The sequence below is a fragment of the Dendropsophus ebraccatus genome, chromosome 1, assembly GCF_027789765.1.
Source record: "Dendropsophus ebraccatus isolate aDenEbr1 chromosome 1, aDenEbr1.pat, whole genome shotgun sequence".
In the NCBI taxonomy this organism is placed as follows: Eukaryota; Metazoa; Chordata; class Amphibia; order Anura; family Hylidae; genus Dendropsophus; species Dendropsophus ebraccatus.
In genome coordinates this window covers 203,257,522-203,328,827 of record NC_091454.1, presented here as the reverse complement: position 1 = coordinate 203,328,827, position 71,306 = coordinate 203,257,522, and the positions used below count along the sequence as shown (strand labels likewise).

At 43.1% G+C, this 71,306-nt stretch overlaps 5 protein-coding genes across 5 annotated transcripts; 4 read left to right on the top strand and 1 right to left on the bottom strand.

The window, feature by feature from the left end:
* The first annotated feature begins 398 nt into the window (after positions 1-398).
* Positions 399-1,801, top strand: LOC138784051 (nodal homolog 2-A-like). The gene is made up of 3 exons (XM_069959517.1): positions 399-678; positions 802-1,496; positions 1,649-1,801. Exons 1-3 carry the CDS (start codon positions 399-401, stop codon positions 1,799-1,801), a joined length of 1,128 nt encoding a protein of 375 aa, XP_069815618.1.
* Positions 1,802-19,081: 17,280 nt separating this feature from the next.
* On the top strand, positions 19,082-20,746 carry LOC138788443 (nodal homolog 2-A-like). The gene is made up of 3 exons (XM_069966346.1): positions 19,082-19,367; positions 19,598-20,307; positions 20,437-20,746. The coding sequence occupies exons 1-3, from the start codon at positions 19,082-19,084 to the stop codon at positions 20,587-20,589; spliced, it is 1,149 nt and encodes a 382-aa protein (XP_069822447.1). The 3' UTR covers positions 20,590-20,746.
* Positions 20,747-22,701: 1,955 nt separating this feature from the next.
* Positions 22,702-37,265, bottom strand: LOC138784048 (zinc finger protein 585A-like). Its single transcript, XM_069959501.1, has 8 exons — positions 37,134-37,265; positions 34,669-34,769; positions 34,052-34,139; positions 32,342-33,937; positions 28,285-28,388; positions 26,141-26,267; positions 24,968-25,057; positions 22,702-24,430 (listed from the first exon to the last, which is right to left on the bottom strand). The coding sequence occupies exons 2-8, from the start codon at positions 34,738-34,740 to the stop codon at positions 23,115-23,117; spliced, it is 3,393 nt and encodes a 1,130-aa protein (XP_069815602.1). The 5' UTR covers positions 34,741-34,769; positions 37,134-37,265; the 3' UTR covers positions 22,702-23,114.
* A 107-nt stretch (positions 37,266-37,372) lies between these two features.
* LOC138767478 (zinc finger protein 436-like) lies at positions 37,373-44,685 on the top strand. The gene is made up of 5 exons (XM_069944989.1): positions 37,373-37,678; positions 40,818-40,873; positions 42,221-42,347; positions 43,045-43,113; positions 43,455-44,685. Exons 2-5 carry the CDS (start codon positions 40,868-40,870, stop codon positions 44,675-44,677), a joined length of 1,425 nt encoding a protein of 474 aa, XP_069801090.1. The 5' UTR covers positions 37,373-37,678; positions 40,818-40,867; the 3' UTR covers positions 44,678-44,685.
* A 4,902-nt stretch (positions 44,686-49,587) lies between these two features.
* On the top strand, positions 49,588-60,955 carry LOC138767468 (uncharacterized). Its single transcript, XM_069944977.1, has 10 exons — positions 49,588-49,741; positions 50,620-50,684; positions 50,927-50,986; positions 52,763-53,577; positions 54,970-55,040; positions 55,222-55,348; positions 56,537-56,605; positions 57,701-57,757; positions 59,576-59,644; positions 59,899-60,955. The coding sequence occupies exons 4-10, from the start codon at positions 52,767-52,769 to the stop codon at positions 60,378-60,380; spliced, it is 1,686 nt and encodes a 561-aa protein (XP_069801078.1). The 5' UTR covers positions 49,588-49,741; positions 50,620-50,684; positions 50,927-50,986; positions 52,763-52,766; the 3' UTR covers positions 60,381-60,955.
* The last annotated feature ends 10,351 nt before the right edge of the window (positions 60,956-71,306 follow it).

Genomic DNA, 71,306 nt, shown 5'->3' with positions numbered 1-71,306 from the left:
TTTAATTTTCTTATACAAAAAAAGAACAATCTGTAATACAAATAATGGTGGGAAAGCCGACACAAATCTATATGGTTGCTATTTAATCTATTACTTTGCTATATACTATACATTAATAAGGCAGTTTCTGTTTCTGACAGATACTGCTAATTCTTTGTTGTATATAACTACATGTTAGGGTTCCCTCAATGTGTGATTATCATAAAAGAGACAACTTGACACCTGACATTGACACTGACAGTCTTTGATGTAGGTGTTAATACCATGAAAGGTCATAAGTGTGAATATAAAGCTTTTGATCCATGTATATAAAATGTAGAGGAAACCTAGGAATCTCACTCAAACCTTGAGGAGCATCTGAGGAACATCTCCTGAGATAGAACAAGACTTGTCCAGAGATGTATTGGTTCTTCTACCTCTTATCTATTACATTGACCTCATTGGCTCAGGGGATTCCGTTGCTGCATGGAAGAACATCCAAGATTCCTCTTCATCAATCTAAGCATGGATTAAAAGCTTCATCCACACTTCATGGCAAGACAAGCTTCCAGCATATGAAGTATTCTCCATTTGTGATGGAAATCTACCAGACCCTCATCTTGGGGAATCAGACACATTTATCCAGTATGGAACATTCGGTTCAAGACAGTGATTCTATCCTCAGCCTCACCGCCAAAAGTAAGTGGACTAGTTATGCTTCTATGCCATACGGTGGGGTAATGTGCAGTATTGGAGAAGAGAAATCTTATTTAGTCAAAATAATAATAATTAATAACATCATCATCTTTGTGTTTCCTTCAGGATGCTCTGAAGTTGAAAACCGCAGAGCATTGTTCTTCGACATGTCCTCGATCTCTAACAATATTGAGATACGGTTGGCAGAGCTGAGGATATATCTCCATTCTTCTGAAAAGAACCATAATGTGATACTGGACATTTATGACAGTAAAGAAGGCCAGGAAGGAAGACTTATTGGATCATCTCATATTGACTCTTCCATAACATCAGGATCCTCCTGGAAAGTCTTCAACCTCACCCAAATGCTGCAGAACTCTCGAAATCAAAAGCAAGGATATGGCAAAAGTCATGGCTACGAAGGCAGCAGCTGTAAAGACGTGTCTACTGACAGAGCTGTGTTGGTTCTATTTTCAAAAGATATTCCTTCTTCAAGCCCTTCTGGTTATCCCAACCTCATTCATACAGTGAAGTCCTCCAAGTATGTAAAGACACCAGAAGAAACCAGTGAAGGTGGAATTAGGAAGCAAAGGAAGAACAGAAACGCTAAGCATGGACTGATCATGAACAACTTTCCCACCCAACATACTGATGATGGACGACCCTTGTGCAAAAGAGTTGACATGGTTGTGGACTTTGAGAAGATCGGCTGGGGAGACGTGGTTATCTACCCCAAGAAATTCAATGCCTACAGATGTGAAGGAGCCTGCCCCATCCCCTTGACAGAAATCTTCAAGCCAACTAACCATGCATATATTAAGGTATGTTACTTAAGGTTCTTTTCCATTTTATATTTGCTATATATATTACCCTAAAACATAACATCTTTATAACTGATAAAGTTTTGTTCTTTTGAATTTTAATTTGATTAAATATTGATATTTCACTATATTCTTTCTTTACTCTCTTGCAGAGTCTGGTGAAGCTGTATGATTCGGACAGAGTTGAATACGCCTCCTGTGTCCCGGTAAAGATGAGGTCATTGTCCATGCTGATGGATGAAGAAGGAGATGTGGTGATGAAACACCATGAAGATATGATTGTGGAGGAATGTGGATGTCACTGAGAACATATGTACGACCATTACAGGTTGGTCACGTAATGAAGAAGCTTGGTTACTAGTCCTGAGACCAATGGATATCAGATGAGAGGTCTACGGGTGTCGACTGAAAAGCCATCAAGACCGAACGAAGAAACTTGAACAACTAAACAATATTTTGTACAGGTGTTGGATTTAAGTGGTGATTATGCAAGGTTAATATTATAATTAATATTTTTTGTATTTCTTGTAATTTGTTTAAGTATATGTTATAAATATCTATAAATAAAATAAATTCCAAAATTTTACATTCTGAGCATGTTTGCATTATCTTTTCTCATTTGAAATCTGTTCTTAGCAGGATAACATGGTTGGGACATCCTTAAAGCAAATGTACCACTAGTACATTGCTTTTTTGTTTTTTACATGCCGGGATGCTGGTACCACAGTCCTGGCTCCCAGTTCCCATGCACGGTGCCAGTCTATTAGAAAACACAGCCTGGCATGAAGCACTGGAGTTGGGCCGACTGAGTGTGATGATCTGCCCTCCCCTCTGTGATGCAGCTCCATTAGACGCAATGGTTGGCCAGTGCTCGGCAATAGACTGGCGCCGTGCGCGGGAACCAGGTGGCAGTTCAAAAAAGGACCACGGCACTGGCATCCCTATGCCTGCATCGGTCTATTTATATTTAAAAAAAAAAGCGATGAACTAGTGGTACATTCGCTTTAAAGGGATAATACTCTTGAAGGAGATGGCCAGAATGCACAGTACATGGCAGAACTGAAAACTCTCAGGCAACCTGGTATAAGGAGGTACTCTCGAGGAGGTGGTCTTATAGAGAGGTCATATTGTACAGTAATATTAATGTAGTTAGCAGAAATAATAACTTGATAAATTACTCCTATATTAACTGTGAAGCATGAAAATGTGAATTCTACTCTGTATGACTTCTAGTATCTAATTTTACCGGCATATGGTGGTGTGGATGGCACTGATTTTGGAGCCTGTAGGGCACATATATCTGTATTCGTCAGAAGTCTTCCTACGGCTTTTGAAGATTGCTGTCTTCTGGAGTCTGATGCCTCAGAGACTGGAAATTTACAAAGTTTCTAGATTTTGGTATTGCCTCAACTATTATTTTTTTGACTGTTATAAAACTACAATTCCCATCATGCCTGGACAGCCGAACCCAAAAACATGGTGATGACTGTGGAAGAATGTGATGTTGGTGAAAATGTATACATATACATGTGATCAGAACGTGATGAAGTAATGCAGCCAAAAAGTTTTGAAACAATGAGATGGATAGAGACAAGAATAATGGGGCCTTTAGTCCACATCTCTGTAAGCTATTGCAAAACTATAACTCTGAGTATGTCAGGGATTTGTTTTGTGACAGCTGAAAAGCCACAGGTTACAGACCACTACAGTCTAGTAGAGAGAATCACAGGTTATCAGGCTATGGAGCCTATAGAACAGAAGCTACAGGGGCACATACAGATATATAGTATGAGGCTATGTTCCCACTGTGGGATTTTAGGGCAAAATCATAGACCTCAGGAGCATTATTTGCGGCATCATTATGAAAAGATAACGGAAACATAGCCTTTTATTGAATGGGGAATCTATAGTAAGATTTAATGGACATAAATCTAATTAATTAGTGACTCAAAATCGTTATCCACCTAAGACCATAGTCTTATCCACCTTACTCACCAAGTCCTCCTGAGTATTTTGAGCCATCTCCCGTCTTTTTAGCTGCTGCCGTTCCTGAGTTACAACTTTTCTAAAAGCCGTTCTATATCCAAGATGGCGCCGGCCGGGAAGCTACATTTCCCATTATGCATCACCCTGATTGCCCACTGCTGTCATTACTATTGCACAGTAAACACAGGACTGTTTTTTCACAGATTTTGCATCACATCACCCCAGTATGTACTCCATACTACTCCAGAGAGCTGACCCCAGTATGTACTCCATACTACTCCAGAGAGCTGACCCCAGTATGTACTCCATACTACTCCAGAGAGCTGACCCCAGTATGTACTCCATACTACTCCAGAGAGCTGACCCCAGTATGTACTCCATACTACTCCAGAGAGCTGACACCAGCAAGATGTAGCAGATCTGATGCTCGCATGATGTAGCAGAGCTGACGCGTGCATGATGTAGCAGATCCGAAGATTAAAAATTATCCCAAAGATACCAACGACCACTGGGACCATCACTGATCATGAGAACGGAATGGCAGTGCACACGTTCGGTCATTAACAACTAATGACACAGAAATGACAGGCACTGTCATCTTTGTGTACGGGGGGTGGGGGGGTGGGGGGGAGTAATGGTTGCAGTGGCTGAAGCCCCGAAGTGAGCCAAAAACTACATCTGTTTCTGAGGTGGGTTATTGGGTGAGTGTCAGGGAGCTGTAGATGGCATCGGCTTGGGTGGGAGGCTAGGTGAGGAGAGAGCGGGAAGGAGCTGAAACATATTGTGGTGTTTTTGGCGGTAAGTGTGAGGGAGCCAGAACGGGTGTTAGGGGGAACAGGTGGGAGCCAAGTCAGAGCTGAGCTTTCACCTGGGCGGAATTGTTGAGGGAGAGGGAGTGAGAGTGGGCATCTGCTCACGGGGGGGATAATTGTTGAGGGAGAGTGAACCGGCATCTGCTGTTAGTAGGTCAATAGACTGCTAACCCGGCTCCCAGAGAGGCAATCATGTGTCCTGCGTCTACAAAGGGAGGGGGGAGAGAGGGAGCAGCCCATCGTCAGAGAGGACATCGAGGAGAAGATTTTAGATGTCCAGAGTGTGTATATATGCAAAAAAAAATAGGGGAAGGGCGCAGGATATGTTATACGTGTATATTTGATCGCAGATGTTCTGTGAACCTCCTAAACAAGATATGTATTTGGAGCCATTTTCTAATACCGGAGTATCCTGTTTACCAGAGTCTTTTCCTAATAGCTGCATGACCTGGCGTGTAAGTGACATAGAAAATTTTGTAGGTAAGGTTAGTGACATAGGAGAAGGTTTGGTAGATAAGTTTAGTGATATAGGAAAAGAATTGGTAGGTAAGGATAGTGACATAGGAGAAGGTTTGGTAGGTAAGGATAGTGACATAGGAGAAGGTTTGGTAGGTAAGGACAGTGACATAGAAGAAGGTTGGGTAGGTAAGGATAGTGACATAGGAGAAGGTTTGGTAGGTAAGCATAGTGACATAGGAGAAGGTTTGGTAGGTGAGGATAGTGACATAGGAGAAGGTTTGGTAGGTAAGGATAGTGACATAGGAGAAGGTTTGGTAGGTAAGGATAGTGACATAGGAGGATTGGTAGGTAAGGATAGTGACATAGGAGAAGGTTTGGTAGGTAAGGATAGTGACATAGGAGAAGGTTTGGTAGGTAAGCATAGTGACAGGAGAAGGTTTGGTAGGTGAGGATAGTGACATAGGAGAAGGTTTGGTAGGTAAGGATAGTGACATAGGAGAAGGTTTGGTAGGTAAGGATAGTGACATAGGAGGATTGGTAGGTAAGGATAGTGACATAGGAGAAGGTTTGGTAGGTAAGGATAGTGACATAGGAGAAGGTTTGGTAGGTAAGCATAGTGACAGGAGAAGGTTTGGTAGGTGAGGATAGTGACATAGGAGAAGGTTTGGTAGGTAAGGATAGTGATATAGGAGAAGGTTTGGTAGGTAAGGATAGTGACATAGGAAAAGATTTGATAGGCAAGGATAGTGACATAGGAGAAGGTTTGGTAGGTAAGGTTAGTGACATGGGAGGTTTGGTAGGTAAGGATAGTGACATAGGAGAAGGTTTGGTAGGTAAGGATAGTGACATAGGAGAAGGTTTGGTAGGTAAGGATAGTGACATAGGAGAAGGTTTGGTAAGTAAGGTTTGTCGTTTTGCTGATTACACAATAGTGTGCAATAGGGTTGATATTCCGGGAGGTGTCAGTAATATGGAAAATTATTTAGCTTGACCAGGTATGTGGTCCAAACAATGGAAACTGCAGTTCAATGTTTCTAAATGTAAAATAATGCATTTGGGGAGGAGGAATCCTGTATCCGAGTATCATATCAGCAGTTCTGTATTGGCAAAGACTTCAGAAGAGAAGGATTTATGGGTACTGACTAGTCACTTTCCAGATAGACAGGTCCCTTTCCCTGTGACCTCTGTAAGCAGCCAGGACACCTGTGCCCTCTCTCCTGTGGCCTCTGTAGACAGCAAGGACACCTGGGTCAGTCTAGGGGGGACCCGGTGGCCACTGTAGGTGCTGCTCCTGGACACTATGGCGTTTCTTCTTCCTCCTCCCAGCTCAGCCATGCCACCTCCTTCTGCCCTGCACCCTCTCTTGTCCTGCTTTTGCCATCTATGTCTCCCTCCTTCATCATGGCCCTGTCAGATAGCAATTTTAACATGTAAGTCCTGCTTTTGGTCTTTTTATGGGGGTCTTCAGCATGGTTTTGCATAAAGACCCCTAAAAACAAAACAATATGTATTGTCTCCAACCCCTCCCCCTCTCCATAGACAACACATCATCCTCTGATGTCATAGGAGGCTTGGCTGGATCTGGTCTCTGAGCTCTAGCTACACCCCCTGAGTGATGTCACCATCTCTGACCAGCCCCTTCATCCTACATCACCATCTCTCTGTGATATACTGATCACTTGTCACCTTACATCAGCTCTGTTCATCTTTGAAGTCACTGGCTGAAGTTTGATGAACGGTCCCAAGTGTCAAAATGGCCTGATCAAATTGGAACGGAGACGATAAGACTGAATTCCTCTCTCGTCAATTTCAGCCTCAGTAGGAGCAAGAAAGTAGGAAAGTAATAAGAAACCCATAGTAATTCTCTATATAAGGAATTTTCATTGGCTTAATTTTTTAAGTAAATACAACTCACTTTTTTTTCTACTTTTACAGCCACTAGAGATGCAGCAATACTAATCTCTTTCCATTTTATTTGATCTACTGAACAAAAGAAATATATGTCCAGGTTTCCTCTAGGAACCCTAGCTTTCTCTTAAAACAATAGGTCTTTAAAACTCCCCCTACTTTAATGAGCAACCCTGAGGACAGAACCTGATGGAATTATATCAGATAGATAGATAGATAGATAGATAGATAGATAGAAGACAGATAGGTAGATAGATAGATAGATAGATAGATAGATAGATAGATAGGAGATAGATAGATAGATAGATAGATAGATAGATAGATAGATAGGAGATAGATAGATAGATAGATAGATAGATAGGAGATAGATAGGAGATAGATAGATAGATAGATAGATAGATAGATAGATAGATAGATAGATAGATAGGAGATAGATAGGAGATAGATAGATAGATAGATAGATAGATAGATAGATAGATAGAAGACATAGATAGAAGACAGATAGGTAGATAGATAGATAGATAGATAGATAGAGAGATAGATAGATAGATAGATAGATAGATAGGAGATAGATGGATATATAGATATATAGATAGATAGGAGATAGATAGATAGATAGATAGGAGATAGATAGATAGATAGATAGATAGATAGATAGATAGAAGACAGATAGGTAGATAGATAGATAGATAGATAGATAGATAGATAGATAGATAGGAGATAGATAGATAGATAGATAGATGATAAAATATAGATATTATAGATATTCCAGATGCCATCGACTAAATGTACAAAATGTCTGATAATCTTATCACAGAGGCATGTGGGCAGCAGGATCATACAAGAGGTGTTACTGTAGCACCAACACCTCTGGCATAATACAGACTTGTGGCACCTATGATATAGAAGTGTTACTGGGCCAACAATAGGTTCTGTAGACAGAACCAGGGTGACAGAAATACATCTTTTGAAGTGAAGGATCAAAGTTTTCTTAAGTGTTAGTAATAGTAAGACACTATGGCACTATGTACTGTGCTCTGATAACATTATACTGCCACTTAGACATAAAATGTACCTTCACAGGCAATATAGTCTGACCATTCAGAATAGATATAAATGTAATATATCATTTATAATAGAATCATTAAAAAGTTTTATGCCATGAGTATTTCCAAACTGTAAAAATGTATGTCACTGTAAAATATAATACATTTGAATGAAAACAATGAAATCTGATTATTTATGGTAACTGTTATGTCCCATTTATGAAATAATTGAGCGCATAAGATTCTTGTCAATCCTTTTTAGTGTTTTAAAATTTAATTACAAACACTTTTTTTCAGGTTTTAACCACATACTAATAATTTTGTTCTATAATATTTGTTAAAACTTTTTTCTTTTTAATTAAATTCATTATATTGTCTTTGTATACAAGGTTAAATTACTTGTAGCCTCCACACATATGTTTGGTGATTCAGAGTCATGCTGGATGGGAATGTCATATGCAGGGGGCTGGATTCATTGTATCTAATGTTTTATTGCTGGAAGGACAGGAGAGAATGATACTTAGAGGATAGATAGATAGATAGATAGATAGATAGATAGATAGATAGATAGATAGATAGGAGATAGATAGATAGATAGATAGATAGGAGATAGATAGATAGATAGATAGATAGATAGATAGATAGGAGATAGATAGATAGATAGATAGATAGATAGATAGATAGATAGATAGATAGGAGATAGATAGATAGATAGATAGATAGGAGATAGATAGATAATAGAGAGATAAATAGAGATAGATAGATAGTCGATGTGAGAGATATGGATTGATATGAAATAGAGTTAATTTGAGATAAATAAATATGAGATATAGATATGAAATAGTCGATATGAGATAGATATTACATAGATAGATAGATGATAGATATATATGAAATAGATATGAGATAGATAGATATTATAGATAGGAGATAGATACATCAAAGATGATAGAAATAGATAGATATTACATATATAGATGATAGATAATAGATAAACAGTGATAGATAGATAGATATGAAATAGACACATTTGAAATAGATAGTCTAAGAGATATAGATAAATATATATGAAATAGTTGATATGAGATAGCTATGAGATATAGATAGATATTAAGCAGATAGTCGATATGAGATAAATATATCTGAGATATAGATATGAAATAGTCAATATGAGATAGATAGATAGATGGATATTTTTAGTAATTTCAGCAGCACAGGAAAAATATGGGTGCCAGGCAAATACTCCAACCACGGGTCCACAATATATATGTAAAGTAGCTTGACGGCACTCCAGATAAGGTGAGAAAAAAGGTTTCACATTTATTCACAAAGTGCACAGCACAGCATATAAAGTAATTAGGCAACGTTTCTGTGGCCTCTCGCCACCATTTTCAAGCCACAGTAGTGAACAAACCATATTCATTTATACAGGTGCATAATCAAAATCAAGCAAATTCATTGGTCGTGTAATCAAACAATTCATTGGTTGTGAGATGTGTCAATCACATGTGTAAACTTCTAGTGCTTCATCTATTAGGTAAAGAAATTCAGGTGCATACAAATAAATAATCACTGGTGATCTCAGTGTTGCAAAAGTTGTGTGAATATATACAAAGACTGTGTGAATATATACAAGATTTGCATAAGTACAAAGTCCATTCTCTTGAAACGTCTCTCCACTGCAGAGACGCACAGACATGCTTGAAAGTTCATGTATCTCTCCAGGACACTTAGGAACAGAACTGTCCGGATAGAGCAGGAGAAAGCATCATGTTGTCAAGGAGATTAATGACGTCATTAAGGGTCTGTCTCCTTGCACGATCTCTCTGGGAGTGAGTCAGACACAGGAATCTCGGATTAGCTGACATAGCAGTCAGCAAAAATGAGTGAAGCAGTGTGTTCCACAGGCTCCCAGTCCAGATGAGAATCAGCCTTCCTGGTTGCTCTGTATCACAACAAGGACCCGACAGGTCGCACAAAAAAAACCGCATCCTGTGTGAACTGACTCTAATCCACTATCCCAGCCATGGCAAGTAAATCCTCCTAGCTCAAAAATGTCCGGTTCAGTTATATGTTCCACACGTGTCCCGTTTCCAGAATCTATGAATAAACATATAACTGAACCGGACATTTTTGAGCTAGGAGGATTTACTTGCCATGGCTGGGATAGTGGATTAGAGTCAGTTCACACAGGATGCGGTTTTTTTTTTTTGTGCGACCTGTCGGGTCCTTGTTGTGATACAGAGCAACCAGGAAGGCTGATTCTCATCTGGACTGGGAGCCTGTGGAACACACTGCTTCACTCATTTTTGCTGACTGCTATGTCAGCTAATCCGAGATTCCTGTGTCTGACTCACTCCCAGAGAGATCGTGCAAGGAGACAGACCCTTAATGACGTCATTAATCTCCTTGACAACATGATGCTTTCTCCTGCTCTATCCGGACAGTTCTGTTCCTAAGTGTCCTGGAGAGATACATGAACTTTCAAGCATGTCTGTGCGTCTCTGCAGTGGAGAGACGTTTCAAGAGAATGGACTTTGTACTTATGCAAATCTTGTATATATTCACACAGTCTTTGTATATATTCACACAACTTTTGCAACACTGAGATCACCAGTGATTATTTATTTGTATGCACCTGAATTTCTTAACCTAATAGATGAAGCACTAGAAGTTTACACATGTGATTGACACATCTCACAACCAATGAATTGTTTGATTACACGACCAATGAATTTGCTTGATTTTGATTATGCACCTGTATAAATGAATATGGTTTGTTCACTACTGTGGCTTGAAAATGGTGGCGAGAGGCCACAGAAACGTTGCCTAATTACTTTATATGCTGTGCTGTGCACTTTGTGAATAAATGTGAAACCTTTTTTCTCACCTTATCTGGAGTGCCGTCAAGCTACTTTACATATATATTGTGGACCCGTGGTTGGAGTATTTGCCTGGCACCCATATTTTTCCTGTGCTGCTGAAATTACTAAAAATATATTTGACCGGTAAGCTGGCACAAACCAAGAGACTTTGTTACTTTTTCTGATTTTGTGCAAAAACTGCTGCATGTGAATTGTTACTATGGAGGAATCAACAGCACAAGCATTTCTTTTTACTGAAGAGGACACAGACATGATTTTGGGGGATGTGGAGGCAGACATGACGTTCCTGAAGACCCCTGCTATTATAGATCTACAAAGAGACTTTGAATACTTATCTAAACGTAAAATTAATCTTCAACTCCATATTGGCACCCTGTCGGAGTACCACAAACACCAGCGCATTCCACGAGGGATGCGTACACGTCTGAAACCCAATATGTCCTTTGAGGATGAAGAGTCCCGTCAGAGATTTATCACTGTTTCTAATAAATACGCACTTGAACTGATCCTCATTCAGATGAGCAGCATGCAGAAGCAAGTTAAGAGTGTGAATCAAAACCTTACCACCACAAAGGAATTACTACAGACAACCATGCAAGCAGAGGATTGGGAACGCTTTATGACAAAACAAAACAATTTCTTGGAGAAATACAGAAAGGATTTACAGGAACAAAAAAAGCATAAATGGTTCCGTGATGCACAAGATTATACCAGTGGCAAGATCTATACGTGGACAACACCTGAGGAAACACCATTCAATCAACGGAGAAATAAAAGAAGGGATGGGATCCCACACCCTAGCCAAGCATTAGAGAATGAAGTTTTTTTAGATCAAGCGAATCCAGATGGAGAAAAACCCGCAGAGGCGGAAAGAAAAGACACAGATTTGATAAGAGGGAAACAGCAAAGAGGCAGTCGGACGACACCAAGGACTGTTGTAAGAAAGAAAACAACAACGTGGTAAATATTTCCTCTTTTACACTTACCCCTTTACATATGAATGTATTGAAAAAAGGACTGAATTTTTGCCCTAGTCAGAATGTCGATTGGTTCCAATTAGACCTGGATGTAGCGCAGTTTGTGAGAAGACTTAACTTACGTGTATGGTTTAATGACAAAATAAGTACACCTGATACAGTGAGCTCTGTCAAGTTTAGCTGCAATAAGATTAATATAAAAACTGAAAGTGATTTCATGCCTGTGAATGTCTCTACTGCTATTGATACATTTTCTAATTTAGTGAAGGATGAGCTGAAAGACTTGAAACTGCACTTTGAAGATGGTAATATTCTACACCCAAATCTGACTTCCTCTGATATGGCTTCCTTGAAAGAATTGATGGATAACCATGAGATTGTTATCAAGCCCGCTGATAAGGGGGGTGCAATCGTGGTTATGAACAAGGAAGCATATTTACAGGAAGCATATAGACAGCTACATGACAAGGATGTCTATACATTGGTACAGAATGACCCTAAATTTCATATTATTAAGTGCATTAAGACGGTGGTACAGGAAGCTCTAACACAAAATATAATAGATGAGAAATTAGCAGAATTTTTAGTGGTGGAGAACCCTAGAATGCCAATAATCTATTTCTTGCCTAAGTTACACAAGGACCCGGTTAGTCCACCGGGGCGCCCAATAGTTTCGGGCAGAGGTTCGGTTATTAACCATGTGTCTATTTTTTTGGACAAGGTGCTTAGACCACTTGCCACAAATGCTAGATCATACGTAAGGGATTCTACACAATTTTTACGAGAAATAGGGACTATTGAGGTACCAGAACAATGTATATTTGTTACACTTGATATTGTGAGTCTTTACACATCTATAGACAAACATATGGGAAAAGAGGCAGTCAAGAACAAGTTGGGAGACTTATCACTGACACCAAAGGAGGAAGATTTTATTTTGCAGCTACTTGACATTGCTTTAACCAATAACTATTTTATGTTTAATGACCAAATCTTTCTACAGAGACGGGGCGTAGGGATGGGTGCGAATTATGCACCCACATACGCTAATATTGTAGTGACACATCTGGAAGAGACGTTCGTATATGTGGCTCCCCACTTCCAACATGTTGGAATGTGGAAGAGGTTCATTGACGATGTCTTCTTACTATGGTACGGTGACATGACGCAGCTAGTGACATTTATCAATTACTTGAATACTGTTGACAAAACAATAAAGTTCACTATGCACTGTGATTACAAAGTAATTAACTATCTTGATGTTTTAATCACTAGGGATGGAAATAGACTGGTTGCAGACATGTATACAAAACCCACGGACTGCAATAATACACTACGATATGACAGCTGCCATCCAAGACGTATGGTAAAGAGCCTTCCAAGGAGCCAGATGCTCCGGGCAAGACGAATCATAGAGAGACAAACAGACTTGGACAAAACACTGACTAAAATGGAACAGGATTTTAAGGAGAGAGGATATCCTGAGAGAGTGTTAAAAAATTGTAAACAGAATATCCTATGTGAGGAAAGGCACAAACTACTGGAGGACAAAGTTAGGGACACCACACTGAACAGAATACCATTTGTCTCAACTTACACAGACCTTTCACCAAGGGTTAACTCCATCATTAACAGATACTGGTATGTGGTAAAAGACAGTCACAAGAATATGTCTGAATTCCAATCCCCCCCACTAATGTCATACAGACGAGGGAGGAATTTACGAGACCAGTTAGTTAAATCCACTGTAAAAACCACACGAACAGACACACAAAGATATATTGGCAGGAAAAATGTGGGTTCATTCCCCTGCTTAAACTGCATAAATTGCAAATTAATGAAGAAAGGGGCAGAATTCATCCATCCCATTACAAAAAAATCATTTAAGATCACACAATACCTCACCTGTGTATCTGATTGGGTCGTGTATATATTATGGTGCCCCTGTGGCCTTATATATGTAGGCGAAACCTCGTGGGACCTAAAAACAAGACTTAACCATCACCGGTATACAATTAGGAAAAAGAAAATAGAGCTACCAGTAGCTAAACATTTCACGGACAAAGGACACTCTGAATGGGACTTAAAATTCATGATTGTGGACAGAATAGGCCCCCTCGCTAGAGGTGGGGATAGAATGTTAACTTTAAAAAGAAAGGAGTTAGAGTGGATTTTTAAAACAGAATCCAGAGGTGCATATGGTATGAATGTGGAATATAAAGTGGCAAAGCATTTAAACAGGTAACCATGTCTGCCTATGCAACCCTTTATCCTAGATGTGTGATTCAGTAACAGTGAACTATAAATCCATGTTATAACTGTTATGTTCTACAATTTTCTGTGATGTTGTACACAATTACTGACCTTTTTTATCTTTTATTCATAGATTCTGGAAACGGGACACGTGTGGAACATATAACTGAACCGGACATTTTTGAGCTAGGAGGATTTACTTGCCATGGCTGGGATAGTGGATTAGAGTCAGTTCACACAGGATGCGGTTTTTTTTGTGCGACCTGTCGGGTCCTTGTTGTGATACAGAGCAACCAGGAAGGCTGATTCTCATCTGGACTGGGAGCCTGTGGAACACACTGCTTCACTCATTTTTGCTGACTGCTATGTCAGCTAATCCGAGATTCCTGTGTCTGACTCACTCCCAGAGAGATCGTGCAAGGAGACAGACCCTTAATGACGTCATTAATCTCCTTGACAACATGATGCTTTCTCCTGCTCTATCCGGACAGTTCTGTTCCTAAGTGTCCTGGAGAGATACATGAACTTTCAAGCATGTCTGTGCGTCTCTGCAGTGGAGAGACGTTTCAAGAGAATGGACTTTGTACTTATGCAAATCTTGTATATATTCACACAGTCTTTGTATATATTCACACAACTTTTGCAACACTGAGATCACCAGTGATTATTTATTTGTATGCACCTGAATTTCTTTACCTAATAGATGAAGCACTAGAAGTTTACACATGTGATTGACACATCTCACAACCAATGAATTGTTTGATTACACGACCAATGAATTTGCTTGATTTTGATTATGCACCTGTATAAATGAATATGGTTTGTTCACTACTGTGGCTTGAAAATGGTGGCGAGAGGCCACAGAAACGTTGCCTAATTACTTTATATGCTGTGCTGTGCACTTTGTGAATAAATGTGAAACCTTTTTTCTCACCTTATCTGGAGTGCCGTCAAGCTACTTTACATAGATAGATGGATAGATAGATAGGAGATAGATGATAGATAGATAGATAGATAGATAGATAGATAGATAGATAGATAGATAGATAGGAGATAGATAGATGATAGATAGATAGATAGATAGATAGGAGATAGATAGATGATAGATAGATGATAGATAGATGATAGATAGATGATAGATAGATGATAGATAGGAGATAGATAGATAGGAGATAGATAGATAGATAGATAGATGATAGATAGATAGATAGATAGAAGATAGATAGATAGATGATAGATAGATGATAGATAGATGATAGATAGGAGATAAATAGATGATAGATAGATAGGAGATAGATAGATGATAGATAGATGATAGATAGATGATAGATAGGAGATAGATAGATGATAGATAGATAGATAGATAGATAGATAGATAGATAGATAGATAGTGGTAAACTCCACAGCACTCAGGTTCAAGTTGAACAAAAAGGTGAATTTATTTGTGCATAAGTACAGCAATCCAAACGCAACGTTTCGGTGGCTTCACGCCGCCATTTTCAAGCGTGTTCAAAGTAACATGTTCACAAAATTTATACATAAGTGCTCAAATTTCATTGGTGATTCAAAATTATACAAGTGCATACAACTGTGTTAGTGAAATCACAGGGGACTCCCACTTAACCCCTAGTGTTACATAGTAATGGATAAGTGCTAGTTCAGTCACAGAAGGCTTAATAAAAGACAACCCTCGGCGAGAATTAGTGCTTCGTTATAACATCCCAGTGATTAAAAGCGTAAATCAGCTTGAAATGTTCGGCATGTTAGCCGCTTCAAAAGTAGATAATAGTCCTTGTTTAAATTTCATACAAAGGGTCACATAGTATCGGGTCATGTGACTCACCACGGATTCCCATCAGGAGACACCATCTGTTAGTAAGATAGGAGAGGAACGCCTTAGTTCCGGCAACCAGCCGTCACATGATTTACTTGAGCGTTCCCATCACCTAGGTAACAAGGATAATTCATACGGAGAAAAGATCACGTCAGGCTGTAGATACTATTCATAAGATCTGGAGTCAGCTTCAGAGGTGTTAACCCCTGCATGCCATAACAGCCAATTAACCCCAGGGTGTCAGGGATTGTGGATGTACAGCACAGATAACGCTGACCCAGTAGACCTCTCCAGGTCAGTAGCACGGAAGACGTATCCACAACCGCCCTGTGTGAACTCCTCCAATTCATAGCAAATGCAAAAAAAGTAGTAAAGGAAAGGGATTCTTCATCTTTGTTAATTGATGGCTGTTGATCATTCTCTCTCATAATCTGGGTATAGTGGTGAGTCTTTGCCCGATACATGTGTTTTATCTAGGTAGAAAAAATAGTAAAGTTAATAATCAAATCATGATATTTACAAGATATATACATATGTACACATGTTACTCTCAGTGAGAAAAGAACATATCATGGGCAAGTGTGAACTAGCTCATCTGAACATACCCCCAGTCACCTTATATTCAACATTAAGTACCATAGGGCCCAAGGTATTTAAATCATGTATCCATTTCAATTCTTTCCTTTTGAGAAGAGTTTGCCTGTCTCCTCCAAATTTTAATGGTGCAACCCTATCTATCACCATGACCTTAAGATCCCTCTCAGTATGTCCCATCTCAATGCAATGTTTGGGGACTGGCAGATCTTTTTTGCACTTTCTCACAGAATATCTGTGTTGCCCAAATCTAGTTCTCAGGTCGTAGGTAGTCTCACCGATATATAATCTCTTGCACGGGCACCAAATGGCATAAATAATATAGTCCGAACCACAAGTCAGATAGTGTTTAATTTTAAACATTTGACCCGTGCCAGGGTGTGTGAAGTGAGTACCCTTCACCACAAACTGGCACGTGATGCATCCCAAACATGGATAGCATCCCAGTTTTTGCTTACCCAGGAATTTCTGAGTCACCTGTTTGCCTATGTCACTTTTTACCAATTGGTCTCTGAGGTTCCTACCTCTCCTGTATGACAGTAGGGGAGGAGCCTGCAATTCCGCTATGTGAGGGTAGGAGTTCTTCAGGATGTGCCAGTGTTTTTGTACACTTCTACCAATCTGTGGTGAGACGTGTGTATGTTGTGATGAATGGTATACGTTGTATTTGTGCATGTCTATCCTTCTTCCTAAATAAAACCTCTCGTGGTGTATTTCTCACTGTATCCTCACATTCCTTAAGTAAGTGATTGGGATAACCACGTGTTTGAAAATCAGTCGTCATTTTAGCAAGGGCTGTGTCCAGATTCTGAGGTTGGTCTATGATTCTTCTGGCTCTCAACATTTGCCTACGTGGGAGTGACTGCACCATCTTCCTCGGATGACAACTAGAATAATGTAAGATCGTGTTACAGTCTGTAGGTTTGTGATAAATGTTCGTGCTTAACCTATCACCCACCCGTGTCACACTTACATCCAGATAGTTAATTTGATCTCTAGAGTATGTGGCTGTAAACTTGATGGTATTGTTCAGTGTGTTCAGATACTCTACAAACAGTAGTAGTGACGCCTCACCCCCTGTCCAGATGATGAACAGGTCATCTATATATCTGTACCAGACCGCAACATGGCGGAATTGGTCACAACAATAGATGAAATGCTCCTCAAGGAAAATCATGGCAATGTTAGCATAGGTGGGCGCGACGTTCGCGCCCATTGCCACGCCCCTTCTCTGCATATAAAACTTGTTATTAAACAAAAAATAGTTGTTAGAGAGCACCAGGGTAAGTAGTCTCAAAACAAAATCCACTTCTTTTGGAGACAATGTCAATTGTGTTATGCAGTTGCGTACCGCATCTAGTCCCATGTTCTGTTCAATCGATGTGTACAAGCTAACAACATCCAACGTTACTAGTATAGCATGTTACTTTGAACACGCTTGAAAATGGCGGCGTGAAGCCACCGAAACGTTGCGTTTGGATTGCTGTACTTATGCACAAATAAATTCACCTTTTTGTTCAACTTGAACCTGAGTGCTGTGGAGTTTACCACTATATATCGTTGGAATCCTTGGTCAGGACCCTCCGCTGGCACCGCCGATATTTACACCTGTGCTGCTCAATTTGCTTCTTTAGATAGATAGATAGATAGATAGATAGGAGATAGATAGTCGATGTGAGAGATATAGATATGAAATAGAGAGTTAATATGAGATAAATAAATATGAGATAAAGATATGAAATAGATGAGAGATATTACATAGATATGAGATAGATACATGAAAGATGATAGATAGATAGATATTACATAGATGATAAACAGTGATATATAGATAAAAGATAGATAGATATGAAATAGACACATTTGAAATAGTCTAAGAGATATAGATAAATATATATGAAATAGATAGTTGATATGAGATAGCTATGAGATATAGTTAGATAGTCGATATGAGATAAATATATCTGACATATAGATATGAAATAGTCAATATGAGATAGATATTAGATAGATAGATAGATAGATAGAAAAAAGAAAAAATGAGCAGCACCGCACCAATAAATGCAATGGGTGCCAGCGGTCCTAGTCCTGATCGGGACCAATGCAATATAGTAGAAGATAGTCCACGGCACACCAAATAAGGTGAAAAAAATTTTGTGTTTAATTCACAGTGTTGTCATAATACAGCACTCCAGTGACGCGACGTTTCAGCAGCCTCACGCGTGAGGCTGCTGAAACGTCGCGTCACTGGAGTGCTGTATTATGACAACACTGTGAATTAAACACAAATTTTTTTTCACCTTATTTGGTGTGCCGTGGACTATCTTCTACTAGATAGATAGATAGATAGATAGATAGATAGATAGATAGATAGAAGATATATAGATAGATAGATGACACAGAGTTTAATGTAATTAGAATCTGAGGTTGTGGAATTGGTAACAATTAACATTTACAATATAATGACATCATTTTTCCAAAAACTACAACATATTAGCCATAACCCCCAACAATGGAGTCTTTACTTTTTGTTAATTCCCAATAAGACTTTATATGTGTTACAGACATTAAAGGACTTGTGTGTTGTATATACAGGTATTTATGTCACCTAATGACTTAATCCATTAGCATAATAAAAGCTGTGTCTTTTCTGGCATTGACCTTCAGATCCCTTTGTCGAAGGCACATAGATGAAAGGTCATAGGTGTCAACATGGAGGCTTTTGATCCATAGATATATAAGGTAAGGAAACCCTGAAGAGCTCACTTCATTCTTGGAGCAGCTCTGAACAACATCTCTCCAGGTAGACCTTACAGAAGACCTCTGAAGCAATGTCTTGGTTGACTTCCATCTTGCACTTCACAGTCCTCTCCATGGTTCTAGGAATGCCTTCTTTTCTACCAGGGAAACACATGAGGATTCCTCTTCAGCATTCAGACCTTAGTTTGAAGGCTTCATCCAGTCTTCGTAGAAGAACACACTCCCAGAATATGAAGTATTCTCCATTCATGATGCAACTCTACCAGACTCTCATCATGGGGAACACCACCGATCTATCCAGGCTGGAGCACTCCGTTCTTCAAGATTCGGACACGATTCTAAGCCTCAGCGCCAAAGGTAAGAACCAAGTTTTTTCTAACTAGATTGTTGTCATATATTTGCCCACTCTTGTTCTGCAGACACCTAGATCCAAGTATTGCATGTCAAATTTCATATTTACATTAACATTATATTGTTATTATTTGTTATATTATTTTAATATATATACACAATATATGATTGTATGATTTTTAATATATATACGGTGACCATGGTTGTTGACCTTAATTTTCTTTCATTGTCACCAGGTTGCTCTCAGCTAGAAAACCATTGGGCCCTGTCCTTCGATATGTCCTCTATCACAAGCAACATCGAAATACGTATGGCAGAGCTGAGAATACATCTTTCTTCTCCTGAGAAAACCAATGACGTGACCCTTGACATCTATCACGGCAAAGAAAATGAAGGAAAGATATTCTTAGGCTCAATGAGAGTTGACTTTAGTAGGGAAAAAGGATCCACTTTGAAGGCCATCAACATCACCAGAATGATGCAGTCTTACTTTCATCATGGAAAAAGTTCTACTAATGAAGAAGACATGGAGGATAAGAGAAAGTTTAAGGACAGTGAAGAAAACAGCTGTACTGAAGTGTTTGCCAACAAAGTTGTATTGGTGGTTTTTACCAAGGACAATCCTTCTTCTAACCTCCATGGATATCCAAATCTTATCCAGACAGTTGAGTCTTCGAAGTATGTGAGAGCCCCAGCGTCTGACCTTAAGAGACTTCGCAAGGGGAGAAATGTAAAGCACAGTATGATCATGGCCGACTTTCCCAGCAAACCCGTTGAAGATGGACGACCTCTGTGCAAACGAGTCAACATGATCGTGGACTTTGAGAAGATCGGATGGGGAGAACAGATTATCTATCCCAAGAAATTCAATGCCTACAGATGTGAAGGAGCCTGTCCCATCCCCCTGAGCGAGATGTTCAAGCCAACTAACCATGCGTATATTAAGGTAATTATTTCTAGATATTTTCTGATTTAGTTTTTTTTTTACTTTACAAGGAAATGTAGACTTTTATGACAAATAACTGTTTCTTGATTAAATTCTTAATATCTAATTTTCTTCCATTCTTTTTTTCAGAGTTTGGTGAAGTTTTACCATTCAGATAGAGTTGATTGTTCCTCGTGCGTCCCAGTGAAGATGAGACCATTATCCATGTTGATGTATGAAGGAGGAAAAGTGGTCATGAACAACCATGAAGATATGATTGTTGAAGAATGTGGATGTCACTGAGATGACCAGAAAATTCTATGTGAAAACTGGAAAAAGTTGCTGTAATCAGAATACTTCAAACCTGAAGACGAGCGTCCATGCAAAGCTATATATACGCATAAAGGAAGAGTATAAGTACTGGACTGCCGGGATGTATCTATAGAGGTTGTTGGGCGCTGGGGCCTTCAAGGGCCAAAATACACCTTTACGTGTGTAGACCAAGACTCTTAAAGATGTGCGATAGTCGTGGGCTGTATAACAAGTGTTCTAGAGACAAAACTAAAGAAATTAACTAAATATAACTTTTCTAAATATGTTATTTTATTTATGGAAATGTCTAATGTAATATGTATATAAATATGTAGATCTATAATGTTTATTGTCCTAAGTATAATAAAAAATAATAAAAAAAACATTTAATTTTTAAATTTGTTTTTGTGTTTTATAAAGCGGCTACATGTATAAGGGTGGTACCATTCATTTGCATCAATGTATAAGGGTTCCAACCAATCAACTATAGAACATGCTGTAGGTCAATGATTTAAAAGGGGTTATTCCAAGGTCAAAAGTTATCCCCTAACTGATCACTAGGGGCCCAACCAATGGGAACCCCACTGATCATCTAGATCAATTCTTTACTGACTATTCTCCATTCATTCTCCTTAGGACTTCCAAACATTGCGGAACACTGAACTTGGCTATGCTTATAGGTCCCATAGACAGTGAATAGAGTGGTGGTCAAATATCTGAGCTGCTACTCCATTCATTTGGGAAGCAAGTGACCTCTGTTCTCAAGGTCAGAGGTGGTCCCAGTGATCGGAACCCCTCCAATCATCCTTTCTATACATCCCACAAAAAAAACGGAAAAATTGGACTAGCATTCTTAGGGTCCTATTACACTATTATAGGCCGCACTTGGCTGATAATCATTTTGTGTAATCATATTTTAAATCAATGATCAGCTGACATGTATGATGTCAGCTGATCATTGATTTAAAGCATGACCTAAAATCACGATAACGATAGCGACGGTCTGCTGGCCGTCACTCTGTGCAAGAGGAGCGATGGCAGCAGTCCACCACTATCTCTGATGGACTACCCAGACGAACTAAAGATTGTCCAGGCAAACCCTCCCCCTGCTGTTGGTGCGTGTAATAGCACAGACAGCGAGCGGGGAATGACAGGACAGCGCTCACTTACTTCTAAAATGGGCTGGTGATCAGAGCCAAGTTCTACAATACAACCAGTCTCTGGATACCTACATGTCTGTGGACTGGTTTAGTATCAACATATCAACAGTCCACAAATTCCTCGCAGAAGACAAAGCCTTTTAGAGGTGACGTCACCAGTGTCTGTTTATTATCGGATAATTAGAACATATTAATATACATTACAACACAATTATAAATGAATGTGAAATGTTCTTTATAGGTAGAGGGTATTCCTCTGAATCATATCCTCTGGTGGGCCCTAGCCAGACCTGAGTATGGAGCTAGCTTTCTGAACATAGGGTTCGGCAGCTGTAGAAAAATATTACCCCTCCTCCACAAGGACACAGGTGTGAAAAATATTATCATACCCTTTATTGAATTAAATGGATTATCCGGGATTAGAAAAAAACCCAGCTAAATTCTTGCAAAAACAGTGCCACACCTGTCTCCAGGTTGTATGTGGTATTACAATTAGGCTCTATTCACTTTAATGGAACTGAGCTGCAAAACCAAACCACACCCAGCTGAGGTTACTGTAAGAAAGCGGCCATGTTTTTCTAGGCCTGGCTAATCCCTTTAAGGCAAAGGTAAAGGCAATATAACCTGTATAATTTTTCCTGTCCTCAGTAGACAGACTAGCTCTGGTCCTATAAACCTTGCCATAAAATGAGAGGCTGTCTCAGGTACACTGGCACCGAGAAGACAAAGCAACTTAAAGGGAACCTTTCACCCCCCCCCCCCATGCCAGGGTGAAGGCCACCTGACCCCCCGCTAGAGCCCCGGATACCCCATCTCGCCAAGTCCCACTCCTGGAGCCGATCCCGGGATGGAGATATCCTTGTCGGAAGCCCGGCTTGCGCGCTGCAGAGATGAGTCGACGCCTATAGAGGATGAATTGCTCTATTCATTCTCTATAGGCATCGGCCTCATCTATGCAGTGCGAGCGCCGGGCTTCCGACAAGGATAGATATCTCCGTCCCGGGACCGGCTTGGCGAGATGGGGTAAGTATCCGGGGCTCTAGCGGGAGGTCGGGCGGCCTTTACCCCGGCACAAGGGGTAACGAGTTCCCTTTAACATTATGACAGGACCCAAGGTGTGACCAATCTCAATTATATGTCCAATAAAATGGCTTCCACTTACATTCCACCACATCTATTGATATCAGTTTTGCTAGCCATATCCAGGACCCCAGTTCTTCCTCACCATATGACCAAGATGGAGAAGTGGCTAAGCACCACCTTTCCTTTTATCTTCGAAACAGTTGAAGGACTGATTTAGGCGATCAACTTTCCGGAACTATTCCTCCATTTTCAGCCTCACATGTAGCTTTAAGGTCACATGTTTTTGTTCTTCGCATGAGTTTTTTGATGCTGTATAAGATGTGAGCTATGGTAAAATCTTCGATCGCATACGGTGCAGGTATACGGCTTCTCTCCCGTATGCATTCGGAGATGAATGACAAGATTCGAGTTACGAGAAAACATTTTCCCGCACTCTGAGCAGCCGTAGGGCTTCTCACCAGTGTGGATATTTTGGTGTTTTAACAGGGTGGATCTGTGTGTGAACTTCTGCCCGCATTCCTTACATACAAAGTCTCTCTCGGTTTTGTGGATTCGCTGGTGGCTCACAAGATTGGACTTGTCCGTAAAGCCTTTTCCGCATTCTGCACATTCATACGGCTTTTCCCCCGTGTGCGTTCTCTGATGTATTGCAAGGTGAGACCCCCGAATAAAACTTTTCCCACATTCCTTGCAGACATGAGGCCTTTCCCCTGTGTGTATATTCTGGTGTTTTTTGAAAGTCGAGCCACAGGAAAAACTTTTACTGCAAATGTTGCAAACAAATGGCCTGTCGCCCGTGTGAGCTTTTACATGCAAAGTCAAGCGGGCCTTAGAGAAGAAGCCTTCTCCACACTCGCTACATACATAGGACTTATCCCCGATGTGCACCCTCCTGTGGGTCACAAAGGCGGAGCGGGAGGTGAAGCTCTTACCACACTCATTGCAGGAATATGGTCTCTCTCCAGTGTGGCTTCTCAAATGGCTTACAAGGTTGGATCTGTCTATAAAGGTTTTTCCACATTCGGAACACTTGTATGGTTTCTCCCCTGTGTGAATTCTATAATGAACATCAAGGTTGCATTTCCGAGTGAAGAATTTATCGCACTGACTACACCGGTAAGTCTTGTCGTTGCCTTTGGGTTTTAGTCGCCTACAGGCGCTGGGTCTGTCTACCAGATGTATGTTTTTCTGTCCTTGTAGCTTTATACCATCACCTAAAGGGTGGCCACTTTCAGAGTGCTGTTCTCTACTAGTCTCTGCCTTCTGGGGCAGGATAAGGTGAGGAGACCTACTAAAGTTTTTCCCACATTCAAAGCAATGATTTAGCGTCACTCCTAAGTGAGTCTTTTGGTGTCTCTCTAGATCACTCTTCTCCCTTGTGTGCATCTTCTGATGGGATGACAATTGGAAATTTTGGAGGGATTGTTTTCCCCATCTGGTACATGAACACTGCACAGATTTCTTAGGCTGTGTGTTCTTAAGTAATACGAAACTCCGACTGAAATCAGATGGACAAGTTACACCTATTCGTAAACACTGGTTATGATTTTGGACCTCTTTTCCATCCATGGCAATTATAGGTGTGAAATCTGTAAAGACATTTTATTAAGTAAATTGGGTAGAATATTGCCTTGAAATTTATAAAAAAAAAAATTCTAAATAGTCACAAAATAAACTGAGTTTAGGCTGTTTGAGGAATTATAGTTTACTACCAGATTCTCTTTCTGGTAGAGGTTCAAGCTGCACCTCCCAGGGGCTATAGAAAATCATTAAAGGGGTTATCCAGTGCTACCAAAACATGGCCACTTTTCCCCTTCTCTTGTCTCCAGTTCAGGTGGGGTTTGCAATTAAGCTCCATTTACCTTAATGAAACTGAGTTTGAAACCCCACCCAATCTGGAGACAACAGAGGGTGGAAAAGTGGCCATGTTTTTGTAGCACTGGATAACCCATTTAAAAGGATTATCCAGTGCCACAAATAGGTCTTGTCCTACAATTATAAAATTGCAAGCATCTTAAGCAGTCATAGATAACACTGCCTTCCCTTTCTCAAATTAAATTTATATAAAATATATAGAGATCACCAGTTCTATAAGCCAAGATAGTCTTTTCCGAGCTTCTCCTTACCCGAGTCAAATCCTGGCCAGTTATATTCCCATAGGGCATGTTCACCATTTTCAATCCTTTGCACAATCTCTGGTTTTTCATCCACTAAACCTGCAATTGTAAAAAATTCACCATCAAGAAGTTTTCTTATACGATAAATGAAGAATAAAGGAATAGGCACTCACCCCAGGATGCAAACTCTTCTTTATTTCAAAAAATCTTCATTAAAAAAACGCAGGGAGAGGGAGCATGGCAATCAGGTTTTTTTGAAATAAAGAAGAGTTTGCATCCTGGGGTGAGTGCCTATTCCTTTATTCTTCATTTATCGTATTGGACTTGATCTTTTATGAGTAGAGCACCCCCGTACAAGATGTATTTCATGTGTCTAGCGTGAGCTACGTTGAAGCGGGTTACTCAAGAGCAGTAGTGCAGAGTTTCCTTCTCTGGGAGAGTAACAAGAAGTTTTCTTATTTGTGTCAATCATTTTTTTTTTTTTTTTTTTTAAAGAAGAACGTCTACTCACACATAACATCAATGCACCCCAATAACCCTTCTCCACAAGCGTCCCTCTTCCAGCACGATCCAATGTTCTCTATTGATGTCTAAAGCTATGCATATGGGGCTGTGTAGTCCAGCATGTAGTATTTCCTCTATGATGATATCCCTTATAATATTGTAGCCTGGATCAGAAAGCACTGGGACTGGGTGTCAGATCGGGACAGGGATAGTGATGGAGTCTGAGCCGGAAGGTAGGATAACTTCAACTATTTCTGTCTTCCCTGACCAAGACAATGGTGGAGATACAGTACAACTGCACAAGGATTGCCCATATGCAAAACATGTCAGTGAAGAATTGCTAGCTATGAGAACTATAGTATAAAGATCAATAGTGACAAGGCAATAAACATGGCACAAGAAAGTGCTCAACAAAAAACACAGTTTGTCCATCAGGTTCGACAACAACCACAGAATCCTGTACTCATGTACCGAAAGCAAAGGAAACTCGCACTGTGCTTGTTGGGTAGGTAAAGGTATGTCCCAAAACTCTCTAAAAGTGTATGCTAAACATATCAAGCCTACACCATGGTGACAAGCATCCACATGCTTATCTAATGTACTCAGCATAGAATAGAGCCTAAGCAGAATAAAACCTTACAAATCCCTGATCAATAAAGACTGGAATTACAATATTACCCAATGACTGGAGCATCTCGTAATTGTCCATAGTAACTTCTTTGTAAAGACGCTTTTCCAGATCCCCCAGATATGCCCACTCCTCCTTGGAAAAATATACCGCAACATCATTGAACATCATAGAGGCCTAAGATTAAAGGAAAAAAGTAACAGATATAATGTTGATCACAGGATTGTTTTATTGGAATGTAAATACAATGATCCATTAGACCAAACTCTGTTCCCAATTCCCATTCTTGGAACCTAGAGGGAACTCAGGACACGATGTAATACCATACTTCTCCTGCAGAGGCCACTGCAGAACAAATGTGTGGTCACAGGGATGCAATATTACCTGTCCATAGTCGTCGTGTTCTTCTGCCTTCTACTTGCTTCCTGGAGCCGCAGACGTAGCTTCAGCGCGGGTCTCTGAACTGACAGGCTGCTCAGCCAATCACCGGCCGGGACTGGCGGTGGCTCCGGGAACCAAGCAGAAGGCAGAAGAACACTGGGACCGTGGACAGGTAATGTATACAGTTTAAGGGCAAGGGCTGCACGGACATCACTAACAATGTCTGTGCAGCTCTTACTAAATGATTATTGACCGGTGTAATGGTCCAGCAGATCGGCACTCGCTTACAGGAAGCATCAGGCCGTCTAATCCAACCCTAAGGGCCCTATTACACCAGATGATTATCATGCGAAAAATCGTTATAGTGTTCGAATTTAGGTGATAATCTTAATGTGTGTATGCAGTCAACCATCAAACGACTAACGAGAAGTCGTTCGTATGTCGATGATCACATCTTTGAGCTGACCCTAAAATCACTGTTAATGGTTCAGTCTATGTACACATCGTTCACTTGGATCAAAAAGAGTAGAGTATAAAAAACGATCGTATTAACGATCGGTTACTAGCGACTATCGTTCTGTGTATTATGGTGAACAATTTCAGGATGTTCACAAAAGCACCCATTTGCAATTGTTTATCGTAAAAAAAAACATTTAGCCTAAGACGACCCTAAGGGCCCTATTCCATGGGACGATTATCGTTCAGATTATCGTTAATTCATTCGAATTTAAACGATAATCGTTCGGTTGAATAGCAGTTAACGATTAACGACCAAACGAGAAATCCTTGATCGTTTAATAAGACCTGTACCTATTTTTATTGTTGTTCGTTCGCATTGAATAAGATGTCGTTCGGTCGTTTGCAGTAATGACGACCGCAATAGTGACGACAAGACGACCGCAAGAACGATCATAAGTAACGATAATCGTTCCATGTAAATGGGTGAACGATTTCAGGTCTTTCGCAATGGCGGCTGTTTGGATTGTTTATCGTTAACGATTATGCGAACGATAATCGTCCCGTGGAATAGGGCCCTAAGGCATCGGGCATATTACAAGAATTCTGGAAAGGCATAAAAAGCAAAGCGAGTTACATTAATCCACCACACAAAGAACATGGAGTCCATGGGATCCATCAGGATTTGTTGGAATCTATTCAAAGTAATAGGCTAAAAAAAATAACTTTCAGGGGTCGCTTTTTAGTGCCATCTTGCACAGGAAGGGGTGGTGAGTAGGTGCAGTTCCTTCGGACATTTTACAATTGGTATCAGAAACCCCCTTTAAGGAAAGCAATACAGGTGTGGGGCTGTCTCTTGAGAAAGCAGCCATGTTTTTCTAATTCAGTATTATTCATTTAATTTTAATTTCTCGGAGTTGTAACTCAGCCGGTAATTGTTCCTTTATCCTAACGGGTAAATGTTCTGGGGAGGAGACATTCAGAAGTTTACTATGGGACCTAGTTAGACCCCAAACATCTGGGCTTACACGCATACAAGGAGAATTCAACATGAGTGGAATTCATCTTCTTACAAGTAACCCCCTCTCGTGGAGCACAGGCTTTACTAATAACAGGGGTCTTGCTATCTGGACTGCCCACCGAGGGCGGTGCTGGGAGTGGATTTCGGCTATAGAGCAGTGTAAACAATAGGGTCCTTTATCATCACCACAAGGCAGTGTTTGTTTTTCTCATTCCCTGCCAAGCTGGAGGAGCATCATCAATCCGTATTATAACCAGGATATTATAGCAGCAGGGCAGGCAGAGGCAGGACAATAGGAAAGCACAGACATTTATCTGTAAATGCATGTATACATACGGATGTATTCCTTTCTGCAGAAGATCTCCCAGGGCAGTGACCGGAGGAAGTGATCGACTGGATTAGTGAGCAAAGCATATTGGGGATTGTAGTTCTAGCACTAACTGCAGGCAGAAGGGGAAGCGGCTTATAACCAGCACTACATCACGTTACTGCAGAGCCGAGCAGTGCCGGCAAGGTTCCCAGTAAAGATTATGTTAACTCTTTGGCTGCCAGACCTTGTAGAAACAATGGATCACATGCATATGCACTCAATTTGTTTTTTGTATTGTCAACGGGGTGTGATCAAATTTGGGAGGATCAATCTACGTACGGCATATTAATTTTATCCCACCACCAATAGTCCAGAAAGTCTGATAATCCGACACTTCCGGGACAGATACACAGTATACTATTAAGTTTTACATAGTGCCACCTTCTGCTCAACGACACCTGTCAGTCACAACAATAAAACTAGGTTCTTACACTGCAGCTGTCTTTCAAAATGGTGGTCAGTAAAACTGCGGTATTATTGGCAATATCATGCAGCCATTGCCCGTCATGTGGCAGTTTCAATGACAGGAATGGCAAAAACTGCTGGAAAAACAAAACAAAAAGAGCAGCCAGTGATTTGTTGACCAGTTTTCACTGCCAAGAGGATTCAGTCTCTTCTGTAGCGGCCCCTTTAAGTTTTCTCTCCCATCCCAGAAGAGGAGTTGCAGGGAACTGGAGCATGAAATTGATAGGTCTAACAAGATAGAATATTTTTTAAAGGTGTCATAGCTCAATGTACACATAGCTTAGTCCTCTAAGCAGCATACAAGTGTTTAAGCTGTAGACCTGGGTCAGTGTGCTGAGAGGTTCAGGCACCAATGCCTGGTATATAGATTTACACAGGCCTTGGGCAGACTTAACATTATTAGGGCCAGGAGGAGTTAATAAGTCCACTTTTTCCCAAACTTGAGGTAAGGGATTATCTCTCTCGTGTATAAGCGCATTTCAAGGATGTAGGTTTTACATATTAATAACATATGGCGGCAACAGAGGAGAGTTGTTTTAGGCCTGGAAGGTTGTTAGACAACTTGGCTGTCAGTGCTGACTAGGATAAGAACAGAAAGATAAGAAAAAGCACTTTGGGAGCGGTAACGTTCCTATGGTGGGAATAGGACTCTAGGAAATAAATCACTCACAATTGGTGAGTGGGGAAGCTTTACCACTCACTGTAGACCAACACCCAAGAGATTAACAACACAACTCTGTCGGGATCACTACACCCTCCGGAGGATCCAAGTCACGGGGAGGGAGTTTGACCAATCTCCCCTCCGAGACATGAGTAACCCACTTACTTCAATGATATCAAGGATAAATGTTGGTTGCTAGAGAACAGATCGCTCCCCAATTTTTTGTTTTTTATGTCTTTCTATGCTGACTAGGAGACAGAGTTCATAATACCCAAGTCCTGACCTTGCCCAAGATTGATAGGCAACGTAAGACATTTCTATTAAGCAAAGGAAGAAAGAGAAGCCCAGCTATAACAAAGAATGTATACGTACCCACTGTTGCACATAGCCAGTTTGACTACTCCATAGATTTAAATCCCCCCCTGGTTCTTACCCTTTAATCCTTTCCTACAAGGACCTTGTCTTCACTGTAGTGGACAAACACTCTGCTCCTCAGCGTAGCCAACACCAAGTCTAATTGCAATCCAGAGGATTTATCACTGCTCCAACCTTATGAGCCTCTTAACTTCCTATTTATTTCAGTGTAAAGCAACTGGGTTTTGGCTACTTGTCACTAAAAGTGCCTGTCCTCATTTTCTTACACCCTGTAGACATGTTATAAAATACTATAGTGGGAATACTATGTGCCGTTTGGTGTATTGACTGGATAAGGATTAAAAGGATTTGTCCACTGTACAACACGGTAAATCCCCAACATGCTCTCATGTGGAGACTCTTCTTTGCTATGCATGTTCTTTGGCGAAGAGACACCCTTGTCAACAGATACATACCTCATGAAAGCAGACGTGTTTCAGGAATCCTTGGACGTGCTTATTCTTTCACTTATTGTTGTATTTTAGAGGTTCAGTACATACTTATTTTCTCCTTGTGCAATGCTTTACTCACACCTCAATCCGTCCTGCCTCGTAGATCTGGTCATGGTTCAAAACTCAATTCTTTTTGTCTAATTTGTTCTAGAAATCTAATAATGCACTAGTTTCTTTCGACAAAATTCATCTTCCCCACTGTCTACTGTGCTAAGTGATGTTGATGGCTAAACCCCATAGATCATCTCTAGACTGACAAAACGTGGAGCTATACAAAACAGATGTCCTGTTGACCTTGACCTTTTTCTCCTCATCTAGGTTCTCTCTCACCTTGTATTCTTTCTTTTTGACATTTGCTTGTATGTTATATGGAACACGTCCTAAGATCAGACCCATATCATGCTTTATCCAACACATTAATGTTGATCACTGAGCATCATCTTCTGCCACTTGAGTTAGGTGACTTTTATAGTTCAAGGACATTTAGTCGGACAATGTTGTGCAACAAGCCAACCAATTCCATGCTCTGTACTCACAAGGAGCAACTCAGAACCTACTCATAAGGCCCCTTTCACACAACAGTATTATACTGTTCACAATTCCATATCCATGATTGTAGATAGTATAGCATTCACTGATTTGAATGGACCCTTTCACACATCCGTAGTGGCTACAGATCTGTAAAAGAGCCATGAACAATCAATGGGTCCATGCAACTGTGAATGGCAATAAACCCGAACCCTGTCTGTAGTTAGATGTCTGCAATTACAAATAAGATTAATGATGTGTGAATAGGCTCTAAAAAGGGTTCTTACATAGTTGATAAGGGTGAGAAAAAGTCCATCAAGTTCTGGACAATAACATTGGGTTGGGACCATTTTACATAGGATGATTGGCTAAACAGGTTTCACTTCTAATATGCAAAAAAAAAATAATAATAATTGGCACTCAGCCTAAGATCTCTTTGTGTAATAGAGAATGTGCATCCAAAAGCTGACTGCAGCAAAGGGGCCTTTCCAAATGATAGTCGAGCCATGAAGATCTGCAAGATCGGTACTTGCTTATTGTGTCTCTCAGCCCACGTAGTAGAACCCTTAGCTTCCTATAGGGGATACTAGTTGTACTTCACATAGTTCTTCCAAGGAATCACTGCCCTACTACTTTAGGTATCTCTGGGTTGCAACAAATATAGACTCATAACAGATCACATATTTGTAGACATTCACTCATGCGCACAATGGCTTTATTTCGGTCTTAGAAGTGGTAGCGTCTTCATACAACACTTTTAATTCCAGCTTTGAAACAACGAAAAACGTCCTTTAGATAACGGATGTGGCCAAATATAAATTTACCACCACAAGAGGTAAGCAAATTTACAGTAAGTTCAACACGTAAGTGAAACACGAGACGCTCAGCTTTTGAGAGAATGGATGTAGCCCTAGGGCTGCCCAAAAAAACATGGATACAGCTGTGGCCCTAGGGCTGCATCCATCTTTTCCAGCCACCGGGAGTCAAATGTCAAATGTCTGATGTTTCACGAACCTGAAATTACTGTAAATTCACTCCTACTTATTGTAAAAAGTACTGTGTATATAAGTAGCCATAACTGTTTGGGACTTTATCTTGTGGTTCAGAGATCTATAAGTATCCCTGGTATATGAAAATGTATATTTTATAATTCAATTAATACTTATATTCACCAAGTTACTACCTGGTTACTTCAACACTGACGTCACCAAAAACGCTGAATAGATAAGAGCACAATATTATACATTCATATAATAAAAAAATAGAGACCAAATGGTCTGAAGATCCACAATGCTGTCTTATCGTACTGACGGCTTCCCCACCGCCATGGAGAATTTCAACTGCAAGTCGCAGAGTCAACAATATTTCCAATACATAGTCACAGCATGCCTATATATAACGTAAAGACATCATTTTATATAATCGAGGTCAATGTGATGAAAAACGTCAACTCGTTTTTCTCTGAAATAAGGCATAAATAATCTGACTCAGGTCTTCAGTTCATTAGTTCATTCACATTAGTCGTCTCCGACTGTCCGAGGTCAGCATTGGCTGCCGTAGAGCTAGCCGTCTGCTCGCCTCTCCGGTGGATTTTCTGATGTTTTATTAGCGTAGAACAATCTGTAAAACTTCTCCCGCAATCATTACATTTGTAAGGCTTTTCCCCGGTGTGAATTCTTTGGTGTTTAACCAAGGTAGAACTATCCGCAAAGCTCTTTGAGCAAACCTTGCAAGAATACGGCCTCTCCCCGGTGTGAATTCTTTGGTGTTTGATCAAGGTAGAGTTGTCTATAAAGCTTTTGTTGCAGTAGTTACACACATACGGCCTTTCTCCCGTATGTATTCTCTGGTGTTTGACCAGGGTTGAACTATCGGTAAAGCTTTTACCGCATTCTGTACATGGAAACGGTTTCTCTCCGGTGTGGAAGCGTTGATGGACAATGAGGTGAGATTTACAGGAGAAGCACTTTCCACATGCTGTGCAGGTGTACGGTTTTTCCCCAGTGTGGGTTATCTGATGCTTCACTAGCGTCGACCTTGCGGCAAAGTGTCTCCCGCACAAAATACAGGCAAAAGGTTTTTCACCAGTATGAGTCCTCTGGTGTTTCACCAGAGATGAACTATCAATAAAAGTCTTTTCACATTGTGAGCAAGCAAATGGTTTCACCCCAGTATGAGTTCTCTGGTGTTTCACCATAGCTGACTTTTTTGTATATCTGTTTCCGCAAGTCATGCATACAAATGGTTTCTCTCCAGTGTGTACGCGTTGATGTATTACGAGGGTTGAGCTGTCTGTAAAGCTCTTTCCACATTCCCGGCAGCTGAATGGTCGTTCTCCAGTGTGAGTTCTCTGGTGCACAATAAGATGAGAATTACAAGAATACGTCTTTCCGCACTCTTTGCAGGCATAGGGCTTCTCTCCGGTGTGGCTTCTCCGATGGACTACCAAAGTAGAGTTCTCGGTGAACTTTTTTCCACATTCAGAGCATTCATAGGATTTCTCCCCTGTGTGTATCCTTTGATGTTTCACCAGATTAGAGCGGTCTGTAAAACTCTTCCCACAATGAATACAAGTGAAGGACTTTTCGCGGGTGTGAATCCGATGATGCTTAACTAGATTGGATCGGTCCGTAAAGCTTTTCCCACACACCGTGCATGTGAAAGGCTTCTCCCCCGTGTGAATCCGCTCATGTTTCACAAGAGACGGCCGGTCCGTGAAACGTTTTTCACAGTAGGAACAAGAGTAAGGCCTCTCGCCAGCGTGAATCCTTTGGTGTATGACAAGGTGTGAGTTATAGGAGAAACTCTTCCCGCAAACAGTACACGCATGAGATTTCGGTCCAGTATGGGTCTTCTGGTGCTTCACAAAAAGTGCTCTGTCTGTAAAGCTTTTCCCGCAATCTATACAAAGATATGTTGTCATTTCCACCACATTTTCAGTTTTGGGATTTATGGAGTTGTAAAGGTTGTAGCAGTTGTCCATCATTCTGATAGACTTCACCTTGTAGTGGTCTTGAATGCTGTAAACATACTTCCCTGCTCGCTTCTTATCGGCTTCTGACATTGTGCATGGTTCTCCTGCTTCGCTTACTTCGATTTCTGCAGAAAGCAAAACAAAAGTAAATAAACCTAATAATAAATCAAATAAATCCCAAAATGGTGATGTTTCACTCAGCCCACCCATCCACCATAGGTTGTGACACATACATTTACCTTTACTGGCATCGTCACCATCACATACTGTAGTGTCTTGTCTTTCAATCTTTACTGAACACTTATCTTCATAATGCATTTTGTGAACCTAAAGAAAAATATTAAGGATTGTGTCAGAGTCCTGACCAGACGCATGAGGCTTTGTTCACACATCTGCAGTTTTGTTACAGTTCTTGGACCGTTTGGGCTTTGCCATATGATCAGCATTACCGGGCTTCAGCACAGGTGTTTTCCTTGTCATAAAAGATATGATTAAGCCTGGTAATGCTAATGTAAGTTATCAGACTTGCATTGGCAGTCATCGGACCAAAGTCCTGCTGTATCTGTAACATTACAATAACTTTTAGCAGTTACAAAAGGGAAACAATCAGGTGAACTTTGAATGGAAATACTCCACACAAAAGGCATTGCATTTGAGAATTTTTCATTTTCCACTAGGAGGTACTCTTTAATATGACATAGATCAAGGATGGGAAACCTTCAGGTCTCCAGCTGTTGCAAAACTACAATTCCCATCATGCTTTTGCTGTCTAGGCATGATGGGAACTGTAGTTTTGCAACAGCTGGCGACCCGAAGTTCCCCATCCCTCACCTAGATAATGCAGGTAAAGTCTCACCTTACTATTTTTTGGGGAGTTCTCATTCTCAGACATCTGCTCTTCGACAGGGCTGGGATCACCTTCCGACATCCTGAAAGATTTTTACAAGCAGACAGGAGCTACAAGCAGAGAATAAATGAATTATAATAACCATATGCATTCAGTCAAACTGATTCAGTAAGCTTAAAGAGTTCACAATAAGTACAAGAAATAAATGTTGCTACATCTATGTTAAAGGAGTATTCCAATCAAACATAACTTTTGGTATGTTGCTGCCCATGGTGAGACTAACAATTCCGTCCATACTTGTTATTATCTATTCAGTCTCCTCTTCCCAGTTCTCAGCTGCTGCTTTCTGCTGAAGACACAAAAATCTGTGTGTGATCTTTTCTCTGTCTCCCCCTCCTCTCTGAGACAGCTGATATAAACAAGTCCCTGACTGGTTTTATCTCCAACATTGTATCTTCTTTGTAATGCTGGGAGAGTTAATCACAGCGAGTTCATAGCAACTTGACCTCAGCTTTGTGAAATAGCTTTATTCTAGTAATCTGTGGACTTCCCAAAATATCTTCTATCAAAAGTTAAAGTGTCACTGTTGTTTCATTTATTTATTTTTTTTTTGCAGAAATCAATAGTACAGGTGATTTTAAGAAACTTTGTAATTGGGTTAATAAGCCGAAAAATGCCTTTTTATGATGAAAAAGCAGTTTGAAGCTCTCCCCCCTGTCTTCATTGTTCTCTATGGAGAGGGGAGGGGTGGAGGGAGATGAGGCACCAAAACAGGACAACAAAGAGTTAATTTTCAGCTCCATCACTGGGCTATCTCCTCTGAAGTCAGCACTGACCTCTAAATACCGGCTTTCACATAGGTCCCGCTGCGTAATCCTTTGTTCTCTGCTGGCAACTAATCTCCCTCCTCCCCTCCCCTCTCCATAGGTTACACAGGGCCCGACTGATGTAAAAGAATCGTGATTTCCTGATAATGAGCAATGAAAGAGAGAGAGGAGGGGGGGGGGGGGGACCGGGGGAAAGTCTTTTTGAATGCAGATAATGGCATATTTACCTAATAAACCCAATTACAAAGTTTCTTAAAATCACCTGTACTATTGATTTCTGCAAAAAAAAAAAAAAAAAAAAGAAACAACAGTGTCACTTTAAAACACACATCAACAATACTGAAGCACAAGGTTATAACAGAAGCAACGTTATCAGAAGACACAACTAATCCAACTCCACTGAGACGACCAAGCAAAACTGAAGAAGGACTTCTTAAAGTGACTGTACCATCAGGCTTGGGCTGAAGCACAGGAGGCGGGCCGACCCACCCCCAGTGGGAGGAAACCCCCTCCACACTATGACCCGGCTGCATAAGAATCAATGGATCCGTATCATAGCGGGGCGGGGGTTTCCTCCCACTGGGGGGGGGGGTAGGTCGTCCCACCTCCTGTGCTTCAGCCCGGGCCTGATGGTACAGTCACTTTAAATGGACGATCTTCCCTGTGGAGAGTATCTAGGATGGAAGGTAATGGTCGCTACTGTTCTAAGTCTTCTTAATTCACCATTTAGCACTGTATAAAAAGGTCTTATCTGAACAGTCACATTACTTCTTCTACCAATACTGTAGAAAAGCCATGACTAGAAGGGACATACACTGTATGACCTCATTATGATCTCTTCCCGTAATGCCGGTAGGCGGCTCGGCCCATCACTGGCTCCTCTCCCTCATCCCAGGTACTGTTATAAATCAGCAGTGCAACTGGAAACTCTAAAGTTTTCCTTTTATATATAAAAAAAAAAAATATGTTAAACATTTGGATCCTTTGGGCTCTGGAATAAGGTAGAAGCACCTGGGTAAGTACTTCACTCTCTCTTCTCACTGTCTTGCTGCAGGAGACGGATTCAGTACTAAATCTAAACTTTATTGCTCTATTAAATTGAATAAGGCAAAGCTGCAATACCAGAAGCAACCTGAGGACTGGTGAGGTGCTGTTTTTGAATGGATATATTATATATATATAGGAAATATTAGTAAAAGGGCTGTATCACATGTGTGCATTCAGATAAAATATGAAAGTAATGCGACTTTAGTGCGAACGGTGAAGGAGAGGAAGATGGCGACGACAGGATGAAGCACATATATTTTATTATTATTTTACTTGTAGTCGGAGAAGGGGCCGCAGATGGACCGGGGCACCATGGAGCAATACAATAGACAAGAATGTATGAAGTGTGTGCGGGAGGCGTACTACTGTACAGTGAGCAGCAGGGGGCGCTCTAGAGACGTGGTGTTGCTGCTGTATATTGGGGTTTACACCGCACCCCCACAGCAAGCACATCTTCTGAGGTGACTAGATTCATGTCACATGACTACACCTCATTACAATGGCCTTCGGCATGGAGTAGAGCCGCTCCCCGCGCTCACTAGGCCGCACATAACGCAGCTGAATCATCCCCCTCCGTTACCCGCGGCGCCTCTGCCTTACCTGGTACAGCCCGCAGCCTTTGTGTGGGAAGGGGAAAAGGGCTGTGGCCGGAAGTCAGGCTTCTGATTGGCTGCTGCGTCACGTGACCTAATCAGGAAGCCACACGCTCGGGAGTTGTAGTTCCGCCTAGGACCGCTCTCGCTTCTGATTGGCTGATTTCATCCATCAGGACTTCAAATCCCAGCACGCTCTAAGTCTCGTTAAAGAGCTTACGCTTTGACGTCACTTCCGTTTGCTAATGCTGCATGGGAATTGTAGTTTGTCAATGAGGGCGTAACATTGGGAAGAACGGTAAATGAACTACAACTCCCAATTAGCCTTAGCAGAAACCAGTGTGTGTAATCTGCTATCATGGGGGTTGTAGTCCTGGACTGAGAAATTGCTTGTTTTGTGGCTTTTTTGCTTATGATGGTAATGACAGCTCAGTGTCATGGTGACCTCATCTAGTTCCTGATATAGTTGTGGTAGTAGACATGCAGTGGAGGAGGACTACAAGTCCCAGCATTCTCAAGACTATCAGTGCAGCTAAGAAACAAGGGGATCAGGTAAAGTATGTGCATATTATAAGGGACTGATGTGATGTCACATACTTATTGGGTTCTATGGGTGATGTATGGATGCTTGTATGTGTAATGTGATGGTAATACATAGATTATAAGAGTCAGACAGCTGTGATGCACTATAAAGAGGGTCTGTCATGGGGTGCCTTCTATAATGGACATGCACTCTGCAAATTATTGCATAAAAAGTGCTGTGCGACCATGTCGATACCCTCTTGGGCACGGGTAGGGAACCCGTTGCAAAAGTACAACTCCCATCATGCCCGGACAGCCAAAGCTAAAGCTTTGGCTGTCCAGGCATGATGGGAGTTGTAGTTTTGCTACAGCTGGAGAGCCAAGGTTCACTACCCCTGCTCTTGGGGGTAGTATCTGTCTAGAGCAGTGATTTTCAACCTTTTTGAGCCGCGGTACACTTTTTATACTTATAAAATCCCGGGGCACACCACCAACCAAAATGGCACAAAATGACACTAAAACAGTACATATTATACATATAGTTAATAATATAGATTCTAAATGTATTTATACTCACTCTCCCCCCTGTGCTTCTCTCCACCATACTTCTCCCCCCTACTTCTCTCCTGTGCTTCTCTCCTGTGCTTCTCTCCACCATACTTCTCCCCCCTGCTTCTCTCATGTGCTTCTCTCCACCATACTTCTCCCCCCTGCTTCTCTCCTGTGCGTCTCTCCCCCATGCTTCTGTTCCACATGCTTCTCTCCTGTGCTTCTCTCCACCATACTTCTCTCCTGTGTGTCTCTCCCCTATACTTCTCTCCTGTGCGTTTCTTTCCTGTGCTTCTCTCCACCATACTTCTCTCCTGTGCTTCTCTCCACCATACTTCTCTCCTGTGCTTCTCTCCACCATACTTCTCTCCCCCCTGCTTCTCTCCGCTGCTTCTCTCCCCCATCCCCATGCTTCTCTCCCTGTCTCTCCCCCATCCCCCTGTTTCTCTCCCCCATCCCCATGTTTCTCTCCCTCATGCTTCTCTCTCCCTCTGTTTCTCCCCCATGTTTCTCTTCCCCATCCCCAGGTTTCTCTCCCCCATCCCCAGGTTTCTCTCCCCCCCCCTTCCTCCTCACCTCCTCCGAGATGGTCGCCGCTGCTGTCCGCCTCAGCTACTGGCACCTACTAGGGCCCGGACGTGCTCCTCCAATCAGCGGAGACCGGGAGCGTGGTGCGCTGCAGCGGGTCGTAGCGCAAACGTTGATTGGATGCGTGCATCACGGCCCACCGCAGCGCACCACGCTCCCGGTCTCCGCTGATTGGATAGGAGGAGCACGTCCGGGCGCTACAGGCGGCCAGTAGGTGAGGCGGACAGCAGCCTGACACAAATTGAGGGTGTTATCCTGTATATGAGTGTCAGTTCACTGCTAGTTTAGCACAGGTGCTGTTCTTCTAGTCTCACACAAGTTTAAAGGGGTACTCCAGTGAAAAACAAATATTTTTAATCAGTTGGTGTTAGACAGTGCTAGAGATTTTTAATTCTATTAAAAAATAAAAATCTCCAGTCTTCCAGTACTTATCAGCTGCTGTATGTCCTGCGGGAAGTGGTGTATTCTTTCTAGTCTGACACAGTGCTCTCTCTTGAAAGAATTTTTTTTTAATGGAGTACCACAGTAACACCCAACATACATGGACTGCAGATGTACAGTAAGAAAGTGTGGTGCAAGCCTGGGAAGCTATCTTCTGACACTTTAGTTACCTCCTGTCCCAACCATTCCCCCCCCCCCCCAGTAATGATAAATCTGCCCCACTGTTCATAGAAATTACATATTTAAAGGGATATTCCACTCAAACATAAGTTTTGATATGTTGCTGGCCTTGCTGAGACTAACAAGTTACTCTATATTTGTTATTATCTATTCAGATCCCTTCCCCTAGTTCTGAGCTGCTGCTTTCTGCTGAATATACAAAAATCTGTGTGTGAGCTTTTCTCTCTGTCTCCCCCCCCCCCTCCCTTCTGAGACAGATGATGTAATCAAGTCCCTGACAGGCTTTATCTGCAACATTGTAGCTTCTTTGTAATGCTGGGAGGGTTAATGACAATGAGCTCATCAACAACTTGACCTCAAATTACCCCTCCCAGCATTACAAGGAAGCTACAAAGTTGCAGATACAGCCAGTCATGGACTTGTTTACATCAGCCGTCTCAGAAGGGAGGGAGGAGGAGGGGGAGACAGAGAGAAAAGCTCACACACAGATTTTTGTGTCTTCAGCAGAAAGCAGCAGCTGAGAACTGGGGAACGAGGCAGAATAGATAATTCCAAGTATGGAAGGAATTATTAATCTCATCATGGGCAGCAACATATCAAAAGTTATGTTTGAGTGGAATACCCCTTTAAACAGCTAGGAAAACATTGGCAGATATGATACCTACATTACATTGGTGCCATTGCATGCAGACAAGGGCACAGATCCTTATGGAGTTCTAGTCTAAGGGTGGGTTAACACTGAGGAATTCTCGCGGATAAATCCCGCAGAATTCCGTCGCCTGTACGCGCGCATGGCTGCGCGCCTCTCCGCCCGTGCCATAGACACCATTCTATGCACGGGCGGATTACACATTCCGCCAAAAGAATTGACACATCAATTCTTTCGTCGGAATGCGGAATCAGCCAGCCCATAGAATGGTGTCTATGGAGCCAGGGGAAAGACGCGCGTCCGTGCACGCGTAAAGGCGACGGAATTCCTCAGTGTGAACCCCCACCTAATAAAGGGATCTCTTTACCTACCTCCTATTCACCTTCCAGTATGCGCCCACCCTTTTACAATACTCACTTTCTCTAATACCTCTCTCCTCCTCCTCCTTTCTGAACCGATAGGTATTATAGTCCTATCTCATTTTCTTGCTGCCTCTTTCGCCATAACATTGCCCTAACCATTATAATATAACCATTAATATAATACCTCACCTTCTGGGACGGGCGCAGTACCTGTCTGGTAGACTGTCTTTGCATCACCCCTACGTTCCGCTCTCCTGTTCCGTTTTTAGGGTGTAATCCTATACGGGTGGCAGCTCCCTGCTATTTCTGTATAGGCGCTGTACAACTAGTTGGGGGATATATAGGTTTATGTATACGACTTGTATTTGCTCTAATATCACGGTGTGTTATCACTTTCTAGATGTTGCGGTAGCGGCGTCTCTGGATCTGATATCTAAGCTGAAGCTGCAGATGGAGGTAATATACTGTGCCGAACACTGCCATTGCCCACGAACAAGTACTGATCTATGCACCAAACAACCATAACATTAAACATTAAAGGGGTTATCCAGGGAAAATCTTTTCAAATCATCTGGTTTCAGAAAGTTATATAGATTTGTAATTTACTTCTATTTAAAAATCTCAAGTCATCCCATACTTATCAGCTGCTGTATGTCCTGCAGGAAGTGGTGTATTCTTTTCAGTCTGACACAGTGCTCTCTGCCGCCACCTCTGTTCATGTCAGGAACTGTCCAGAGCAGGGGCAAATCCCCATAGAAAACCTCTCCAGCCCTGGACAGTTCCTGACATGGACAGAGGTGGCAGCAGAGAGCACTGTGTCAGACTGAAAAGAATACATTACTTCCTGCAGGACATACGGCAGCTGATAAGTATGGGAAGACTTGAGATTTTTAAATAGAAGTAAATTACAAATCTATATAGCTTTCTGAAATCATTTTATTTGAAAGAAAAAGATTTTCACTGGATAACCCCTTTAAGAGAATAAGGCTGGGTTCACACTCCGTATTTGCAATCTGTTTTTTTTTTTGTTTTTTTAAATCAGTTTTATGAAAAAACGGATGAAAAAAAAAGATGCATTTGTGTGCATCCTTTTTCATTGACTTCCATTATAAAAAAAAAAAACAGATCAAAAGAATTTTTGTTTAGCATACACAAAACAACCACGTTTTTGTGTATGTTAAAAAGGATGCATTTTTATGTTTTTTCTCATCCATTTTTTTTTTTTTTAAAAACCAGATGTAAGAATGGAATGCAAAAACGCAGTGTGAACCCAGCCTAACGGGGATTATAGGGAGACAATGAGGTCTGATCTGGGGTGGGATATATTAGTCAGTTCTTTGAGTTAAAGGGGCAAAAAACTGATGTCAGAAAGTTATATAGATTTGTAATTTACTTCTATTCAAAAATCTCAAGTCATCCCATACTTATCAGCTGCTGTATGTCCTGCAGGAAGTGGTGTATTCTTTCCAGAGAGCAGTGTGTCAGACTGGAAAGAATACACCACTTGCTGCAGGACATACAGCATCTGATAAGTATGGGAAGACTTCAGATTTTTAAATAGAAGTAAATTACAAATCTGCATAACTTTTCAACACTAGTTGATTTGAAAGTACCCCTTAAATGTGTTGGAAGCAGGAAAATGGGTAAGTGTAAGCATCTGAGTGACTATAGCAAGGACCATGTTGTGACCGGTAGATGTCCGGGTCAGAGCATCTCCTTTTAAATGATAAAACACACCTTTGTGCTGCACAGATGCTCTGTATTTTTTCGTATTGTATAGGTTTCTTCTTCTCTATATCTCAGGTTCCCATCAGGTTTGATGATGTGGCGGTGTACTTCACAGCGGAGGAGTGGGAGACATTGGGGATGCTGGAGAGGCTGCTGTACATGGACGTCATGCTGGAGAATTACTACAACCTCTTCTCCCTGGGTAAGATACTGCCATCATATCAGGTTTTTGTTGTCTTTTCAACAGTATCCCTCCATAAGCCCCGGACGTAGAACATGAATTCTTCCTTTATACCACAGCTGCTATTGCATTATCCCTTTTTTGGGGTTATATTAAGCACTGCATCGCTGCAGAGAGACTAAACAGCCCAGAACTGCATGGGTGGTAAGAGATGAGAGGGAAGTCTTTATTTACCTTTCAGGAACTGTGTGGATCGTCTTTAGCAGGCACAGAGCACATCTATGCCTCACCTCTACTTCCTGTGTGCTGTCTTGCTGAAGCTGTTACTAGAGACAGATTTCCCCTACCAACAGGCAGTGGACAGCAGATTACGGGGAAGTGAAAAATATAACATTACATGCTCCAACGCCATATTTCACAGTCAACCCCAGGATAACTTTAGCTCAAGACCATACACAACAAAGAAGTGCAATACACAAACACTTACATGTTTGCGCCCATCACATTTACATGGTACTAACTGTGACAAGGCATTTTTCTGAGATCTACATCTTTAACGAAATGGAGGCTGTAATGTACCCCCTATTGATCACATATTTATGGCCATTACTTGTCATGGTGGGAAACTCACCTGAGCTCCACAATCCAGAAGTTTCCATCCTACTTTACGATAGGTCAAACCTACTGCCATGATATTATGTCCATTTTGCTTCTACAGGTTTTGTCCACGAAAAACCTGAAATCATCTCTAGAATTCAGAAATTTCGAGGCCTTTGTCATACAGCAGGTGAGTGTGGATCATAAATCTATTATCTGGATCTGGTAGATTCCTTGACCTCACATGTACGGACTGTTTAAAATGTTTCAACCATAGCACCGGCCGCTGGTGAAGATAGGTTTCCCTATGCTGGATCCTCGTCGCCTCCTTATTGTTGTTCCTTGGATAGAGTCTATTTTCTTATAAGTGCATTTGTTGCTCATAGACTTCCCTGGTCTTCAGCTCCATCTCGGGATATGGTGTTCTTCCAGCTACTCCTCATTTAACCCCCCCCAAGTTGCGTAGGATTATATCTCCCATGATGTACATAAAACAAAGGTCATGTATGTTCTTCTGTTTTTCCATGTCAGATCTGCAACCCATCTCGGTGAAACCGGAACATGAGGATATTTCAGGGACCGACGTGTCTACTACATATTGGCGAGTTAAAAGTTCTTTGTATGGCAAGCTGGAACTTCTATTACAAGAGCAAATGTGCAAAGGGACAGAGCAGACGATCTGTCATTCAGAAGACTCTAACAGAGAAGACTCGGCAGACCAAGGTCTCTGTAATGGTAATAAGCCTTTAGTTCAGACACTCCGTGGACAATCCTTAGGGATTAAACCCCCGGTGACGTGTAAATCCCACCTCACCGAGAGGCATTACACCTGTACGGAGTGTGGAAAATGCTTCAACCGTAGTTCCCATCTATTAAGACACAAGAGAATCCACGCAGGCGAAAGGCCGTATTCCTGTGGTAAATGCGGAAAAAGTTTTATCGATAGCTCCCAGCTTGTTATACATAGAAGGACCCACACTGGTGAGAAGCCGTACGCCTGTAGTGACTGCGATAAGAGGTTCATATGCAAGTTGCACCTTGTGAGACACCAGCGATCACACACGGGTGAGCGGCCATACGTCTGCAGCAAATGTGGTAGAGGATTCGCTCAGAGCTGCAATCTTCTCACTCACTTGAGGACCCACACAGGGGAGAAGCCATTTTCTTGTTCTTATTGTGAAAAATGTTTTATTCGGAGGTCGCACCTCGTGCGCCATCAGCGGATCCACACTGGACAGGGGCCTTATGCGTGCAACGAATGCGACAAAAGCTTCACGGAAAGTTCTGGTCTGCTGAAACACCTAAGAACTCACACAGGGGAAAAGCCTTACTCCTGCACCCTGTGTCCTAAATCATTCATGGACAAGTCCGCCTTGGCTAACCACCAAAGGACACACACTGGGGAGCGGCCGTACCCATGTAGGGACTGCGGGAAGACGTTCTCCCACAGCTCCGCACTGGTCAAGCACGTCCGTATTCACACAGGTGAAAAGCCCTATGCCTGCGGAAAATGTGGGAAAAGCTTCTCTCAGACCTCAGCCCTTGTAAATCACGAGAGGACTCACACTGGAGAAAAGCCATTTTCATGTTCCGACTGTGGGAAGTGTTTTACACAAGCGTCGTCCCTCGTGAAACACCAGCGGACTCACACAGGAGAGCGACCGTACACGTGCGGAGAGTGTGGGAAGAGTTTTACCTACAGCTCTGTTCTAGTCAAACATGAGAGGACACACAAAAAACTCAAAGCTGCTTAAACATTTATTAAGGGTGCGTTCACACCTACAGGATCTGCAGCAGATCTGCAGCAGATTTGATGCTGTGTTCAGTTATTTAAAGGGAACCTGTCACCCCCCGTGCCGGGGTGACAGGTTCCCGACCCCCCGTTAGAGACCCCTATACTTACCTCATCGCGCCGGGTCCCGCTTCTGAAGATGGTCGGGTCCCGGAGATCTTAGCCGCCGCAGCCCGGAGCGCGCGCTGAGAGATGAGTCCAACGCTCATAGAGAATGACGGAGCGCTGGACTCTCCTGTCATTCTCTATGGGTGTTGGACTCATCTCAGCGCGCGCGCCGGGCTGCGGCGGCTGAGATCTCCGGGACCCGACCACCTCCAGAAGCGGGACCCGGCGCGATGAGGTAAGTATAGGGGTCTCTAACGGGGGGTCGGGAGCCTGTCACCCCGGCACGGGGGGTGACAGGTTCCCTTTAAATTAAATCTGCTGCAGAAAATCAGCTGCAGATCCTGTAGGTGTGAACGCACCATAAAGGGGTATTTTCAACACATAACAAGCTGGTTATTGGGGGTTTATTATATGGGATCCCCACAATCCTGGGATCGGTGCTCAGCCTCAGTATCATCAAACATTCTGAAGTTCAGCAGTCGGTGGTCAATTAAACCAGGTATGGGGAACCATAGACCCCTCCAATTGTAGAACTACAATTACCATCATGCCTGCGCATGATGAGAATTGTAGTTCTGCTAAATCTGGAGGGCCGAAGATTCCTCATCCCTGCAATAGACAATGCACCCAGTACTTGCTATGTACATGCAGTGTACTTCTTTCATTTTTGGGACAAATTATGGGGGAGATTTATCAAACATGGTGTAAAGTGAAACTGGCTCAGTTGCCCCTAGCAACCAATCAGATTCCACCTTTCATTCCTCACAGACTCTTTGGGAAATTAAAAGTGGAATCTGATTGGTTGCTAGGGGCAACTGAGCCAGTTCTACTTTATACCATGTTTGATAAATCTCCCCCTATGTCTCTATGGGGATTGTGGGGGTCCCAACAGATGGACTCCACCGATCAGCTTGTTCTGGATAACGTTTTTTTGTAATCCCAAACACCTTTTTTTTTCCTTTAAAAAATAAAACTGCAATAAACTCATCCATGTACTGTACTCTCTTGCACTACAGACGACACTAGTCACGTCAGTGGTTCTGAGCTGTAGTACCAGAGATAATTCATGGATCTGTCTTTCCTAGACCCATTTTATTTTCCTTATCATGAAGACCCTCCCTTCTAGATCAACAGTGTCTCGGACAGGAAATAGTTAACTGTTAGCAATACTTTGTATTACTGAACTGCTTATGGCCGAATCCATGATTTCCCGGACTCCCTAGGGGTGCATCCAACTTCTTCATCCACTGGTAATCAAATGCCGAGCGATCAGACTTGAGCATACTCAAGTTGTGCTCCTCTCTTATCATGACAGCTTGACTCCCAGGCTCTGTCCAGTCCTATATGTTTTGTCTATATGTTACTTTCTTCTATCTGTATACTAGTCCTGAATAAGCACCAGAGATAAGCGGACCATCGGACTTTTGGTCCGACAGCATCCGCACTCTCTCATCATGCCTGTGATCACGGCAGCATAGTTGCTATCCCACGAATATGCGGCCAGGATATTCCAGGGAATTCAAAATCGATTCCCTGGAATATCCTGGCCGCATATTCCCGGAAGTGCAACTATGCGGCCGGGATCACAGGCATGACGAGAGAGCGAACTGCTTTCGGACCAAAAGTCCAAACAGTTCGCTCATCTCTAATAAGCACCACACTAACTGGTGGGAGTCCAGTCTCCTCTGTGGTTGAATCAAAAACTTAAAAAAATAAAAATGTTTTTCACAAATTGTCGATGAGTGTCCGTCATATGGTGGGCCTGATTGGGTGGTGGTCCAATACAGACAAGAACAGACTTTCCTGGTGCTCTATGGCAGTCAAGCGGGTTCATTTCTCCTTGTCTGCTGAGTAAGGCAATAAAGGGGTTAATTCTTTCCTCAGGATTTCCTTAGTATTTCATAGGCGATATAATTATAGTCTGTGTTTCAGTACAGACGTTCTTCCTACGGGATGTGCTCGCATCATGGAGGGACTGGAGTTGAGAGACATTGATCTAGGGCAGTGCTTCTCAATTCCAGTCCTCAGGCCTCACCAACAGGTCATGTTTTGAGGATTTCCCATACAGAGAGCAGCTGTGAGAATACCTGATGCACTGAGTATAATTATATCACCTGTGAAATACTAAGGAAATCCTCAAAACATGACCTGTTGGTGAGGCCTGGAACTGAGAAGCACTGATCTAGGTTAATAGACAGGTCAGTACCTGCTGTCCGTGGGTTGGTAGCGGAGAGGTGAGTTCCATCGTATGTTCCCACCAACAGAATAAGAATCTAGTAAAAGGTGGAGGAGAAAACCCAAAGAATTATGGTGGAGCTGCTGTTTTCTGACTATTTCATTTCCAATAAACATGAATTAAAGTTAATTAATAAACTGTGTGTGATCCAGAACTGTGTCACAGAAATATACCGGTCCTGCAAAAGCAAGCTGTTACATGGGTACAGTAAGAAAAAATAGTTATGGAAAAAAGAAAAAGTGAAAAAAAAAATGGCTGGGTCTTCAAGAGGTAAAAGAGAGCCACCTCCTGCAAATCACATGACCACCCCCATCTTTACCATACAGCATGGTGTACACTACTCCCATCATCTTCTCCCCATGTATCCAGAGAAGACTGCATCATACCCGCAGCTGTTTGCTAGTAGAGCTCCTCTGCAACAGTCTCTTGGCATCCCTCTCCCTTAGGGCCCTAAAACACAGGACAATTATTGTGCACATTATAGTTATATCGTTTAAATTTAGTTTTGTGTAAATGCAGACCACTATAATAAACGACCAACGAGAAATCGTTCATCACTCATTTGGCGCTGACACCAAAATCAGTGTTAATCGTTCAGTGTAATTCCACACTATTCCTTTATTTGCTGGGATCAGATGGAGTAAATGATCAAAGTCACTAAAGCCCCTATTCCACGGGCCGACTGTGAGGAGCTGTAACGCTCGGCTGCTTTTCGTTCGCAGCTCGCTGCCACCGCTATTCCACGCTGCGGCGAGCGGGTGACTGCGGGAGGGGCTGCAGGGAGCTGCCCGGGTGATCGCTTGATCGTCCGGGCAGCCCATAGGGGATAGTGACGGTCTGCTGCCGCCGCTCCTATTCCACGGAGCAACGGCAGCATATCACTGATACCCTCTCCTCTCTCCCTCACTATCCCCTCCATAACCTCTCCCCTCTCTCACTATCCTCTCCATACCCTCTCCCCTTACCTCTCCTCTCCCTCACTATCCCCTCCATACTCTCTCCCTCACTATCCTTCCATACACGCTCTCCTCTCTCCCTCACTATCCCCTCCATACTCTCTCCCTCACTATCCCCTCCATACCCTCTCTCACTATCCCTTCCATACCCTCTCCTCTCTCCCTCACTATCCCCTCCATACCCTCTCCCCTTACCTCTCCTCTCCCTCACTATCCCCTCCATACTCTCTCCCTCACTATTCCCTCCATACACTCTCTTCTCTCCCTCACTATTCTCTCTATATTCTCTCCCTCACTATCCCTTCCATACACTCTCTCCCTCACTATCCCCTCCATACACTCTCTCCTCTCTCCCTCACTATCCCCTCCATACACTCTCTCCTCTCTCCCTCACTATCCCCTCCATACACTCTCTCCTCTCTCCCTCACTATCCCCTCCATACTCTCTCCCTTACTATCCCCTCCATACACTCTCTCCTCTCTCCCTCACTATCCCCTCCATACCCTCTCCCCTTACCTCTCCTCTCCCTCACTATCCCCTCCATACCCTCTCTCCTCTCTCCCTCACTATCCCCTCCATACACTCTCTCCTCTCTCCCTCACCATCCCCTCCATACACTCTCTCCTCTCTCCCTCACTATCCCCTCCATACACTCTCTCCCTCACTATCCCCTCCATACACTCTCTCCTCTCTCCCTCACTATCCCCTCCATACACTCTCTCCTCTCTCCCTCACTATCCCCTCCATACACTCTCTCCTCTCTCCCTCACTATCCCCTCCATACTCTCTCCCTTACTATCCCCTCCATACACTCTCTCCTCTCTCCCTCACTATCCCCTCCATACCCTCTCCCCTTACCTCTCCTCTCCCTCACTATCCCCTCCATACCCTCTCTCCTCTCTCCCTCACTATCCCCTCCATACACTCTCTCCTCTCTCCCTCACCATCCCCTCCATACACTCTCTCCTCTCTCCCTCACTATCCCCTCCATACACTCTCTCCCTCACTATCCCCTCCATACACTCTCTCCTCTCTCCCTCACTATCCCCTCCATACTCTCTCCCTTACTATCCCCTCCATACACTCTCTCCTCTCTCCCTCACTATCCCCTCCATACCCTCTCCCCTTACCTCTCCTCTCCCTCACTATCCTTCCATACACTCTCTCCCTCCATACACTCTCTCCTCTCTCCCTCACTATCCCCTCCATACCCTCTCCTCTCCCTCACTATCCCCTCCATACCCTCTCCTCTCCCTCACTATCCTTCCATACACTCTCTCCTCTCTCCCTCACCATCTCCTCCATACACTCTCTCCCTCACTATCCCCTCCATACACTCTCTCCTCTCTCCCTCACTATCCCCTCCATACCCTCTCTCCCTCACTATCCCCTCCATACTCTCTCCCTCACTATCCCCTCCATACTCTCTCCCTCACTATCCCCTCTCTCCCTCACTATCCCCTCCATACACTCTCTCCTCTTTCTCTCCCACCACTTACAGTTCCCTCCGCACCCTGCTCCCATACATACACACAGGGCTAAGCCCCTCCCCTTCCGCTCTGATCACATGACCACTCCCTCTCCTGCCATGGTGACATGGACTCTGTGTGGATCACCTGCATTGTATTGTAGATGAGGTTTCAGGCGAGGGAGCTGTGCCATGCAGGGGAGCAGGACTACAAGTCCCAGCAGCCCCCAGGTGATCAGTGCAGCTGAGGGGATCAGGTAATGTGATGGCTGATGTCACAGTGTTATTGTGCTGTATGTGTGATGGGATGTACACAGGCATGCTGAGCCCTCCATAGTGACAGCCCTGCAGCTGTGTATTCACTGACAGGTGACAGAGATCCTGAGCAATAGGAGTGTGAGGGACTGCCAGTCCAGGCAGGATGGGGATTGTAGTTCTGCAGCCCAGGCAGGATGGGGATTGTAGTTCTGCAGTCCAGGCAGGATGGGGATTGTAGTTCTGCAGCCCAGGCAGGATGGGGATTGTAGTTCTGCAGCCCAGGCAGGATGGGGATTGTAGTTCTGCAGACCAGGCAGGATGGGGATTGTAGTTCTGCAGCCCAGGCAGGATGGGGATTGTAGTTCTGCAGACCAGGCAGGATGGGGATTGTAGTTCTGCAGACCAGGCAGGATGGGGATTGTAGTTCTGCAGACCAGGCAGGATGGGGATTGTAGTTCTGCAGACCAGGCAGGATGGGGATTGTAGTTCTGCAGACCAGGCAGGATGGGGATTGTAGTTCTGCAGCCCAGGCAGGATGGGGATTGTAGTTCTGCAGCCCAGGCAGGATGGGGATTGTAGTTCTGCAGCCCAGGCAGGATGGGGATTGTAGTTCTGCAGTCCAGGCAGGATGGGGATTGTAGTTCTGCAGACCAGGCAGGATGGGGATTGTAGTTCTGCAGCCCAGGCAGGATGGGGATTGTAGTTCTGCAGACCAGGCAGGATGGGGATTGTAGTTCTGCTGACCAGGCAGGATGAAGTAGCCTGAAAGTGTAGTCTGTATGTAATGAGAAGCTCAATGGCCTCCACAAATCCACAGCAGCCGCTTGTGCATAAAACTTTATTGCAAATGTGTTAATATCTATTTTTTCTCATTAAGGACATGAGACGTCAGTGGTTGGAAAAGTGCCGTGTTTCTGGCGGACCCACCACCTATCTGATCTGGTAGGTATTGGGGTCATCACCACACTATACACCAGGGGTAGGGAACCTTGGCTCTCCAGCTGTTGCAAAACTACAACACCCATCATGCCTGGACAGCCAAAGCTTTAGCTTTGGCTGTCCAGGCATGATGGGTGTTGTAGTTTTGCAACAGCTGGAGAGCCAAGGTTCCCTACCCCTGATATACACCTACCGTCTGTACACTAGAGATATGAGATAACCACAAGGCAATCATTCTCTTTCAGGCATGATGACAGCACAAGTTCAGGTTCATGAAACCACTGGGTGATTGTACAGATCTGGAGGTAAGAAATTTACCCTGAACATTTTTTGTTAGGTTATTAGTTATTATTTTATTGGTATCTTCAATATATTTTTGGAAGCATCAATATCAGATTGGTAAGGAGTCGACTCTTCACTGCTGGGCTCATATATGTCCGGTTATCTGGCCCCGTCGTGAATGACAACATCAAATGTTGGATCTTTTGCATGTGAAGTCTGACCAGTTGACTTATAGCAGGGGCGTCAAACTGGTTGGACAACTACATGGTGACTGGACAGCAAAAGGTTTAGCACAATAGGGATCATAGTTTTGCAACAGCTGGTGGGCCGTCAGTTTGACACTAGAGATAAGCGAACCCCCAGCATGCTCGAGTCCATCCGAACCCGAACTTTCGGCATTTGATTAGCGGTGGCTGCTGAAGTTGGATAAAGCCCTAAGGCTATGTGGAAAACATGGATATAGTCATTGGCTGTATCCATGTTTTCCAGACAACCTTAGAGCTTTATCCAAGTTCAGCAGCCGCTGCTAATCAAATGCCGATCGTTCGGGTTAGGATCGACTCAAACCCGAACCCGGTTCGCTCATCTCTGTTTGACACCCCTTACCTATAGACTGATGGTCCGTTTACACAAAGCAATAATTCACCCAATCGATCGTTTAACGATTTTAAAGCAACAATTTGGTTTTTATAACGATCAGTGTTTAGACGAATAAATGGTTATAAAAATTGATCGTTTTTAAGATCGCTTAAGCCTGTCTCACACATAGGGTGAATCTTTGAAAGACTGTTTACACAAAGCGATCTGCGAATTTTTAGCGAACGACCAACGTTGATTTGAGAAAATGTTGAAAGATCAAAATGAACGATTTCGCTGTGTTTACATGAGCCGATTATCGCTCGAATGTGATCGTTATTGAGAAAATTCAAACGATAATCGTTCCGTATAAACGCACCATGAGATGTGGCGTGGCATCGGACCTATGGACCATCCAACATGTTTGCCATCCATGGATCACTTGATCACAATACCCTGTATATGCCCTTACTGTACATTTGGTAGCAGCTGAAGTTAGTATTGTTGTAGCTCATCTAATACAAGGAAAGCAATAGAAAGATTGGAGGAGCACCACAGTCACCTCATTAGTGAGGGTCCATCTCCTATCACGCCCTCTAAATTCATATTAATGGCTTTTATATGGTAAGCCTATATATATTTAAGAGGTTATCCAGCATTAGAAAAACATGGCTGCTTTCTTCCAAAAAACAGCGCCACCCAAGTCCTCAGATTATGTGTGGTATTGCATCTTAGCCCTATTCACTTCAATGGAGTTGAACTGCAGTGCTACACAAGTCTATGGGGCAAGTCTATGGGGAAAGAAGAGATGTCTGCACACATCTCTCTGTGCTTGTTCCACTGATCTGTCCATGTCTGACTGATAAAACTTTTTATTTGTGACAGGTATGATTTACAGTCAAAGAAAACCTGTTTAAAGGGGTTCTCCAGGAAAAAAGATAGATTTAGATGCTTTCTTCCAGAAACAGCTAAGTTTGGGTGTGGTATTGCTATTATTCCAATGACGTGAATGGAGCTGAGTTGCAATACCTCACACAACCTATAAAAATCATGGGACATCAATGCGAATAACAGAGGGAGTTCTCTCCCTATTTAACCATCTACATCCCAGTGTCCCCATTCGCTGCAGCATCTAAGGGGTATAGTAGATCTTATGCTAAAATATAGCTGTTATATAAAAGCGAACAATTTTAATCAGTTTTTTTTCTTCCTGTTTTCGGTAGAATCATGCCAAGCTGTTTGGTAACCCATTGCATCAGCAAGACTGGAAGAAAGGGCCAGAGCGAGCAGATTATATTACACCCCTTCCCCAAGGATATCAGCAGAATAAAGGTATGGCTGCAGCAGACCGGTCAGATCTACACAGATCTAAATGCATTGGCCCAGAAGATACTGGACGAGAACAAGCAAAACAAGTATCGCCTGTGCTCCTGCCACTTCACCCTGGACTCCTACATCTTCAACAAACATGGAAGATCCTTAAAGGTGGACGCCATCCCCTCCATCTTTCCCATTGTGAAAGAGGGAGAATATATCATTGCAGAAAATCTGAAGAAGAACCGAGTAAAGAGAGTAAGGAAAGGTTTGGATGCGTCCGGTTCCGCTACCTCGATGAATGAGAGATATCCAGATCTGGCGCTATTGGATAAAAACAGGCAAAACCAATATGGGCTGTGCCCGTGCCACTTCAATCTGGACCCCTATATTTTCAGTAGCCATGCGACAGCTTTGGAAGTCGATGCCGTCCCCTCTATTTATCCCATTGTCAAAGAAGAGAAATGTATTATGGAAGAAAATAGGATGAAAAATTGTGTAGATCAGCTGAAGAGACCTTATGATACAGCCGCTCCGACTACCTCGACTAATGGGCGGCTAATAGCCCAAGAGGAGGAGGCGCTCCAGGGCGTACAACTGACAAAAATCGGATTTTGCAGCACAGGGACGCAAACCGATTCCACTCTGTCAAACTCTGTTGTCTTTATCCAAAAAAAGGGATCCAAAAAGGGATCTGGTGTTCAGGAGAGACCGTTCACTCTCGGTAAGTATCACCACATATACAGTACATATTGTTTACTCCTGTACGGGCAATGCTTACAGTAATCCGTCTCCAAGGGAATCTGTCGCTAGGTTTATACCCCTGTAACTGAGGGTGAAAGAAATGCTCAACAGATTGGTGTATTACTTACATCATTCTGTTCAGCCGTTCTCCTAATATGCAGGAGAATAGGATTCTTGTCACACCCCTCCCCCCCTGCCCTCTAGCTGCTCATTGACAGTTGACTGCCTATACACAGCAGCTGGTGAGCGGAGTTTGCTGGTGCTCATGAATATCAAGGACTACAGGGGGATATCCCGAATCACCTTCACAGAACAGTGTAAGTGTTACAACATTCTGTTCAGCCTCTTTGTCACTAGTTTCTGCTAGCCTTAGATGGGACAACATAATTCCATTAATGGATGTAGAACCTGCTGATCTGGCCATCTAGTGTGCATGGGGGCTTACTGACCTACTGAATGGTTAGGCAATTTGATTTCAATATGCCCAGACCTTTTATTATAAGGAGAGATAAGCTGCCAAGGCTTTCATTCAAACATACGCAAACTCATCTGAGTCAAGCATGCACTTAAATGAGTGGGGGAGATGACTGTTAGCCAAATAAGTGTTTAGCCAACAGCTCTCTAAAGTGTATTGCTAGCTTTAGATGCTCATTTAAGAGACTCACTGTCAGTAAGTTTCTGCTTTCCTATCTCAGGGTAGCATGACTTAGTGACAGAGAAGCTGAACAGAATGATGTATCACTTACATTGTTCTGTGCAGCTGATCCAGAGATATCCTCCTGAATAACATGGACAATAAGTAGTCCTCTCCATTATGTGTGTGAGCTCAGTAGTCCTGGATATTCATGAGAAGCATAAAACTCCACCCACCAGCTGCTGATTATCAGTTATCTATCCATGCTGTGTATAGGCAGTCAGCTGTCAATCAGCAGCTGGAGGGCAGGGGGGGTGGCAAGAATCCTATTCTCCTGCATATTAGGAGAACAGCTGAACAGAATGATGTAAGTAATACACCTATCTGATCAGCATTTTTGTCATTAGTTAATGCTGTCCTCATATTTCAGACGGCATAAACCTAGTGACAGATTCCCTTTAAGGTTAGCTTACACGTACCGTATCACAACGGATTGATGGTGCTGATCCTGTATGTGTAAACACATCCTAAGGGCATATGGTATCAACTGGGAGACCACCACACATATATATACAGTGACAGACCTGTGATCTGTATTGTCAGCAGTCTTTGTTGTCACCCAGCTTTCCTAGAAACAGAGTAACGATTGACCAGAAGTTTTTGCTTGCCCTGGATAAAACTCCAATATTGGGGGTGTTTAATACTCTGTTTTATCTTGGCATATCCTGACTCTTCTAGATGCTGCGGTTACAGCGTCTCTGGATCTGATATCTAAGCTGAAGCACGAAATGGATTCCTTGTTACATGAGGTAATATACTGGGCCATTGCTGGTGAACATACTGAAGCATATATTCCTCATGGTTAGATTATGCACCCCTGGCTGACTGCTTGCTGTCAGTGAATGGAGCCACCTGAGCTTACATCCAGAGCCCGGAATCCTGCCCATTTGTTCCAGGAATCTTTTAGGTTTTTTTCTCTCTATATCTTAGGTTCCCATCAGGTTTGATGATGTGGCGGTGTACTTCACAGCGGAGGAGTGGGAGACAATGGGGATGCTGGAGAGGCTGCTGTACATGGACGTCATGCTGGAGAATTACTACAACCTCTTCTCCCTGGGTAAGATACTGCCGCCATGTCTGGATCTTTTTTTGGCAACGTTCACCAAAACTTTGGCTCAATGTCCTAGGGAATAGGATTCCAGCTTACTTTACAGAATGGAAACCACTCTTTGGGCATCTAAGCTGACATCTTACCCTTTAAAGGGAACCTGTCACATTAAAAATATTTTGATTTGAATTTCCAAGGATTGCAGCTAGAGAAGCGGCGGATTTATTGATGTGATATTTCCTTTCTGGACACTTGCGCTGGAAAAAAACTTTTAAGGGTGCCTTCACACATAACGACTCGCAACAAAAAACTCGCTGCGAGTTTCTGCTACGAGCCGAGGTCCTGGAAGGCCCCTATCACTACATACAAGCAGTGGTCTGAAAGACCGCTGCGTGTTTGTAATGCAGCCGCCCCCTTAACCCCTTCGGCTCACAACCACTGATTGGCTGGGCGGCAGAGCAAGACGCCGGGACCCCGTGCAGCCAGAGCCAGGTAATGTATGGAGACAGCGGTGCGGGACCGTGACCGGTGCGGGAGCCGAAGGGGTTAAGGGGGCGGCTGCATTACATACACGCAGCGGTCTTTCAGACCACTGCTTGTATGTAATGATAGGGGTCTTCCAGGACCTCGACTCATAGCAGAAACTCGCAGCGAGTTTTTTGCTGCGAGTCGGTATGTGTGAAGGCACCCTTAAAGAGACTCTGTCAGTAGGTTTAGGCTGTCCTATCTCAGGGTAACATAAACTAGTGACTGAGAAGCTGAACAGAATGATGTATCCCTTACATTGTTCTGTGCAGCTGATCCAGAGAGATCCTCCTGAATAACATGGACAATGAGTAGTCCTCTCCATTATGTGCATGAGCCCAGTAGTCCTTTATATTTATGAGAAGCAGAAAACTCTGCCCACCAGCTGCTGAGCGAACTGTCAGTCAGCAGCTGGAGGGCAGGTGAGGGGTGTGGCAAGAATCTATTCTCCTGCATATTAGGAGAACGGCTGAACATAATGATGGAATCAATACACCGATCTATTCAGCATTTCTGTCACTATTTTATGCCGCCCTCATTTTAGTCCACATAAACCTAGTGGCAGATTCTCTTTAAGTCCCTATATAACTTATCAGCTCTTCTTCCTGTGAGCTTCATCGTAGCTCTGAGTTTACCTGCCAACATAATATTATATCCAATTTACTTTCACAGGTTTTATCTATGAAAAACCTGAAATCATCTCCAGAATGGAAACGGGCCTTGACCTTTGTCATACAGCAGGTTAGTGTGGACTAGTGTGGATAAATGTCTTGTAAATTTCTTAAAGAAGCACTGTCGCAAAAGAAAAAAAATTAAGAGATCAACATGAGTTGTGATCACAAGCAGTCTTACAATATATTCTTCTATACTTTTCTATGTTTAAATAAACATTTTACATATGTTTGTCTGCTTTCCTGTCAAACTGTGCTCCGTGCTCCTTCCTCTTTTCTCTATTCAAAAAAGAGACCAAACACAGGAGTCCTTTGCATACTCACAGAGATGTCTTGGTTTTGATTGGACCAGGCATGGACCGGGACAAGTCTTCACTGTGCATGTGTACAGCTGTTGCGTGTCCAAATTCAGAAGCAGGGAATCCTGGGGGTGCTTGCATTGAATGGTCAGCTCTCCTGTCACAAAGCACCAAAACCTCTGTAACCAGACAGTGATATTATGCTGACTGCATTGTTACATAACAAACAGCATTGTCTCCTGGTCAGCTGCAGAGCTGATAATATTAGTAAAAGTTAAAGCGTAACTGTCATTTCAGGGTCATTTTTCTGAAAACAATAAATATCAACAGTACAAGCGATTTTAAGAAACTCTGTTAAAGGTTTTATTTAGCAAAAGAGTTTCCTTATGTACTGAAAAAGCTGTTTTTCTAGGTCCCCCCTCACTTCAGAAGAATCAGGACTTCTGTGTCCATTACGCTCTATGGAGAGGGGAGGGGCTGAGAGGAGTAAGTGAGCATGGAGCAGTCCTGCACAGCACAACACCCTGCAATCTTCTCTCAGCAAGTTCCCAGATAAGCACTGACCTTTCTGACCTCTGAATCCAGCGTTTTAGCTGCCCAGACAGTCTACAAACAGCTGACCTTCATGTCTCTTCTTCCTGCTTCCTCATCTCCCTCGGCTCCTCCCCCCTCCATAGGATATAATGGACACAGCAGAACCCGTCTTCACTGGCTTCTCTGTAATGAAGACGGCTTTGCCTGACAGTTACACTTTAATAATATAATTAGTATAAGTTAATTGCCCTCATTTGATATACAACCTGCGTGATGAACAGGTGTCCTTCCATGCTTGACATTATCATATTATATCCATTTTACCTCCACAGGTTTTGCCTATGAAAAACCTAAAACCACCTCTACAATGGAGAAAAGCCATAAAGCAGGTGAGTGTGGACCATAAAGAGAATCTGCCATCTGTTTTTTGCAGATTGCTGTACCTCACTGGGAGACATTACACACGTACAGACTGTGAAAAATGTTTCAACCATAGTTCATACCTAGAGATGATCAAACCTCAAGCATGCTTGAGTTTGTCTGAACCAGAGCATGCAGCATCTGATTACCGGTGGCCAGAGTAGTTGGATGCCGCCCTGGGGAGTCCTGGAAAACATGGATAGAGTCTAAGGGCCCTATTCCACGGGACAAATATTGTTCCGATAATCCTTAAATAGTTCGGAACAAAGCGATAATCATTCGGTTGAATAGCAGTTAACGATTAAACAACGAACGAGAAATCGTTGATCGCTTAATAAGACCTGGACCTATTTTTATCGTTGCTTGTTCGCAAATTGTTCGCATGGAATAAGACGTCGTTCTCAGTAGCGCCGAACGCAATAGCGACGACAAGATGACCGCAAGAATGATTATAATTAACGATCATCTTTCCGTGTCATTGGATGAATGATTTCAGGTCGTTCGCAATAACGGTCGTTTGAAATAATTTATGGTTATCGATTATCCGAACGATAATTGTCCCGTGGAATAGGGCCCTTAGGGTCCTATTACACAGAGCGATTTTTTAACGACTAACGATAAACGAATATGTAATATGGTGAACCTGAAATCTTTCACCATATTACACAGAACGATGATCGTTAGATACGATCGTTACTATGATCGTTATTGCGATCGTTACTATGATCGTTTATTCCTTCTGATCCCAGCAAGACAATGAACAATGTGCAATTACACTGAATGATTAGCGAACAAATGTGGAATTACAGCGAACGATTAACGATAATTTTAGGTTCAGATCTAAATCAACGGTCAACGACATACGAACAATTTTCCAATCACTGCCTACAATTACACTGAACGATAATCGTCCCGTGTAATAGGGCCCTTAAGTCTATGACTGTATCCATGCTTTCCAGGCATCAAACTGCTTCAGCCGCTGGTAATCAAATTGCTGCATGCTCGAGTTCAGTCTTCTCTATTCATATCTATTAAAGAGCAGGGCGGGTGGCGATCGGGGCGGCCGCGGGGGTGGCGATTGAGCCGGCGCAGGAGGCTGCGGCTGAGCGGGGGCCGGGCGGCGAGCGAGGCTGCGAGCAGCTGGACTTTTGCGCGATGACTGTTTACACGGAACGATCGACATTTTTTTTGCGAACGACGATTTCATAACATGTTGAAAGATCAAAATGAACGATTTCTCGTTCGTCGTTTGATCGTTCGCTGCGTTTACACGTACGATTATCGTTCGAATTTGATCGTTATCGCGCAAATTCGCACGATAATCGTTACGTGTAAACGCACCTTTAGTCCACCCAAGATCAGGAGCAGAGTTCAGCATCCATGCCTCCTCTTTGCCTTGACTGATTGATGTGCACAGTTTAGTTCTGGAAGCCGAGACCCTTATGTCAGACAAGTGATGGGGAGGGAGGTGCATTGCGTGCCATGGCCTGTCACCACCTCTTTGACACTTGAGCTGTGAGCATAATTTACAAAAATAATCCGTGTTGGCAAGTGGCCATATTTCTGACATAAATGCAGAAAAAGTTTAAAGGGGTAGTTCACAATTTTTTTTTTCCTTCAAATCAACTTGTGCCATAGATTTGTACCTTTCTGTCACCAGTTTATTTGAAAGGAAAAATTTTGGGGTGAACAACCCCTTTAATGAGTTAGTCCCAGATCCTGCCCTAGTGGTTTAACAGTTCAAAAGCCTATGTACCTGCTGACATAGTGTTATGTCCACTTTACAGGTTTTGCCTATGAAAAGCCTGAAATCATCTCCGGAATGAAGAAGGGTCAAGACCGCTGTCCTACAGCAAGTGAGTGCGGACTATAGAGGAAATCCGCCATCTCCATCCTGTAGATTCCTTGATCTTTCATGTTTTGTGTTTTCATACCATGTTCTCCACAATCATCTCCAAGGGCAGACATGCAGCCCATGCTAGGGACCGGACTGCACCTTGGCGGGAGCCACTTCCCCCATTGCACATTATAGGAGCACTGTATTCCCTACGACTCCATCTCTGGATATTGCGTTTATGTAAAACAAAGGTCTTTTATTTTCCCTTTTCAGATCTGCAGCCCATCACAGTCAAACAGGAACCGGAGGCCGATGTGTCCACTAGATACTGGACAGTGGAAAGTTCTATGTGCGGCGAGCAGGAACTTCTATTACAAGAACAAATGTGCAACGGAGCCGAGCAGCCAATCTATCATTCAGAAGACTCTAGAAGACAAGAGCCAGTAGACCAGACTTTCTATAATGGTAATGGACTCTCTCAAGGAAAGACGTGGACTGGGTCTGAACTGATGGCGGACTGTGAATCCCAGCTCTCTGAGAGACAATACATATGTACAGACTGCGGTAAATGCTTCAGCCGTACCTCAAATCTAGCAAGACACAGGAGAATCCATGAAGTCAATAGGTCGTATATCTGTGGAAAATGCGGAATCCTCATAGATAGCACCCTGCTTCTTATCCATAGAAAGATGTACAATGGTAGGAAGCCGTATACCTGTAGCTTCTGTGGTTCATATGTAGTTTGCACCTTGTGAGGCCCTAGTAATCCCACGGGTGAGCGCCCATACTAGTGTAGTGGTGAGCTCAGATCTTGTCCACCACACGGGAGAAGATAGAGTCTTGTTTTATCCAGAGGTAACACCTTAGCCATCAGAAGTGGATCCACACTGGATAGGAGCAATGAATGGGGCAAAAGCTTCATGGAACGGTCTGGTCTGCTGATACATCTGAGAACACGCATGCAGCCATTGTCCTTTATGGCTAAGTAAGGGTTAAGTAACCACAGAACAGTGCACATTGGGGAGCGGCCATATCTGTAGGGACTGCAGGAAGACACTCTCTCCGGATTCTGACTTGTTAAAGTTTATCCGTATTGCGGGAACATCTTTTCTCGGTCATCGCCTTTTCTGACTTACAAGACACCTCACACTGGAGTGAAGCCATTTTCACATTGACCGCAGCATCTAGAGTATTACCCCTATTATTTATTATTGAACTGCCTGTCATTCACAATGTTTGTATGATTCTCCTTTATACAATCTGTTATCGGTTGCCGTTTGCTGGTTTGGAGATAATAAATGCGACTCCCTTTCCATTTTCTAGCGTTGTATTAAAGGGGTCGATGAGCGTTACAAGAATTTAGCAACTTTATTCCAGGACGGCACCACACCTGTCAATGGTTGGTGTCTGGAATTGCAGCTTGGCTCCACTAAAAAGAATAGGAAACATCACACAAAACCTGTGTAATCCTGGACAACTTCTTATCTGTAGGAGTAGCTACTTAGTCTAACAAAGTTTCAATATTTTCTTTTAAGATGAAACCTCCAGCCCATAGAGAAAACTTAAAGGGAAACTAGAAGCATGTAACCCGCTGTTCTATCACTATAGCGCACAGGGCACTGAGGATAAAGGTAACTTTTTACCTTGATCTTTGGCGCTGTTTTTAGTATATGTTATATACTAATGAGGTTTTTTGGTGCATCGGGGATGGGACTACCACTCTCAGCGCACCTATCCACCCATCTAATGAATATTGGGGCGGTGCTGTGTAGTGATGTCACTGTGGTGCTAATCAATGCACAGCAATGAATATTCATTAGAAGGGTCTGACTGGCTAGGGGGAAGGGCAGTAGTTCACCTTCCCCCCTACCCCCAGTGCACCCAACCGCATCATTTGCATGTGAAAGAAACTATGATGAATAATATCCTATTATATAATATCTGGCGCTATTGATCAAGGTAAAATTTGCTGCATCCTCAGCGTCTTGTGAGCTATAAGGACAGATCAGCAGATTAGATGCTGATAGTTTCCCTTTAAAGGAGAAGTCTTTCGAAATTTTTTTATAAAGTATTGTATTGCCCCCTAAAAGTTATACAAATCACCAATATACACCTATTACGGGAAAGGCACATCAAGTGCTTTTTTCCCTGCACTTACTACTGCATCAAGGCTTTACTTCCTGGATAACAGGGTGATGTCACTTCCTGGATAACATGGTGATGTCACGACCCGACTCCCAGAGCTGTGCGGGCTGTGGCTGCTGGAGAGGATGATGGCAGAGGGATGCTCAGTGCCCTGTGTCCCCCTGTCATCATTCTCTCCAGCAGCCACAGCCCGCAGAGCTCTGGAAGTCGGGTTGTGACATCACCATGTTATCCAGGAAGTGACATCACCATGTTATCCAGGAAGTGACATCACCATGTTATCCAGGAACTGACATCACCATGTTATCCTGGAAGTGAAGCCTTGATGCGGTAGTAAGTACAGGGAAAAAAGGACTTTATAAGCATTTCCCGTAATAAGTGTATATTGGTGATTTGTATAACTTCTGGGGGGCAATACAATACTTTAATAAAAATGTTTGCCAGACTTCTCCTTTAACCCCTTAACGTCCGCGGGCGTATATTTACGCCCTGCGGTCGTTAAGGACGTTCAGAGCAGGGCCGCGCTCTGAACCACGGCGGTCCCGGGTGCCGCTTGTAGCCTGGGACCACAGGTATTAGCGGGCACGGTCCGATCGCTGTGCCAGCTAATACAGTAATCGGATGTTGACAGCTGCATCCGATTACCGTTTGCAGCGTCATCCCTGGTGTCTAGTGGGGAGATCGCTCCTCAGATTACGTTGACGTTGTCCCGGAGGAGCGATCTCCGTTACTGAAGCCGGCCGGGGACCGCTCCAGGATGGCGCCGTCCCCGGCTCGGCACTCGTTTACTCCCGGCTGCAGCAGCCGGAAGTAAACGAGTGCCTATCTCATGGATCTCTGCAGCATATCTATGCTGCAGAGATCTCTATGAGAGATCAAAGCACTTATACTAGAAGTCCCCCAGGGGGGCTTCTAGTATAAGTGTAAAAGTAAAAAAAAAAGTGTTGTTGTTAATAAAAAGCCCCCTCCCCTAATAAAAGTCAGAATCACCCCCCTTTTCCCAGGTTATTAATAAAAGTAAATAAAAAAACATGTGTGCTATCGCCGCGTGCGTAATCGCCCGAACTATTAATTAATCACATTCCTGATCTCGCACGGTAAATGGCGTAAGCGCAAAAAAATCCCAAAGTGCAAAATTGCTAAATTTTTGGTCGCATCAAATCCAGAAAACTGTTAATAAAAAGCGATCAAAAAGTCATATATGCGCAATCAAGGTACCAATAGAAAGAACACATCATGCCGCAAAAAATGACACCTCATACAGCCCCATAGACCAAAGGATAAAAGCGCTATAAGCCTGGGAATGGAGCGATTTTAAGGAACATATATTTGTAAACAATAGTTTTAATTTTTTACAGGCCATCAGATACAATATAAGTTATACATGTTACATATCGTTGTAATCGTAACGACTTGTGGAACATATATAACAAGTCAGTTTTACCCCAGGGCGAACGGCGTAAAAACACATATCCACTAAATACACAAAATGTGGGGTTTTTTTCAATTTCACCACACATTGAATTTTTTCCTGCTTTTGCAGTGTACTTTATACAAAAATTCAGCCTGTAATTGCAAAGTACAATTAGTGACGCAAAAAATAATGGCTCATGTGGGTCTCTAGGTGAAAAAATGCAACTGCTATGGCCTTCTAAGCACAAGGAGGAAAAAACGAAAACGCAAAAATCAAAATTGCCCCGGTCCTTAACCTCTTAAAGGGGTAGTCCACCCAAAAAATTTTTCTTTCAAATCAACTGGTGCCATAAAGTGCCAGAGATTTGTAATTCACTTCTATTAAAAAATCTTAAGTCTTCCAGTACTTATTAGCTGCTGTATGTCCAGCAGGAAGTAGTGTTTTCTTTCCTGTCTGACCCAGTGCTCTCTGTTGCCTCCTCTGTCCATGTCAGGAACTGTCCAAAGCAGGAGCCAATCCCCATAGAAAACCCCTCCTGCTCTCCAGACTGGAAATAATACAACTTCCTGTTGGGCATACAGCAGCTGATAAGTACTGGAAGGCTTGAGATTTTTTAATAGAAGTAAATTACAAATCTCTGTCACTTCATGGCAGCAGTTGATTTGAAAGAAATTTTTTTTGGGTGGACTACCCCTTTAAGGACATATGACGTACCCCTACGTCATATGTCCTCACTTGCACTTCAAAGCGGGGCCGCGCGGCGGCCCCGCTTTGAAGTGCCGCGATCCCGGGTGCCGCGTGTAGCCCGGGACCGCCGCTATTAGTGGGCACGGTCTGATCGCCGTGCCCGCTAATTAGCTAATCGGAGGCAGCTGTCAAAGTTGACAGCTGCCTCCGATTACCGGAGGCAACGTTTCCCTGGGGTCTAGTGGGAGAGATCGCTCCTCCGGGACCTTGTCCCGGAGGAGCGATCTCCGTTACTGATGCCGGCCGGGGACGCATCCAAGATGGCGCCGTCCTCGGCTCGGCACTCGTTCGTTTTCGGCTGCAGCAGCCGAAAGCAAACGAGTGCCGATCTCATGGATCTCTGCAGCATATCTATGCTGCAGAGATCTCAATGAGAGATCACAGTGTATATACTAGAAGTCCCCCAGGGCGGCTTCTAGTATATGTGTAAAAAAAAAAAAAAAAGTGTTGTTAATAGTAAAAATCCCCCTCCCCTAATAAAAGTCTGAATCACCCCCCTTTCCCCAGGTTTTAAATTAAAGTAAACAAATAAATAAATAAATAAACATGTTTGCTATCGCCGCGTACGTAATCGCCCAAACTATTAATTAATCACATTCCTGATCTCGCACGGTAAACGGCGTCAGCGCAAAAAAATCCCAAAGTGCAAAATTGCGCATTTTTGGTCGCATCAAATCCAGAAAAAATTTAATAAAAAGCGATCAAAAAGACGTATATGGGCAATCAAGGTACCGATAGAAAGATCACATCATGGCGCAAAAAATGACACCTCGCACAGCCCCATAGACCAAAGGATAAAAGCGCTATAAGCCTGGGAATGGAGCGATTTTAAGGAACGTATATTGGTTAACAACGGTTTGATTTTTTTACAGGCCATCAGATACAATATAAGTTATACATGTTATATATCGTTTTAATCGTAACAACTTGAGGAACATGCATAACAAGTCAGTTTTACCCCAGGGCGAATGGCGTAAAAACACATTTCCCCCAAATAAAAGAAATGCTTTTTTTTTTTCAATTTCACCACACTTTGAATTTTTTTCTGGTTTCGCAGTGTACTTTATGCAAAAATTCAGCCTTTAATTGCAAAGTACAATTAGTGACGCAAAAAATAAGGGGTCATGTGGGTTTCTAGGTGGAAAAATGCAAGTGCTATGACCTTTTAAACACAAGGAGGAAAAACCGAAAACGTAAAAACGAAAATGGGCCCCGTCCTTAAAGGGTTAAAGAGTCACTGTCGTATTTTTTTTTTTTTTGCAGAAATCAATAGTCCAGGCGATTTTAAGAAACTTTGTAATTGGGTTTATTAACCAAATCTGCCATTATCTGCATGTAAAAAGCCTTTTCCCAGGTCCCCCCCTCCTTCCTCTTTTTCATCCACTCTGAAAAATCTGAAAATTGTGACTTGTTGCAGGAGTCGTCCCCTGTCTGCTCTAGGGAGAGGGGAGGGGGGAGGGGGGAGGAGGAAGGAGGGAGTTAGCCGGCAGCAGAAAGCAGATAACAGAGGATTACAGGCACGGAGCTGGGTGACAGCTGTAATCTGAGCTCAGACAGGTCACTGGTGACTGTCACAGGAGATATCCCGTGAGGTATTTGTAGATTAACTCTTTGTTGTCCTGTTTTGGTCTTTTCTTTAGCTCTCTCCATAGGAGAACAATGAAGACAGGGGTGAGAGCTTCAAACTGCTTTTTCATGATAAAAATGCATTTTTCGGATAATAAACCCAATTACAAAGTTTCTTAAAATCGCCTGGACTATTGATTTCTGCAAAAAAAAAATTCACGACAGTGACACTTAAGGACCCATGACGTACCGGCACGTCATGGATCACTGTCACTTAAGGACCCATGACGTACCGGTACGTCAGCCCTTTAAACGGGCGCCGCGGCCGGCCGGGTCCCGATCGGGGGAGATAGCCTGCTATAATACATAGCAGGCCATCTCTCCCTGTCGGCATGGAGGGTTGTTAACCCCCCCCATGCCGACGATCGCCGCTATTGGCTGATAAGCCCATAGCGGCGATCGGAACCTTTCCGGGCCATCGGCCCGATGACCCGGAAAAAAATGGCGGTCGGTGCTGTCCGAGGACGGCACCGACCGCCATTACTGTAAAAAGTAATGGTGGTCACGGTACCACCGTCCCGATCGCCGTGAACAGCCGGCCGGCCGTTCACGGCGATCAAAGTCCCCACAAGTAATAAATACCTGCTCCGGACCCCTCAGCTAGGTAGCTGAGGGGTCCAGAGCAGGTATTTGTACATTACTCACCTGTCCCGGGGTCCTGATCGGCGTCTTCCGGGTTCCCGGCGTCCTCTTCATCTTGTCGGGACTTCGGCTTCTTCCGTGAGTCCCGATCGGCTTTTTCCGGCTCCAGCGTCGTCTTTTTTCGTATTTTTTCGGCTCCAGCGTCGTCTATTTTCGGATCTTGCGCTCTGCTGCCCCCTAGCGGCTGATAAGTGTAATACACGTATCAGCCACTACAGGGATGTTCAGAATGTAGTAAAAAAAATTTTTTTTTTCCCAATTTTTTTTTTTTCTATTTTCCGCACCCTATCGCCGCTGAGTGTTGATCAGCATCGCACGAAAGTGCGCTGCTAATCAGCAACTCCTCCTTTTTGGCGTAGGGTGGTTTTTTTTTATATCCTACTGCCACGGTCTGCTGATAAGTGCCGAACATAAGTGCGGCATTCATCAGCAACACCATTTTTGGCGTAGTTTTTTTTTGTATACTTACTGTAAAAAACACGTAAAAAAACACTACATTACACCACACTACATTGAATAAAGTTTTACACTACACCACTACATACCCCATATACCAATCCCCATATAAAGATGGCCCCCAGGGTGTTTTCGGTATCGGACGCATACATTATTATTGCCTCCGACACCGAAACAGCCAGTGAGGATGAATGGGGGGTCCTTTGTTCCTCCATTCATCCTCATCCTTCTCATCATCCAGTGACGTGTCTGGGGGTAGCGTAGCGTACGCTGCCCCCCAGACACGTCTTTTCCGCCAGTACCGTCCCAATAAGAGATGACGGTATGGCGTGAAATTCTACAAACTCTGTGAGAGTACCTCAGGGTACACTTACAGATTTAGGGTACGTGCACACTGCGGAATGGCGAAGGATAACCCTTCGTGCATTCCGCAGCTGGCACCCGCCGGCGGACTGATGCAGGGGCGCTTCTCCGCCCGTGTCATAGACTCTATCCTATGCATGGGCGGATTCCATCATCCCTCATTCCATCAACACGTTGGACGCAGAGCGGAATCCGCTCGTGCATAGAATGGAGTCTACGACACGGACGGAGACGTGCGCCTGCATCAGTCCGCCGGCGGGTGCCAACTGCGGAATGCACAAAGGGTTATCCTTCGCGATTCCGCAGTGTGCACGTACCCTTAGAGTGTATGAAGGAAGGGACACTCGAATCCAGCCCCCAGATGCCCCCTCCCCCCCCATCCTCGGAGTTAGTGGGGACATCGTCCGGGAACTGATCTTCCCACTGCTGGATAAAGGTCACCACCTGTACGGGGATAACTCTTATACCAGCACCCCCTCTTCCGGTCCCTCGCTGCCCGAGCTACTGTAGCTTGCGGCACGATCCGAACATATCAGAAGTAGTAATAGCGCCCTCATATTTAGCAGCCATGGAGCGGACCCAGCGCTTCTGGATATGAAGGACCCCGTATCGCACCAGGACAACATTTTCCAGGTGACGTCCCCCACACAGGAGAACGGGAGACCCCAGAAGAAGTGCAGAGTGTGGGGTAACAGGGGGATCAGGAAGGACACCATTTTCCAGTGTGACACCTGTCCTGATCACTCCGGCCTCTGTATACTGGATCGCTCCAAGGCGTATCACACGTCATTGGGGTTCTACATTATCTAAATTCTGTCCCTTATTCCTATTTCAGGGGTCACGTTGATCCAGGGATTATTCTGATCGCCAATATGGAGTCGGGAAGGAATTTTTCCCCTGTGATGAGGCTACTGTCGTCTGCCTCACGAGGGGTTTTTGCCTTCCTCTGGATCAACACAGGTTGAATTTGATGGACACCTGTCATTTTCAACCTTATAAACTAATAATTGGCCTAATACCCCCAAATAAATTAGAATTGTCCCTTTTCTCCAGCTAAGTAGGTATGGCCGCCATTCCCATTAGAGGATGCCATGATGCAATTACAAAGCCTCTGTGCGGCCAGGACAGTAGAAACCCCCCACAAGTGACCCCATTCTGGAAACTACACCCCATAAGGAATCTAACAAGTGGGGCAGCGGGTATATGGCCCCCTGGTGACGGCCACATTTGGGACGTGAAAATGAAAAAAATGGTATTTTTTTATTTTCTCGGCACATGTTCTACGTAAGTGCCCGTCACCAGTGGGGTCCATATGCTCACTGCACCCCTTGTTAGATTCCTTATGGGGTGTAGTTTCCAGAATTGGGTCACTTGTCGGGGGTTTCTACTGTTCTGGCAGCACAGGAGCTTTGTAATTGCGACATGGCCTCCATCCCCCATTCCAGCCTCTAAATGGTGCTCTGTCCTTTTGGTGACTTGCCCTGTGCCCATATAGCACATTATGCCCACATGTGGGGTATTTTCGTACTCAGGGGAAACTACCCTACACGTTTTGTGTTCATTTTCTTTTTTAACCCCTTGTGGAAATGGAAAAAAATCAAGGCTAGACCAACATTTAGTGTAATTTTTTTTTAATTTTTACTCTAAATCATTGATCTTGTCTTGATTTTTTCATTTTCACAAGGGGTTAAAAGATAAAAAAAAACACAATGTGTAGAGCAATTTCCCCTGAGTACGGAAATACCCCACATGTGGACATAAAGCGCCATGCGGGTGCAGGGTAAGCCTCCAAAGGGAAGGTGCGCCATTTGGTTTTTGAAGGCTGGATTTGGATGGAATGGATTTCGAGGGGCCATGTTGCATTCAAAAGGCCCCTGTGTGCCAAGACAGTTAAACCCCCCACAAGTGACCCCATTATGGAAACTGCACCCCTCAAGGAATGTAACAAGGGGTGTAGTGAGCATATGGACCCCACTGGTGACGGGCACAAATGTGGAACAATGTGGCGTGAAAATGAAATATTAAATTTTTTACACTATAATGTTGGTCTAGCCTTGAATTTATCATTTTGAATTTTCTTTTTTAACCCCTTGTGGAAATGGAAAAAAATCAAGGCTAGACCAACATTTAGTGTAATTTTTTTTTAATTTTTACTCTAAATCATTGATCTTGTCTTGATTTTTTCATTTTCACAAGGGGTTAAAAGATTAAAAAAAACACAAAATGTGTAGAGCAATTTCCCCCGAGTCCGTAAATACCCCACATCTGGACATAAAGCGCCATGTGGGTGCAGGGCAAGCCTCCGAAGGGAAGGAGCGCCATTTGGATTTTAGAGGTTGGATTTGGCTAGAATGGATGATGAACGCCATGTCGCATTTACAGAGCCCTTGTGCTGCCAAAACACTGTAAACCCCCCACAAGTGACCCCATTCTGGAAACTACACCCCTCAAGGAATCTAACAAGGGGTGCAGTGAGGATATGGACCCCTGGATGACGGGCACATTTGTGCCATGAAAGTGAAAAAATGAAAATTTTCACTTTCACGTCACATTTTTCCACATTTGTGCCCGTCACCAGTGGGGTCCATATGCTCACTGCACCCCTTGTTAGATTCCTTGAGGGGTGTAGTTTCCAGAATGGGGTCACTTGTGGGGGGTTTCCAGTGTCTTGGCAGCACGAGGGCTCTGTAAATGCGACATGGCCCTTGAAATCCATTCCAGTGAAATCCAGCTTCCAAAAGCCAATTGGCGCTCCTTCCCTTTGGAGGCTCGTCCTGCGCCCGCTTGGCACTTTATGTCCACATGTGGGGTATTTCCGTACTCGGGAGAAACTGCGCTACATGTTTTGTGTTTTTTTTTTCCTTTTATCCCTTTGTGAAAATGAAAAATTGAAGGCTAGAACAACATTTTAGTGTAAAAAATACTTTAGTCTTTTTTCAAGCCATATTGTTTGGAAAATCTGTGAAGCACCTGTGGGGTCCAGATGCTCACCGCACCCCTTGTTACATTCCTTGAGGGGTGTAGTTTTCTAAATGGTGTCCCTTTAGGGGTGTTTTTTAGGTTTTGGCACCCCAGAGCCTCTGCCAACCTGAAGTGGTACAGTCAAAAATGACCAAAAATAACGGAGCCATTGAAATTCACTAGGCGCTCCCTTATATCTGAGGCTTGTGGTTGCGTCAAATAGCGCAATAGGGCCACATATGGGGTATTTCTATAAACTGCAGAAACGGGGCAATCAATATTGGGGTGCATTTCTCTGGTAATAGGTTTATAATTATGAAAAATATTGGATTACAATAAAATCTCTGCACAGAAAATTAAAATTTTCAAATTTCTTACACACTTAGCTTTTATTTCTGTGACTCCCCTAAAGGGTTAAAAAACTTTCTGGATGTGCTTTTGCAGACTTTAGGGGGTGCAGTTTCTGAAATGGGGTGCTTCGTGAGGCTTTCTAACACACAGTCCCCTCAAATACACTTTAAACCTGAACAGTTCCCTAAAAATATCTGATTTTGAAATTTTACTGAAAATTTGGAAATTTGCTGCTAATGTTTTAAGCTTCCTATTGTCTAAAAATAATGAAATATAGTTTAATAAATGCCGCCAACATAAAGTAGACATGTTGCTAATGCTATTTAATATATAATTTATGTGGTATATCCATTTTCTGTATAAGCAGAAAAGTTTTAAAGTTGGAAAAATGCATTTTTTCACAATTTTTCACGCTATTTTGGTTTTTTTCATAAAGATTCGTTATAAGTATCGACTCCAATTTACAAGAAATGTGAAGTACAATATGTCACGAGAAAACAATCTCAGAATCAGCCGGATAGGTAAAAGCATCCCGAAGTTATTAATGAATAAAGTGACACTGGTCAAATTCATAAAATTTGCTCCGGTCCTTAAGGCCATTTCAGGCCCGGTCCTTAAGGGGTTAAGGCAGTGATTTTCAACCTTATTTGAGCCGCGGCACACTTTTTATACTTAAAAAATCCCGGGGTACACCACCAACCAAAATGACACTAAAACAGTACATATTATACATATAGTTAATAATATAGATTCTAAATGTATTTATACTCACTCAGTGTGAAACCTGGGTCTGTTTTCTTCTCCCCCCTGTGCTTCTCTCCTGTGCTTCCCTCCACTATACTTCTCCCCCCTACTTTTCTCCTGTGCTTCTCTCCACCATACTTCTCCCCCCTGCTTCTCTCCTGTGCTTCTCTCCCCCATGCTTCTCTCCTGTGCTTCTCTCCCCCATGCTTCTCCCCCCTGCTTCTCTCCTGTG

Excerpts from the sequence above, each read along its gene's own strand:
- LOC138784048 (XM_069959501.1), bottom strand. The coding sequence starts at position 34,740 with ATGTCGGAAGGTGATCCCAGCCCTGTCGAAGAGCAGATGTCTGAGAAT. Across the intron at positions 33,938-34,051 it reads TGGTGACGATGCCAGTAAAG|AAATCGAAGTAAGCGAAGCA; the intron begins GTAAATGTATGT and ends TGCTTTCTGCAG. Across the intron at positions 25,058-26,140 it reads CGAGATGCTCCAGTCATTGG|GTTTAGTGGATGAAAAACCA; the intron begins GTAATATTGTAA and ends TTACAATTGCAG.
- LOC138788443 (XM_069966346.1), top strand. The coding sequence starts at position 19,082 with ATGTCTTGGTTGACTTCCATCTTGCACTTCACAGTCCTCTCCATGGTT. Across the intron at positions 19,368-19,597 it reads TCTAAGCCTCAGCGCCAAAG|GTTGCTCTCAGCTAGAAAAC; the intron begins GTAAGAACCAAG and ends CATTGTCACCAG. Across the intron at positions 20,308-20,436 it reads CTAACCATGCGTATATTAAG|AGTTTGGTGAAGTTTTACCA; the intron begins GTAATTATTTCT and ends TCTTTTTTTCAG.
- LOC138767468 (XM_069944977.1), top strand. The coding sequence starts at position 52,767 with ATGCCAAGCTGTTTGGTAACCCATTGCATCAGCAAGACTGGAAGAAAG. Across the intron at positions 56,606-57,700 it reads TGACCTTTGTCATACAGCAG|GTTTTGCCTATGAAAAACCT; the intron begins GTTAGTGTGGAC and ends TTACCTCCACAG. Across the intron at positions 59,645-59,898 it reads AGACCGCTGTCCTACAGCAA|ATCTGCAGCCCATCACAGTC; the intron begins GTGAGTGCGGAC and ends TTCCCTTTTCAG.
- LOC138784051 (XM_069959517.1), top strand. The coding sequence starts at position 399 with ATGTATTGGTTCTTCTACCTCTTATCTATTACATTGACCTCATTGGCT. Across the intron at positions 679-801 it reads CCTCAGCCTCACCGCCAAAA|GATGCTCTGAAGTTGAAAAC; the intron begins GTAAGTGGACTA and ends TGTTTCCTTCAG. Across the intron at positions 1,497-1,648 it reads CTAACCATGCATATATTAAG|AGTCTGGTGAAGCTGTATGA; the intron begins GTATGTTACTTA and ends ACTCTCTTGCAG.
- LOC138767478 (XM_069944989.1), top strand. Across the intron at positions 42,348-43,044 it reads CTACAACCTCTTCTCCCTGG|GTTTTGTCCACGAAAAACCT; the intron begins GTAAGATACTGC and ends TTGCTTCTACAG. Across the intron at positions 43,114-43,454 it reads AGGCCTTTGTCATACAGCAG|ATCTGCAACCCATCTCGGTG; the intron begins GTGAGTGTGGAT and ends TTTCCATGTCAG.